At 40.9% G+C, this 72,089-nt stretch overlaps 1 protein-coding gene and 1 long non-coding RNA gene across 3 annotated transcripts; both read right to left on the minus strand.

Moving 5' to 3' along the window:
- Positions 1 to 935: 935 nt before the first annotated feature.
- On the minus strand, positions 936 to 17,568 carry igfbp5b (insulin-like growth factor binding protein 5b). 2 transcript variants are annotated; one of them, XM_077215681.1, is made up of 4 exons: positions 16,488 to 17,568; positions 7,557 to 7,681; positions 7,344 to 7,463; positions 936 to 5,273 (listed from the first exon to the last, which is right to left on the minus strand). In XM_077215681.1, exons 1-4 carry the CDS (start codon positions 16,813 to 16,815, stop codon positions 5,139 to 5,141), a joined length of 708 nt encoding a protein of 235 aa, XP_077071796.1. In that variant the 5' UTR covers positions 16,816 to 17,568; the 3' UTR covers positions 936 to 5,138. The 2 variants fall into 2 exon arrangements, with proteins under 2 accessions (XP_077071796.1, XP_077071795.1); XM_077215680.1 differs by having other exon boundaries at positions 7,557 to 7,765; positions 16,488 to 17,460.
- A 14,697-nt stretch (positions 17,569 to 32,265) lies between these two features.
- LOC143723974 (uncharacterized) lies at positions 32,266 to 32,556 on the minus strand. Its single transcript, XR_013197203.1, has 2 exons — positions 32,483 to 32,556; positions 32,266 to 32,402 (listed from the first exon to the last, which is right to left on the minus strand). It is a non-coding gene; the product is annotated as an uncharacterized LOC143723974 (long non-coding RNA).
- Positions 32,557 to 72,089: the final 39,533 nt, after the last annotated feature.

Here is a 72,089-nt window from a genome sequence, read left to right on the forward strand (position 1 = left end):
AAAAAACAAATTTAGCATTTTAATCAACAGTATAATTTTTTTAACCTTTTACCATGTCTTGGAGTATCGCAATAATATCATATTGTGAGTTCAGTATCGTGATATGTATCGAATCGTGACATGAGAGTATCGTTATACCCCTACACTATATATATATATATCACATACAAAAAGTAAACATTTTACTTTAATGATTACAGTATGGCACTCACCATTGAAGTAAATTGGGCCAGCATGGGGTTAAATTAAAAAAAAAATAAGAATGTTTTTTTAAGTGCATGAATTAATCAGCGAAATAATTTTTGTTTGATCTGTTAAAATCTCTAAATCATAAGTTTTCCGATGTAACTAAATTTCTAGGTGAATGATAATCTGGTTATGCATTCATTCAAATATACAGCATATTTGTGAACCCCTTTGATAATGTTTAAAAGTCCTGCATCTCATGAAGCTAAAATAACCTGAAGTGTGTAGTGTAGCTAAATATCTCTGATATTTAAATTTGATTTTGGTTACTAAATAATTCCATTTATGCTGTAGTTTTGATGATTTTAATATTATTGTAAATAAAATGTATCATGCTAAAGTTACTGGCATTATATTCTCATTATATACTCATGACATTGATGATGGAAGATTGACAATAGGTGTGTTCGTCTTGAAGTGGCGCTGCGCAGACCGATCAGTGCAAAAAATATAGCACTTGGAACATTAACGTGTGCCAACATGATGATTTATAAGCAGCAGTGTATGTGTTTGGTAAGTCTTATTATCATATCAAGATTGTGTTATTAAAATGTCACAGTGTTTGTTGTCTTTATATTGGCATTCAGTGTGTAATAATGGTGTGACATCTGGAAAACTCCTGTGGTTACTGCCGTTGCTAGAGATAAAACTTTATTTAAATTGTTCTCATAAACAAGATCAAATTCCGGTCATGTACAAATAAATTTATTGCACAAGCTTAAATGAATACATAACTTTATTTAAATAAATGCTTTGTCATGACAAAAAAAAAAAAAAAAGACAAAGGTTAAAAGAGTACATAAATTACAAGTTGAATAAATATTACACAGTGATATTCACTTTCTTAATAATTTGAGTTTTTTTTTTTTTCATTTTATTGGTTTTTAATAAGAGTTCCAAATGCTGAACATTTTTAGAGTCCTCCAGCCACCAATGGGTCTTTTTCACATGCCAGTTTATGCCACATTTAGGTGGTCAATCAAGTCTGTTCTCGTTCCCCCCAAAAAAGAAGAAAAAATCAATTAAGAAAAAAACTGTTATGCATTCAGAGAAAGAAAACCTGTCGTTTCTACTGTAGTGTCAGTTATGAACACTGCTGTCTACCCAAGTAGGAGATTCGGAATCTGATGAAAGCAGATAAGCACAAAAGCAACATGCTGCGTCCTGGCAATCGATAGTCTTTTATCTCTAATTACAAATCAGAACGGATCAAAATCACATTAATGACATTTCTTTCCCATTCTCACAATGACACCCAGATGGATTCTACGACCTGGGGAAACAAGGTAAAACTTAATTTCAGCCACAGTGCATCGTCTCATAACATTCAGGGTTTTCAGATAAACACTTTTTTTTTTACTCGTGACCAAAGCCGTTGCATGCCTGCTTATCAGATTCCGAGACTGTCTATCTAAAAATTCTACTATGAAGTGTGAAGCACTGCAAAAAATTGTATTTTTGTCTGTTTTTTCAATAAAAATATCTAGACGTTTATAAAACAAGATCAATTGACTTGAGAAGCAACACTTTGTAATACAATAATCCTTATTCTCATTGAATATGTCTTGAATTATCACCTTCATAACGTTCTTTCTTCCATGGAACACAAAGAAGATATTTGCAGCTGCGTTATGAACAAGTGAAAGGTGAATACCGCAGTCAAGCAAGATTTTCAAGGCAAGATTTTAAATAATTTTTTTGCACAAAGCTCTCGTACAACTTTCTATGACTTGTATGGTGCTTCGTTTGTTAATTTTGAAGCTTGACAAACTATAGAGGTGAGCAGCTCGGACATTATGCTAAACTTCTCCTTTGTTGTTCCACAAAAAAAGTAAGTCAAACTGGTTTGAAACATAAGAGTACACACATTTTTGATGTTGATTTTTTGGCCATACTGGTTTGTTTTTCTTTCCCTAAAAGTTGTTTGATTTATGAATGCAATTCAAGATATGATTTTGCTTCTCAAGTAAATTCAACTACTTTTAAAGTCGTTCAGATGATTTTACCTGGAAAACAAGACACAAATACTGATTAAGAGAACGATTTTTGCAGTATGTGTTGTGTGTTGTGAAGGGAGGCCCAGCACAAGATCACCACTTAAGGCTCTCACCCACTCTCCTCCCCTGATATCACTGAGACGCAAAGTCTATTAAGAGTAGATGGAGAATAGACTGTGATTGGTAGAGTTGTATTACTGGTAAACCCACTGAATTATGATGCGGGTCTCAGGCTTGGGCTTGCGAAGCCCCTGTCAAAGGTACTCCGGCAGGGTATCTGTCCGACGCCTGCTCCTGCTCCTATACCTGAACTGAGATTCACTTTGAGACGGCACTAAACGTGTGGCAAGGTAAGGAATTAAGTGCATGCTGCGTTCTTTAAATGGCGAGGGGGCTTTCGGCATGGATCAGGACCTGGATTACTCTGATTACTGATTTTGCCCTGTGGTAAAGACACCTATGAGGCGAATTGTGCAATAACAGCGGCGACTGCGCCTCCACGACTACTCGAGACACCTGCAAAAGTCTGGTTAACCCGCACGCCCTGAACTCACTCTTTCTCTCTCTCACCACCACCTCCTATTTGAGAGCCAATTGTCATTCGCAATCCTTTTTTGACATGCAACGGTTACATTCTGCGAACCCGTGGTTATTTAAAATTACAGCCAGGCCCACACGGAATCTTTGTGCATGGAATTCTATGCAACATTCTCTGGCTAATTTGATTGTGCTTTCAGCTACCAATAAGAGCGTAGTTCTCTCAACTCAAAATTCAGATGGGCGGATTCCGTCTGGGCCTGGTTATGATGGGTATTTATATGATTGAGATCTGGATAGATTAGTGACTATTTTTACAGCCCCCTCCCAGCAGTGATACTATGATCATTCGGGCCCTGAAATAAGATCCGGATGGACCCATTGTGGCAGAGAATGGCTTCACTTACTCTTCAAGAGCTGACCGGTGAGTTTCCCTGTTTGATGTATAGCTTGATTGAAAATACTCTCGTCAGCAATTACACACATTTGCAGTCTCTGTCAAATCAATCGTCAGCTTATTCGTAAGAGAAATAACAGTAAATGAGCTAGCGCTAGCTGGACTACGATCTCCCTATCTTAGCCTCGGTGCAGGGAGCGATTTCTGATAGCTGCTTGACAAACAATGTAGTTTAACGGATTTCCTATCTGATCTGATGCAATATTTGAACGCAATTGAGGTCCTTCGTCAATATGAAAAGGTTGTTTCGTTCCCCTTGGCTATTGTGTAACGTCCACGTCACCATTCAAATGTATTTGCATGTAGGAAGGCACTGAGACTCGCACACAGAAACTCACACTGAACGTCGCTGTAGTGAAACACACCTTCTGTTTCCACCATGCCTTGTGGTTAGATGAAATACAGAAATACAAATTAAATGTGTCATCATGCTAACCAAAAGAGCTATTACCGATTTGTGAACAGTCAAAGTGGGCGGATCTTAAAAAGTGGTCCGACCTGCATTCAAATGAGCAAGTTGTCACTGTGACAGGTCACATGGAAATATGCAAATTGATAATGCTAAAACTCCTTTGCTGAGCACCAGATCGTTGTGGTTGTTTGTTAAGGACAACAATACAAAAAAGAAAACATTCAATAATCTAGAGTTAAAGGTAATATACCAAGGTTACACCTATTTTCAGTGAAACCACATGGTCGAGGAACATGGCTCATAAGTGGACTTTCATTACCTCCATGAAGTCAAAGGAAACAGCACATAACAAAAGTTATTCCGCAAATAAAAAATAAAATCAAACATTACAGACAGAAAGAAACTACCGCTCTGCACGGTGAACGTCCATCAAAGTTCAAACGCAAATGCTGGGAGCGTTTAAGGGTTACAGCATCTGTCTCGATTTTAACTCAGCCCAGATGCCACAATATCTGATACGAAACTATTCCAGAGTGGCCCTGTCTCTTCTAGGCGTGGACACCGATTGATTTCTGTGTGGACTTTATTTCTCGTTCGGGATTGCTCTGCTCACCCGTGTAAAACTGTGTGGCATCGTCTGTTTACATAGGCACGGTTGGCATGTAAGGTAAGCTACAAAGTCTGGAGCTGCTGAAACAGATTTGTCTAATGGGATCCTGGTTTTCTCTATGTTCTGGGAGGGATATGCCACAAAGACAAAAAAAAAACATTCCTTTTTCGAAAGCTATCGCCGTATTTCATTGCTCACGCGGGTGTGCACGCAAACACACACTCGTACACACACACACGCATACACTGAACTTGGTGAAGTTACACATTTCCAAGCAGGTTCCCCAATGAATAAGTGCTCTGACATGACCAAAAAAGCCAGATAGAGATGACTGTATCAGCAGATCTCTAACATGTGTTTTCCTTTTTCTTTTGGAAAACAAATGTGTTTTTTTTTTCAAATAGTAAGAGTTCCTGCTATCTCATTTGATACCTTGACAACAAAAGATGTAAAAGACCAAGATAGCCCTGTTAATATTCAACATGCCATATATTCTTTTTTTTTTTTGGTAGTTTTTTGTTTTATGTTAACTTTAAACAAAACAGTATGGTGCTCAAACCCCAGCTTCTATAAAAATATATAATTGTATGTATATATTTTTAACAATTTTGTTGTTGTTGTGGTTGCCGGGACTCAGCTTTAGCAGGGGGCTCCTCTGATTGGCTGAGTCCAGCGAGATAGAGATGAGCGCTCAGTCAAAAAGATTCCTGTGGATTATCTCACTTTAACATTTTCTTTTTAGTCTGATTGTTCATATTTGTAATAGCTGTTGTGTTTCTTTGTCGTTTTGCATCAAAATCTCAAAGTGACTGGCGGGTAGATGGTGGGACAGGACAAGGAGGGTGGGCCCTAGGTCTGGTGATCAGGGTGGGTTGATTCTCACTCGTTGTTGTTACTGTTCTCCAAATCCTTGCACTGGATGTTACCGCCGCTGTAGTCAGTGCCGGGCAGCTGCACGCCATATTTGTCCACGCACCAGCAGATGCCTCTTTTCCGGCCACGGGAGGGCTTGCACTGCAGGGTGGACAAGGGACAAAGGGTCATATAACTGCAAGCAGTCCAACTCAATGAGAATGCCTCAGCTATGCATTCACAAAATATTTGTGGTGTGATGTAATTAGAAAAAGACGGTCAATTCAAGTGTACAATTCCAGTGTACATGACTGTGTTGACTATAATGGGAGTGATTTAGTTTTGAAACTACATATTTTTAAACGCAACTAGTTGACTAATTTTCTTAAGTAGACTTTAAAGAAAAAAAAGCATTACAACAACAGCTGTAAAGATGTATGAACATGGGGGTAGTAGTAATGGTATTTTTATTTAGTTATTGATTAAATAAAGTATTTAAAGGGATAGTTCACCCAAAAAGGAAAATTCTGTCATCAATTACGCTCTCTCATGTCGGTCCAAAACCTGTAAGCCTTTCGTTCATCTTCGGAACACAAATGAAGATCTTTCTGATGAAATCTGAGAGCTTTCTGTCCCTCCATTGACAGCTACGCATCTACCACTTTGACACTTCAAAAAGTTCATAAAGAGATCGTAAATCTAATCCATATGAATTGAGCGGTTTATTCCAAATTTTCTGAAAAGACTTGATCGCTTTATATATATGATGAACAGATTGAATTTAGGCTTTTAATCACATATAAACATTGATCAGCTAAAATAAACAGAAGCTCGCTTGACGCGCAAAAACAAAACTCATTGGTTCTTGCAGAAGCTCAAACGTCCTGCGTAACATGAGAATTAACCTCATTGTTTCTCACAGGTCAAACGTCAAACATGCTTGAGCTTCCATTTACCACAACCGATGTGTGAGTTGATGAATGTTTATATGCGAATATAAAAATCTAAATTAAATCTGTTCAACATAAAAAGCAATCGTGTCTCTTCAAAAAAATTCGACTAAACCGCTCATTTTTTCCCCCAAAGATTTGGTTTGGAACGATGGGTGAGTAATTAATGATAGAATTTTCATTTGTGGGTGAATTATCCCTTAAAGGGGATTTAAGGGAATTAAGAAAAACAAAGAACAGTGAAAGAGCTTAAATTCAGTTTGAACTTTTTGCAAATATTATATATATATATATATATATATATATTATTTTAAATATGCATACATTCACTCTTAATAATATGCCCGGAAATGGCTCCGTTTTTGTTTTCGTCATATTCAAGTATGATTTACATGAATCATGTAAATGATAGCCTATACCTTTGAATAAAAAGGTTGACATTTGACAAAAAGTTTGAGTAGATTGCATCACTAATTACATTCTACCTCACAATCAATTTCACTTCAATTGATGTTTAACTTCTGTAAACTGTAACGCCCATCTTCTTTGATTTGATTGGCCATCCTAATAATTTTGAAATTGCCGAAGACTAAGACCACTGAGGTAGACCAACCTAAAAATGTAATTTTTAAATCTTTTTGTCACCTTCACAACAAGCAGAGGCTGTGCATAATGTAGCACAGCCGAGCAAAAATAAACAAGTGCACCTCACGAATAGACTAATTGATTAGACGACTGGTGTGATATGGTGTATTTTAGGTTGCAAAGCAACATTGCAAATCACTGCATTATTAAAGAGTTCAACTGATGGCTGGTCACATGTATGTTTATTTTACAAATCTATTAAATAATCTGATCATTTGGTTTGGGTTCATGTAGCCCAACAATAAATAGAATCACATGGTATACAAGAGACAATATATATATATATATATATATATATATATATATATATATATATATATATATATATATATATATATTTTTTTTTTTTTTTAGTGGTAGGGATTTTTCAGTGACTGTAAGCAAATTACATCAATACACCAGTTGGTGGTGACAGTGACTATCTGTGAGAGTCATTTACATTATTGACTGATCCGATTTGTTCAAAATAGATATATTCAGGAAAGGTTGCTGAGAGACGCGCAGTGGTTCTGCAGTGAGTTTGTTTCTAACTATTTCCGTTGACGGCATTAAAATCGACTGACTTTAATGATAAAAAAAATCGATCATATTAAATTGAAATATCCATTTTATACAATAAAAGAAACAACAGTCTTACCTGCTTGCGCTTGAAGAAGCCCTTCCTGTCACAGTTAGGCAGGTAGAGGGAAAGAGCCATGACGCGTGAGGTGTCTTTCATACTTTGAATGATTCCATCCAGCTTCCTTCTGCAGGGACCCTGCGTCAGACCAACACATTGTGAGTTACATCATCACCTCAGTGTTTACGGCTAGCTATCATTTTACTGCAGCTGCTGCGTCACACAACTTACAAATTCAGGCTCATGCTTGTCAATGGGAAGGGGGGAGTAATCCAACGTCCCCAGTATGCGAAGCTTCTCCTGTTGTTTCTTCTTGTCCTTGCGCACGGCAGCATGCTTCTTGCTGTTGATTACATCTGGAATTTTAAGGGGAATTTTAGGACTCTGGTCTTCAGTCGTGTCTGGCTTCACTGTATCATCATGCTCTATTGATTCACGATCTAAGACAAAGAGAATCAAACAATACGCATTAACTAGGCTTTTACTGCAAGAAAATGTGAGTGCAAGAGCAAAACTCACAGCCATGATGCTAAAGTGGTTTCCAGGGCGTTGCTATTGTTTTTAGTATATTATTCTCTGTTATATTCTTGTCTCTGAAATTTTCAGGTCCTTTGATGTAAACCTATGGGATTTTTTCACTCGCTTTATCATCCGTCCAGCTAAAAAATGCATTAGCAAACCTTAATAAGCCGCACAATTTGGTCTCATTTAAATTATAGTACCAACCTTGTTTGATTGGCTATCTCGGTCATTTTGACAGTGACGAGCACTGTAAGGCCACTGAGACATGCCAGCATAAAAATATTGCTTTTAAAGCTTTGGTTATACTTTATTTTAAGGTGATGTAGTTACATTGTACTTACTCAAATAATAACTGATTCATATTAATTAACTACATGTACTTACACTAGAGATATGGTTAGGGTTTTGTTTAGGGTTAGTTGTTGTAATTGTGCATAATTTACTGTCATTACTATAATAAGTACATGTAGTAACTACGTCACCTTACAATAAATTGTTACCGAAACTTTTTGTCATCCTGTGGTTCGACACCTGGTCGACTATTGTGATATTTTGTATTATAGGTTTTTTACAGTTGCAAAGCAACATTGCTACAAATTTGATTTATAAAAACAAGACAAATGTCAGAAAAATCTCCCCCCTCAAAAGGCTTTTTTCTTACACATCCTGGTTGCTAATGAGTGTCTAGATTGTAAACAGTAAAGCAACTGTTTTTCCACCAAATGTTTCCTATGCATTGTTTAGAGAGGGAGGGGGCAGGATCCACAGCTGATGACCATCCCCCCCAACCTATCACACCCTATACAACTTGAAACAAAATCCTCAAAATTCTAATGCTATATGATGGGATTTTTCTAAAATGCACTTAGGTGTACTGCCTAAACATTGAATGTGCTTCTGTTTTTACAGCTGAAAATTTTCTTTGACTACATTGTAGCGCATGTGCATGAGTGAGAACAGAAACGGCTTTTCAAAGGGCCCTTAACAGCTCAGAGAAGTACTTGAAAAACTTTGAAGTCACAATAACCATAACACCATGACAACCACAACCTTCTTCTTCAAGAATCTAAGGCTGTGTATGTAGTAACTTTCAACATGTGTCCAGGGAAAATGTGGAGATTTTGCAGAACAAGTAATTCAAGCACATATTTGATAGTAAAACTCCACAGGATACATGCCTCTACTTCTAAATTGTCTTCCCACTAAAGTCAAATACTTTGGATGCAGAGCGAAGCCAAACATAGTACATCCAGAGAAGATTAACAGATCATTAACACTAAGCATACAATATCAGGAGATAAAATTACATTGACATTTAGTCATCCAAACCAGTAAAATCATCTAATAAATTAATATTTATCATATTTGCAATACCAAATAGCATTTTTAATAAAATATTATTATAGGAATCGTATTTGTTTATGGTTGTGGTTTAATTGTATAATTTAGTGAATATTATATTGTTTCCTTTCAGACTAAACCTGATGCCTGCATGCGATGCAAATTTATGTAGCAATTCTAAATTCTGATAAATGCCCTCCTGTTTTTTCTATATGAACACAAGGTGTTTTATTCAAATTGCTAATTGCAAATTTGTAGAGTATTTAATTTAGTAAATACTTCAGCAAAGGATCGTATTGGGCACAACACTAAGCGATTATTAAAACAGATTGAAATTATAGTATTTTTGTTGATATTGCATCTGATTGTGGCTTCATTCGAGAATCATTCCGAATGGAAATGGACATACGGATTCAGGCCTGAACATCTAGGCTGTTGGGGTACCAAGTATTTTTTTTTTTGCGCATACAGCCAAGAGGGCATTATCAGACAGCTGAGGCAGCCAGCAGAAATGACTGAGATAACTGCCCTCGCAGTGCCTCTGAGCTCCAGTGCTTCACATTACTGCGGACTGGGGCAGGGTGTTCTGGAGCAGGCCGGTGGTGAAAGAGTCTGTCTGACCTGGAGACGCATGGGGCGGGTGCCTGGTCATTACAGGAATTGGTTTCCTGGCTTCTGAAGTTACAATCAGAGCATGGTGCTGTCTCTTTGAAATCAATCCTGCAACCCATGACTTGGCAGACTGAAATTTCTGTACAGATTTCCCCGCAGGTTTGGGCTCCTGAAGCCACCGAATTTGAGATCCCCTCATGGAAATGTCATAGGGAAGTTTGCCTAGAGGGAGATTTACATGGCTTAGAAATGTAGACTTAAAAGGGAGGGTGCAGGATGACTGGGTTGGCAAAAACAATTCCTTACGGTTGTTTTTGTGATTTTACTCCTTGCGCACGGTCCAAAAGCATCGCGTTTATGAAATCAGAAATGACTAGAGTTTGTAAGCCACTAAATTCGTCTTTTCAGCAGGCTTTTCGGAGTGAGGACCAAAATCACCTTTTCCATGCTCGTGGTCCCCAGCTTGTAAAGGTTTAGCGGGTCTGTGTTTAACATCTGACACACAGCCAAGATCCTGGAGCCAGGCCAAACCAGACGTATCTCGTGTAGCCTGTCTATTCAAATGAGCTTTGGAAAGAATGCTCAAGAGGTATTGGTGTCTCTCCTCTTGGTCTTGCAAAACTTTTCATTAAGATAAAGGGACCCGAGCCTGGCCAAAAGAGATGCATCTGATAGGGCTCTGTTTAATAATTTACATTTGCGCTAGGCAATTATACTTCATGAATATCCACAGTTTCTTACAGCTTGGGGGCTAATGATGAAAGCAGATTCCAGTTGGAGTTGTGTTTTCACCTAGTCTGATTTCTTTTTCAGAATGTGCAGCCAAACAAGCTGAGAAATGTAAATACAAGGTGCTTCTGAAATCCTAGGGGCCTCAAACCATGTCCTTTAGTCTCTTATTAGCATGCACGGTTAGAATTAGGTCTTGCTATTGTTAAATATTCAGTCGTTCTTGAAGCAGGCCATTCTGCTGGGCTTGTCTTTGTCTTGCATTCATTGTCACAGACCAACCATGGCATCCCTGGCAAGACTCCACTGCTAAATATTTAAAGCCTGGACCGTGTCCACAACATGCTTGGGCCGCTAGGGGTGGGCGATATAGCCTCAAAATTCTATCACGATATTTCAAGAATATTTGCGATAATGATATTTATGATGATATAGACATTATTTTTGTTGTTGTTGAAAATTTTCTTATGTTTATCTCGCCTAAATGTTTGCTCACTCATTGCGTTTTTACAATGTGGTAATTTTGTTGTTAAGAGTTTACACAACACAAGGAAGCTTGATTTCAATCTTGGAATTAAATGTTAAATGTGTGCAGGTCTAACACCAGTATTCAGAAATACTACAGAAACATAATAAAGTAATCAAGTGTAAAATAACACAGTCTTTTAGTTCTGTTTCCTGATTAAATTAAATACATAGGCTAATAATTCTCATTCATTACAATTAAAGCTATCTTTTGTTGTTTTGACGACAACATTAATGACAGACGCATAGCCTATGGCTGCTGTCACTTTTACAGCTAGTGCACGGATCCATTGCTGTTTTCATTATACTGTCTGTCACACTGTCACATGCGTTTTATACACAACCGACTGTGTTTATGAGTATACTTATCAAGACCGGAAGTTTTACACAATTTTGCGTTCCCCCCCCCCCCATTAAAGCGATATAATCCGCGAAAAATAACTTTAGTTTCTCGCGAGCTGTACTCTATGTATGCACGCAGTGCAACTCTCTCAGAGAGTGCGCGAGTAGCTTACTGGATAGTTTAAAACCGCTTGAATGTTTAAACTGATTAGAATTAAGAAGACTTGAAAATTATAAACTTTAGTTACGATGCACTGATGGCTAGATTGTGCAAGAGACCATTCAGTCATGTCCCGACTCGTAAACTCGCGCGAGAGAAGACGCGCGTCAGCAGCCCCGCTGAACACTCAAGCTGTTTGTGAAATTGCTAAATCGTCATCGGAGGCTGGCAGGCTGCCCTCGCGCTCAGACAGGTGTTGTTGTTGTGTGTGCTAGGGAACGTAAATGCGCCATACGTCATCGCGTCGCTATATCATTGATATCGCGATATGACACTTTTTTTATCATGTAAAAATGTATACCGGTATTATCGTGGACGGTATGATATGGCACACCCCTATGGGCCGCTGTAGCAGAGAGGCATGCTAGATTACCAGAAAGAATACCAAGAAATGCAACTGTGCACTAATACGAGTTAAAGTCAGGGTAAGTGCAAAGTAACATTAAAAGCTACACTTTGGGATAAAAGTTTCCATGTTGCAATATGCTATCAGTTACAACCAAGAAAGTCATCATATAATTTACTATTTAAACAAGTCCCCTGTAATTCAGGACAATGCAAAGTGATGACACCTGTCGATGCCTTTAAGGCTGAAAGCACATGTGCGCACCTCTTCATCGCCTGACCATGTCTCATGTCATCAACACTCCGAAACATGAACTCAAGAGGTGCTCTTCAGGACATCAGTGGATCACTCGAAGTCGCTGATTTCAATTAGCTCAGACAATGGCAAGAGAGCGATACTGTCTATAAGCTCAAGGCATTTTTCCGTCAAGAGTATCTAGGTACAATCTTTCCTCTTCTAAACTATATTTTATTTATTACTTTGTTTATTCTTAAGATTCTATATAATCATTTAAAGGGGATATGCAATTGTTCATGTGCAGCTTAAAGTGGAAAAACACCTTCGAATTTTCTACAGGTAAACTGGGCCTTAAAAAAAGTTTTTTAACTGACACTGAAAAGCCAAAAATGATAAAATGCCCTTGAGAAGGGTTCATTGTAGGATATATTGAAGGTTTTAGACTGTAGGAAGTATGACTGGGTGTTATGATGGTAGAACTGTGTCAGCCAGAGATTTTGCTATACCATTTAAACTGTGGTAGATATATTTGCATGACTATCAGTGGACAGGACTGCTTTACATTGTTTACACATGAGAGCGACAAAGAAACAAGCAGTAATGTGAAAATGCGCCGCAAGACGTGTTCCAAACAAGTCAAGAAAGTATGATAAAATAAATGCTTTTTACATACATTTACTTTAACTCTCGAGCGCCTTGGCTTCATTTGCGGCTCAGAATTTAGCGTCATAACTACTCGTTGTATACGTTTAGTAAGTAATAGTACACATTTTGAGTGTTATATGATGTGAAATTACTATAGTACACATTATAGTACACAGCAGTTAGAGTGTTAGCATGATATAAATTAACATAATATCAATCTTGGGTAATTTCACTCACTTATAGTACAGTAGTAAATATATGCACACCACAAGTTTGTGTTACTCATAGAATGAGCTTTATCAAATAATTTTCCAATAAATCGGCTATTCTGAGCAAGCAAAATTTTGGGTCCAAGCTCCAAATCACATTCCCCATGATCCTCAACAACCAAATGTAACAACTGTAACAGAACTACAGCAAAGTAACGATTGTCTTGTGCTGCATCTGATCTATCCTCTCAAGAATCCTGCAGGGCACAAAATTTGAGGCAGCACTTTGGAACCACATCTGAACCTGTGCTGCAGGCAAGAAATTAGGCACCTTTTGTTCTCCTTCCCTAAAGAAACATGACACTATGGCTCCCCCTTCACCACCCCGAAGCACATGACAGGAGGTTTCAACAGGTCGGCGTCTTCTGCTAAACCACATGGTTACAGCCCTGCTGTCTGCTTACATTCTGTATGTTTAATTATCTAAATGTGAGCTGTAAACCCATAGATTAAATAGATTGTTTTTGTGCGTTCACTGTTTTGGTCAGCCTAACATGTGTTCTTATTTAAGCAGGGCCCAGCGTGAGGATGTCGCAGCCTGGGAATCACGTTTCTGACAGAGGCGAGACTACTGTGCAAGCTGATTTTCTTCACAGCTGTTACTCACTAGCTTTCCAGGTGCCAATGACAAATACACGCTGGGCAGATTGCTTTTAAACTTTACTGGAAGAAGTCATTCAAGCATGCTAAATAGGTTCCCCGCTTGCATACCTCTGCAAAGGATGACAGGGCACTTGATATACGAGCGCTGTAGATTTATGGTAAAAAAAAAAAAAAAAAGGTTACAAGTAACCAATGTGCAGATTATACAAAGTTTCAAAAGCTAGGGATCACTTTCAAAAAGTGCAAGAGATCTATTCAGAGTTCTATTCAAGCAAGCCATATATCTGTCAATGTCAGCAATGTCAGTCTGATGTTGCAAGCAAGTATAAGTTTCTGTGAGTTTGGCCTGTGGGATAATATAAAAATTTGATGACAGACAAGCAATAGAAGAACAACTGCGTTCCATTCCCTTGTAATCGTTGTTTAGTTATGGCTACGTCTCTGGTGGGTAAATAAAACGCATAAATCAGAGATACAGAAGTAACCGAATACAACAGCCAACTTCTTTTGGCCCGATTCTTTACGTTTGTTTATTTGCGCACTCTTAGATTCAGACCGTGGTGTGCAATCGTTGCTAACACAGACTTAACGGGCAAGTAGCCTGTAGTCATATCTGTTGGCAACTGCATCCAAGATCCACATGGCATGTCCAAACAGAAAGTCTCCCATGTGATCATTGACACATTTGCAGCATTTGCCAATCCATCAATGGCGACGGCATAACCTTTTGTACTTGGCTCAAAACATTCAATCTTTAAATCGTGAGTGCTAGCATTCAAGGCCATGAAGGTATGAGACTATTAACATGTTATGTTCCTTGAGTGAGAAATTATTACATTTTAAACTTTTATTTCAATTTTATGTTTGCATAACTGTGAAACTGAGGGGGAATAAAAATGGATCAGGAAGACATGAGCCAAAAAGCTCTGAATCCTAATGCGGGCAAGGACGCTTGACCTAGCCCCCCCCCCCCCCCTCTCTGTCTGTCCTGCCCAGCTAGTAAAACCAGGCTGAAACCGAATACCACGGAAGGCTAGAAGCGTTCCTCTAAATTCATCCCCATGCTTGACGAACAGCTCTTGATAGATAGGCTCCACAGACATTTTGCTGAATCACAAGGGCTCGACTGTGTGCCCACTGCAATCACAGAAGGGGTAAACCAGCAACTGCACTCATCAGAGGACTTCAGATAGAGACAAATGGGTTTCTGATGTGCACCTGTGTGTGAGTGGGTTGTATTTGTGTACAAACACCCACGGCTGAATTAAACCTCATCTGTTTTACGAAATATGTGCTGTCTTGTAGAATAAAGCAAGTTGTCTCCGTTTCATGCATTGCTGTTGTCTAAAATATATAGTTCTGAAACCACATAGCCCATTTTTGTTCATGTAGCTCAACTGGTAGAGTTTTGCACTAACAACACCAAGGTTGGGGGTTCAATTCCAGGGAAAAGCATGATTCGAATGCACTGAATAAAACTATTTGCCAAATACATAAATATAAATAAATATGTATGCTGTGCATGGTTATTCTTCATAAACATGCGATTTTTACAGATAGGCGGGCTTGTAGACACACTACAGCTACCCTGCTTCCCATGGATTTAATCTTTGAGCGGTAATCCATCCCTCAACACCACCCACAGACTTTAGACCTAAATTCAGAGCAACCTAGAATCTCAATCAAGAATATTGTGTGACGTGGGTACACCGTACAATGATGAGAGGTGTGATCATAACAATGGAGGAGTCACTAATGTCAATAGAGCACCACTGCCAAATCAAACACTAACTATGCACAAAGCATGACTGTATGGAGTTATGCATCTTTCTTGAGGCTCTTTACACAGTTCTAAACAGCATACTAAATAATGCAGTTCTGGTGAGTCTGATGCTGCTTTGCGTCTGTGCCAATGAAATGCAGCATCAGAGCAGCCTTGAACTTTGTCATGATAGAATATATATTAGTTTATCTTTTATAGTTTAATGTTTTCATTCACAATCAGATTTTTCATACATTTCACCGCAAATTATTTCTGTGCACATTCATTATATACATAAGTAGCTTCAGTACAGATTTTGTTTTTACAGTGTTTCTTAAAAAAAAGTACTTTGGCAGTAATGCCATTATATGAGAATCCAACCATAGCATTTATCTGGAACTCCAAGTACGTCCAAAACAATACTGATGCTACTATGGTAGATGCCAAAAAGCATGGTATTACCATAGTACATCACCAAAATACCATGGTAGATCCATGGTACCACGGCAAAAAACATGGTTCTTTTAGTTGTATGCTAGTGTTTGTTGATATTGGCTATGAATAAAATAATCTTCACTAATAATTATAATGTGCAGCAGTCAAATGTGGAAGTACCAGAGTATAATACAATGGTAACGGAATGGTATTTACATTATACGTACAATAAGATCATGGTACATTTCCATAAAACACGGTACTACCGCGGTACTATTTTTGTAAATGCCTTTGCAGTGTCAAGATTCCATTGAAAATCGTTTGTTAATGATTGGCTTTGGATGAAACGCAAACAGGTTTCACTAATCCTAACAATATGCAGCACTGGAATATGATGGAAAACAGCAGTGAGCAGCACAGATCGGCCACAACACAGAAAAGCTCATGCAGAAACATGCGCACGCAATAGGCTAAAACTGGATCAGCGCAAGCCACAAAGTTCCGACCAGATACACGATATCAACGCAACAAAGCCTCCGTGCAACAAAGGCGCACTGTTTTCCAGTTAACTTACCAATAGGTGGGTGCGGTGGTTTGTATCCCTTCTCGTTCGTACACACTCCCCTGCCGTGCAGCAGGGCGTGAAGCGGCTTCTCCTCACCGTTGCGCGGCAGGCAGCGCAGCCCGTGCGTGCATGTACCGGTGTACACCCCGCATGCCTGCCCCTCCGCAAGAGCGCAAGTCAAGCAGCAGCCGCAGCCGGGCTCCTTCACCAGCTGACAGCCCACCGGGACCGGAGGACACATGGAGAGCGCCTTCTGATCGCACGGCTCGCACGGCACATAAGAGCCTCCGCTGATGGACAACGCCGTCAGAAATGTACCCAGCACAATAAGAGCCATAGCCTACTTCGTGTCAAAGTGAATGAGGTCCGATGGCGAAAAAAAAAAAAAAAAAAAAAAAGCAAGACCTAGATATGAGAACGCATGAACATTTGGCTCAGATTCGACTCAAATGAAAAGTCCAAAGCAAAGTGAAAGGACTGGTTGTGGTGTTTTAAAAATGTTTCAATTAAAAATCTCTTAAAAGGATGATAAAGAACAATCCGGTGGATTTACATACATATAAAATAAACGAATCACATATAGGTATTCTCCAATAGTCCAGTTTGTGCGCAATTAGTTGCGCACTGAAATTCTGGACTTTCCGATTCCAAAACACTTTCCCCTCTGGAAGTTTTCTGAGCAGACTGATCAACTTCACAGCAGTGCTTGCCTTTTTAAAAACAGCCAAACCCAAACCCCTAACTATGAATAAGCCAAACAGCGGTGAAGGGAGGCGCACTTGCCAGATCGTGGCGCAGCGCCAGCGCCTTCCCCCCCCCCCCCCCCTCGGCAATAGGATCAGTCTTTTACGCAGTGATGCCAAGAGCGCAGAGCAAAACACAAATCCATGCAAAATCGAAGATAGGCTCCTCTGAGATCGTCCGTGCAATTTGTGGCTGGTATAGCGTCAGATTCGTGCGCGAAGCTCAGCGGCTTTCCAACAGATTCAAGACAAAACGCGACAAAAGGCAACATGGATGTGACATGATAAAGAATACACACAAAAGAGCACGATTAGAAGCGCTCTGCTGCAGGCACCACCCGTATATTAGTGAGCGCAGAGAACATGTACGAGTAGGGGAGAACGGGGAGTATTTTGTTTCAACGTCTGTCACTGTATTCTTTTGCTGTATGTGTCTCAAATTTTTTTTATATTATTCCCATGTTTGGCTTCTACAAATTCAAGTCGTTTTGAAATCTATTACTTATCCTCAAACTGTTCAAATTAGTGTGAAGTACAAAGTGTGTAGTGCAACCTTCCGGTAGCACTAATAGCAAACTAATGTACGTATAAATAACGACTATGTCATTTTTCAATCTCCACCACACCTCATTTGAAGCATTTTAATTCAAAACAGTGAACAAATAGGACATATTTTCGTTCCAAACATATAATACATAGATAAAAGGGCTAACAAGTGTCAGTCACACAGGGAATCTTATAGAGTAGCCTAGTTTTGAAGGTGTCACAACTATCCAAAGGTAGAGAGTTTGTTTGAATGCTATATCAAATTTGACAAGAGAAGCTGCTGATTCAGATAATATGTCATGTAATCTTCATCAACTTGATCACAAATCGAATTAAAAGCCAGATGTAAAAGTATAACTTCCAACTCTTCTCATTAGTGTGTCAATCATCAATAGTTATTTCATCCATGTAACTTGTTTCTAAATGGTTAAACTAACGGGGTTACTGTTCACCTTGGTCTCCCCTAGAAACTTATAAGCAACATTCACATGTGCAGGAATAGCTACTGACTGCAACCATGAAGACAAATCACTGCAGTGCACAATTAAAACCAGCTGAGGTGTGTGGTAAATACTGTGGTAAATGCTTAGAGTCTCTTTTCTTTCATGCAGAGAGGCTTTCGTTGAGTTGCCAAGTCTCGTTTGAGCTTTAATTGCAGTGGTCTTGGTGGTAGTTGAAGAATAGGCAATCTACTACACCCACCTGTTCCAAACTTTGAACGACTGAAACCACACTTTGAAAAAAAGATGAGATTGAACAGACACGATTGTTCAATCATGCCGTTCGCTCGGTGTCCAAGTGGCTCTCTGCTGTTTACATGTCCCTGGTTTGCCTTATAGAGTGCTCCAAAATGGCATTTGCACATGTCCCATATGTAAAGTTCATCACTGCGGCAAAATGATTTGCTCTGTTTTGCTTAACAATTGCTTTGTCAGATGTGTGATACTAAGTTTAAAGGATATTTTATTTCTTTTGATTGTTCTGTGTTTTTCATACATGCATGCTGTCTCTAGTTTTGCCCAGCTGTACAAGGCTGAATGTCGGTGTGGGCCTTGCTGTTGGATTTACTTCACCTCTGAGATTTTGACCACTAGAAGGAGCTGTTAGCAATGGTAAGAGGCTCACCGTGGAATGAACGCTGGCCCGCAGACACTGATGTTTCATTACCAGAGATTTACACAGTGCTGCTGTACACATCTCACACTCAGGAGTCGAAGAGACAAACATCAGCCGTCAAGAATGCACGTGCTGATTTGATACTTGAAGTTTAGTGCTCTGTAGTCTCTGTATGCATGTTTAGAAAACACTATCTGTATATAGGCTATATGTTGTTTTGATAATCATATTTCAAGTAAGTCTGAATTGTTTGACTGATGTCATCTTTACACTAATGGGTCCACAGTGCACGTCTTCCTGGCATTGGTTGCTCATGGTGTCCGCAAAGATGTTTTGCTGTTCATTGAATTATGCCTGTTTTCATTTTAGTTCCTGTATGATCTACCATTCTGGACTTGAACCGGGACTGTTTTCCAGTCGTATAAGATATCAAATTGCCCCGGTTCACTCACAGTGTATTTATCCCTGCCTGGATATAAAACAAACTTAATGGATGCAGAGTGCACAAGTTACTGGAAACAAGCTGGAACAGTTATACGCTCGCTAATGAGGAGATAAACTGTTGCAAATTACTGGTGTGAACACTACTAACCGCCACAGTATCACGTGGATGTGGTTTATTGATCATATTGAGTCATTTATATTAAACAACTCTTTTTTTCTTGTGCTTATCATGTTTTAATATATTGGATAAAATATTATCTAAAACAATGAGTTATATTTTTATTTGAAAAGTTATAAAAAATATTACGTTTTATTTTATACAAATATTGTGCATATCATGTTTTAATATAATGGATAAAATATTATAAAAAAAATAGGTATTTTTTAACAATATATTAAAATTATTATTTCATGAATTGTAAATCTATTTTTATATTGTCTAAAGATAATATTTATACAATGTTATGAAATTTAATACCATAACAAATATTGTTGTTTTTCTTTGATCACAATGACAGTTAAGTGAATGATATCACTGTATTTCACATAAATTATTTTATTTTATTTTGGTCTGAGCATATGAACTTTTAACAACACTGACAATTTATTTGGAAAAAAATCATTAAGAATGATTTTTTTAATTCAAGTGTTTTTTTCTCAAATCAATATACTTAAAATAATATGTTCATACCATCTCAGAAATATTGTCATAATAGAGCTCGGGCATAGATCTCATGGAACGGTGCATTGTGGGTAACAGCGGCCATTTTAGAGGTAACGCAAAGGCCGGTTTGGAATAAGGTAATAGCGTAAGCCCGCGTGTCCACCAAAGGAAAACGCCTAGCTGTGGGAAGCGCTGGCAGCGCTGCGTTTTTCAGTTGAGACGATTCGTTGCCATGATACAGAATATCCGCAGCACAGTTTACTTGTAACTGATTTCGCAGATAATTTATTTCATACTAAAAATTTATTTTTCATCCATTTTGTTCGGTTAGCTCTGCTGGTTGACATCGTTGTACAGAAAGAACAAGTCGTTGTGACTGTTGGTCGATGTGTTAGTCCCGCCCCTCCTCCACTGTGATTGGACGGCTGGGTAAAAAGTGACAGTGATGAGCGCTGCGTTTTACCCAAAGTTGAAAATTTTTCAACTCTCGGCGACCAGTAAAAAATGCCGAACGCTCAGCGCTTGAGCGTTAAATACAAGCTCAACGCCTCGTTACGCTCATGGCGATCTAAAAACGCGGCAGTCCCATTGAAAACAATTGGAATTATATGCCAGACGCGTGAAAACGCCAGTTGCGTCTCTGGTGGACACACGGCCTAACCGGCCGATCTCCGGATAAATAAAGGAGTTTATTGATTTAAAAACGATGAGTGAACAGAAGTGTGTCCATGGAAACGCTCTGTTTTTCATGGCAACGGTGTGTTATACTTAGCAGTGGTCTGTTATCAAGGAATAACAGACCCCCATTCAACATTAGTATTAAGCCATGTAATAATAACAATTAAACTACAGCGCTCCAGCAATAGAATAATATGTAAGCTATTAGTAATAATAAAGCATTTTAACATTTAAGCTACAGAGCTACAGCTTCAGCGACAGAATGCCATTTAAGGTCCACTACAGAGGAGACTATATAGCCTACTGTAAAAAATTGCTGTAAATTTACGGCAAATTTTCAACAGTATAATCCTGTTATGTTCAAAAGCAGTACATTGCCGTTTTTTTTTTTTTTTGGTGAGATGACGTAGACAACGTATAACGGCATTGTAGCGTATTTAGGAAACAAAACGATACCTAACAGTATTTTTGTTAGCCTGAGGAAGACTGCAGTGCGAGAACGCATGTATTTTTTTATCCGTCTTCATACTGACAATAGGTGAGTTCCCTTTTGCTTTGCTCGTTGTAATAGAAAAATACAATACATCTGCAATTGTAACTAACTCGTATTGTGGATATTGGAACTGTAAGTTTTTTATACGCTCGTTTCAGTGATAAAAGCACCAACTGCGTCATTGTGAGAAGTTGGATTCCTGACACCACACGGATCATTCACGATTACAGGGTGAGTTTCATTCAACATAGTTTAGTTATTCTGCAAAGTTTCTGCAAATCCTTCAAAACACTGTTGCATTTAAATAACATCGATGTCTCTGTAGCGCGCAAAATGACCGGTGCTGTTACCATGCACGCAACTTGCTTTTTATAATTCGCGAAACCTCCCAACGTCCCAAAAATAAAAATAATTTCGGGGTCATTGTGCTTTCAAATGTGGGTAAACTTGTTGTAATCTGTATATCTCTTTTCTGAGGGTGATTTTTTTTTTTTTTGTACTAGTAGCAGCTAGTGTATTGTTAGGCCTACTTTATTTTTGCATCGATCCAAGTTGTTTGATTTTTGTTGATTTTTTGAAGAATATCAGTAATCAAACAGTTGACAGCACCCATTGACTTCCATAGTAGGACAAAACTACTATGGAAGTCAAGGGGTGCAGTCAAATGTTTGTTTACCAACATTCTTTTAGATATCTTCTTTTGTGTTCAACAGAAGAAAGAAACTCATACAGGTTTGGAACAACTTGAGTGTGAATAAATGATGACAAAATGTTCATTTTTGGGTGAACTATCCCTTTAATTTATAAAGTATTAATTATACATATACAACAAATAATTGTTGTTTGTTTGTTTGTTGATGTTGTCTATTGAGTTGTTCTCATTTCCACATCATTGTAACTGTCCTAGGCACCTGCCACTGCTGCTGATGTGGAAAGGATGCTCACACTTCCTGCAGCTCCTCAGCTCATACTCCTTGGTATGTAAAGTAGAATTTTTTTTCTTTCTTTTTATGATTAATCTACATTAACCAGCTGAATGTTTTTTTTCAAAATGTCATAGCGTAGTAAATAAATAATGAATTCTTAGTTTTTTCTGTCCCTCCCTTTAAAGTACATGTAACCAACATTTTGAAGATCCAAAAAGATCATACATGCATTGTCAAACTAATTCATATGAATCAAGCATTTTAAAGTCCATTCTAAAGTCCACACATAAAGCCTTTTATTCACATATAAACACTGATCAATACATAGAGCACTTAAAAAAAATGTAAACACGAGAGCTGTATGAGAACCAATACTTTCACGTGTCAGGCAAGGATGTCTGAGTTTCTGTTTAACATGGACTTATGTGGACTTTCAATGGATGGACAACAATTAATAAACGACATTAAAAATATCTTTGTATAAAGATACATTTAAGTTTTATGGGGTTGGAACAACATGAGTGTGAGTAATTGATGACAGGATTTTCTTTTTTGGTTGAACTAACCCATTAGCAATGTTGAGAACATAATTTCACAATACACGATATATACAGATTTTGACTTAAATGTCTGCCCAGACCAGTCCATGATCAACACGTTGACACTTATTTCTTATGTTAAAAGAACAGGACTCTGTGGATGATTTCAATTTCCCTTGCTTTTATTTGCAATATAAAAGATTAATGTTTTTTATGTCAATGGTGAACTGAGTTCCCTTTCGAAGGGAACTCAACAATACGTCAACGACGCTATGGGGAACGCCTCAGGCGTGACAGGTGTCTGAAATCACTATCAAATCACGTCAATCATATTGACCGGCGACAGCCCGTGAATCATTAGCGTGAATGATTAACGTGCGACCTGGAAGTATAAAGGGGCGCCTTGCAAACATGACAAATCATCTCATCGTCTTCAGGGACTGTCTGTTTGAAAACGCTACTCAATGAAACGGTAAGAAAATGAAATGTACAGCACACGAGTGTGTTTTTTCCTGCCTGGGAGAAGAGCGCGCACGAGAGGTTCTCGAGGGAATCCTCTGTGTGAACTGTGAGCGTTTTTCTCTTAAAACGCTCCGCTCTCGTCTGGCCCTCTTCTCGAGTGAAGGGGGTTCAACGTCTGGTCCGCGTGGTCCCGCTCGTGCCGAGGCAGAGCGGCGACTTGCATCATGGGCTTCCAGATAGAGCTCATCGATCATCTTGAGAGTCCTGTAAACCTCTCAAATGATTCGACGGCTGACGAGGGCGAACTGCAGGCACCAATGGTTTCCTGCAGTTGCTGCTCTTCAGGACGAGCAGGAGATGGCTGAGGAGGTTTATAATCAGGTAGATCCTGAACCCTCTCAGCCACCCTGCCCCGTGTATGCAGACCTGGTGGATGTTGTGGAGCGCGCCGCCAACAGGCTGTAGCTGCCATGGCGACGCGCTAGAGGAGAGACCGCTCGCGGTAGGCTTGGCGATCGGTTTCTCCCCTGCCATACACACCAGCTCAGGTGAGCCTTCCATTCCTTCCTGATCTTCACACGGAGATTGAGAGGGCATGGAAGAGCCCATACTCTGCCCGTATTCACCGACATCAGCGGGTTAATTTCGCTGATGTTGAGGGGATCGCAGAGCATGGGTATGTGTCGATGCAGTCGTTTGCGAACTATCTCGTGTCTGGGCAGGCGTCGACACTGAGAGCTCCAACCCTGCCATCCAAACCGCTAAAGTCAACAGCACGTTTGAATGGCAGAGCATACACGACAGCGGTTCAGGCTGGTGCTTCCCTGCACACTATGGCGGTGCTGCAGGCATATCAGGCCGACCTGCTGCAGGATCCTGCATACCGCTGAGATCCGGTTCCACACCCAGGCAGGCGGGAGGGCCTGGCCCTTCACGGTCCGAGGACCGTAGACAGGGCCAGAGAGCCAGTGTCGCCTCTCGTGCGCCCCCTCCGTGGAGGAACAGGGCGCAGAAGAGGCGTGACTCCCGCAAGAAGAGGGATCTGAGGGAGGTTATCCAGCACAAGCGCACACAGTGTCGCTGATGGATAATCTCCCCGGAGGGCTTCATTAAAAAGAAATCCAGCCCTCTCCTCTCTTCTGACTCCCCAGACGTTCATTACATCAGGCCTGGGGCTGGGCCTATGATAAGAACGATGTTCCAATGGCCCGCCTAGGCTTGGCTAGTAGAAACGCCTCTTTCAGGCATGTAAAGTGGTGGACCCCAGGGTCATAAAGAACTATCTGGCGAGTCTTCACTCCGCACGCCGCAGGTGAGCTGACTGGTCTTTTAAGAGTAATTTTTTGTGAATTAAAATTCCGAGATGTATCTCTCTACAGACCTCGTTCCCTGTATAGAGCTATGGGGTCATGTCAAGGTAATAAGGTAAGAGAAGTTTCCTGGATCATTAGGGCCCTGAAGTTCCCCGTTAGGTGGCCAGAACGATAACTATGTTAGCCTTCGGGCTGTTAGCCACCTCAGGGTAGAGTAGTTGGTCTCTCTCTTAGAATTTTTTACTTAGAGTGTTGACTGACGCTAGAGCTTCAGATAGATCTTATGTCCGGCCCACGGGTCCGTTGACTTCTTCCTGAGTATTTCGCCCCTTGAGCTCTGTTTGGGTTTCATTAGGCTGAGCGATTCTGCAGCCCTTTGTATGGAATAATACAGACTATATTCTTTAGTAAGGCTGTGGCTCCTCCGAGCCCTCAGATTGATCTATGCTTGCAGGCTGGCCCTCACCAGGGCCGCCTCTGTAGCTGGCCTAGGCTGTGCCAGGGATAATAGAGGCGCTCTGCTAAAAATTTTAGCATTTCTTCCTCTGACCCTTCACTGTGTGAATGTTGGTTTCTAGCATCCCTGTATAAACAGCCTCCTCCCGTGGGAGTCGTTAGGCCAAGGCCCGCCCCCTTCTCTGCATTCTGGGGTGCCTAGAGTAATGCAGCGTGGTGCTGAGGATGGTTTGTAAGGACATGGTAGGCCTCAAACAGGCCTCCGTGGTATATATGTCTTTATTGAGCAGGGTTAGGCCGTCTTTCGCTTCACGAAGAAGACTGGGTTTCCTGCCCGACTCTGCCATGCAGAACTGGCCTACGGATTTAGGCCGCCAGTTTAGGCTTCACTCACCTCGCTGAGCTACTGCTCGAGCGCTAGGTTGTAGGTGGTTGGCTTTCATTCAAGCCCCACTCCCCTAGGTTGGGCACAGATACATTTCTGTCACCCCTAGAGCCGCTGGCAGGCCCGCACCCTGGTAACCTCAGGGTGAGGTGTGAGTATTCCCCTGTGATACAGGGTAGGTCTGAGCACTTCACTCCCAGTTCTGTTTTATCCCACCTCGCACCACTATGGCTCGGGTCGAGTATGAAGTAAGCTTCACTTCTTCTTTGGTCGAAGTACGCTCCCCTGAAGCCAGAGCATTGCCCTGAGCTGACGCCCATGCATAGATGGTAGGCCCCTGACTAACTGGGGCCTCCGTTGAGGCAGAGTGGCGTATGTTGTACTCCCCTTGTTTTAAGGGTGCTAGCTTTCTTGCGGAGTACACTGCCATGGGCAATGTGATTAGGCACCAGGATGCTGTAGGCGCTGTGTAAACAGTTTTTCTGCCAACGAAGGCTGCGCCATTAGGTAGTAGGCCTCAGCAGGCCTCCTTGATTGGACAGCGCCCCAGAGGGCACTGTAGGCCAGCTCACTTTACGTGGTTGGCCTTGGTGGTTCGGGCAGTTGACTCACTGATGGGTAGTAGGCCTTAAACAGGCCTCCTCGGAGGTGAGTCCCAACATTGTGGGACATACCTTATAGCGCTACTGGAAGCCCATTAGTGAATTATGCTGTGTAGTATGGTTTCCAACAGTGTACTTTATGGCAGAATATGACTTGCTATTAGCTAGTAGGCCCGACCAGGCCTCCCTGATAGGCGAGTCCCCAGCTGGCTGGCCTTAGCAGGCCACCTTATACTTTCACCCGGACTCAGGGCTCAAAGCTACCAGTGGTTATCAGGTAGTAGGCCACTCAGGCCTCCCTGAAGGTGAATTCCCACTTAAGATGGTTATCAGGTAGTAGGCCTCACCCGGCCGCCCTGAAGGCGAATTCCCACTTACGTTGGCTATCAGGTAGTAGGCCTCTCTGGGCCTCCCTGGATGTGAGCTCCCAAATATTGTGGCTGTCAGGTAGTAGGCCGCTCTGGGCCTCCCTGGATGTGCGCTCCCAAATATTTTGGCTGTCAGGTAGTAGGCCTCACCAGGCCTCCCTGAAGGTGAGTTCCCACATGCTGTGATTATCAGGTAGTAGGCTCCTCCAGGCCTCCTTGAATGAGAACGGTCAGGTAGTAGGCCTCACCAGGCCTCCCTGAAGGTGAGTTCCCACAGATAGTGGTGACCAGGTAGTAGGCCTCACCAGGCCTCCCTGAAGGTGAGCTCCCCACATACTGTGGTTGTAAGGTAGCAGGCCTCACCGGGCCTCCCTGAAGGAGGAGTTCCCACGTACTGTGGTTGTCAGGTAGTAGGCCTCTCTTGGCCTCTCTGAAGGTGAGCATCTCACATACTGGGGTTATCAGGTAGTAGGCTCCTCCAGGCCTCCTTGATTGAGAACGGTCAGGTAGTAGGCCTCACCAGGCCTCCCTGAAGGTGAGTTCCCACAGTTTGTGGTTACCAGGTAGTAGGCCTCTCCAGGCCTCCCTGAAGGTGAGCTCCCCACATACTGTGGTCGTAGGGTAGCAGGCCTCACCGGGCCTCCCTGAAGGTGAGTTCCCACGTACTGTGGTTATCAGGTAGTAGGCCTCACGTGCCTCCCTAAAGGATCAGGTAGTAGGCCTCTCCGGGCCTCCCTATAACGCTCCCTAGTGGTGCTGGGTTTATGAAGCTAGTGGTCTCTTGCTATCAGTTTCAGCTAGCCTTAATAGGCAGCTGCTGAAGGCGAGCTTGCGCCCTGGCTCGCTAAAGTGTTCATTCTCTGCTAAAGGTTCCCTCCCGGAACCTTTTCTGCCTACAGCCTGGTTTGCCTACCAGGCAGACCTTGTGCTCCCCTCACGAGGGTCTCTTTGAGCATGCGGCTTCCTGAGTCTGGTCAGACGGTCGTAGGCCTCTCGTGAGGCCTCCCAGTTAGATCAGCCCTTAGGCCTTCACAGGCCTCCTCAGTGTTTTGAAACACAGACACTGGGTTGATCCGTGGATCGAGTAGAGAAACTCCCCTCGCTAGCAAGGGTCGGAAAGCACTATGCTGAGTCATACTCTCCGGGATATCCCGTCTCTGAGATCCGGGCCGAGTGGTTCACTGCCAGCTTCGCAGTCCCTCGGGTTGGATGCCTTACTTAAGGCATTTGTACAGAGGCTCTGTCTTCAGACAGACAGGATTTGGCCAGACTAAGTGTCTATGTACTGGCGCCAGGTCAGGCCGTCCTGGTGGCATTTCGGGGTGAGTACGTTCCCCTGAATAGTGACTGGCTGGGGTTCCCTTGGGTTCCCTAGCCACATTCCCTAGAAGGGACCCCTTCTAATTGGAAGCTGAGGTTCCAGGCCCGGAGCCGGCCCAGGTAGACCTTTCATTTAACCATGTTTATGAAGGTTTTTCTGTGAGGCTGTAGCTTGGGCTATGACCGTAGGGAATGCTGTCACTGACAGCCCAGTGTGACCTGAGGGTGAGTGGTTCTAGCGTTTCATTTGAAGCTGCTGGTTCTGACAGTTGTCACTGCCACTTGGCATGCACTCCCCTAAGCATGGCGGCGTTGGTATATCGTTCCCCATAGCGTCGTTGACGTATTGTTGAGTTCCCTTCGAAAGGGAACGTCTCAGGTTACGACTGTAACCTATGTTCCCTGAGAACAGGGAACGAGACAATACGTCTCCCTGCCATGCCGCGGGGCTTGCCTACCGTACAGTCCCTTCAGACGATAAGGTGATTTGTCATGTTTGCAAGGCGCCCCTTTATACTTCCAGGTCGCACGTTAATCATTCACGCTAATGATTCACGGGCTGTCGCCGGTCAATCTGATTGACGTGATTTGATAGTGATTTCAGACACCTGTCACGCCTGAGGCGTTCCCCATAGCGTCGTTGACGTATTGTCTCGTTCCCTGTTCTCAGGGAACATAGGTTACAGTCGTAACCTGAGACGTTTTCCATTTAAAAGTTTCAGGTGAAACACCAGGAAGCTGTATTCAGCACTGGATGATAAGCCTTGAGGGGCACGTCATTTGTAAGGGCTTCCAGCCGACTTTTCAGTCTGGGCTTGCTGCTGTTTTTTCTACTTTCTACAATCTCAATCTTCAATACCAAGCTGAGGCAGCATGCACACTGGAATTCATTCAAAGGTTAGATACTTGGATACAAACATTCAATTCAGTTCACATTTATTTGTTTAGCCCTTTTTATAATGCATATAATTTCAAAGCACCTATATAGATCATGTGAATTTGTTACAATTTATCAAATATTGCTAAAATAGCATATAAGATGTGTTATGTGAAAGCTTGAAAAAGAGATTGTTTAGAAAGCTCACTTTTCCTGACAAAGTAAAATTAAGTGTTCTTAATACAAGAATCGTCAAGAATATAGCAAATTTATATGTTCTTTGAGAGTAAACTAATTCTGAACACATTTGTTTTTCAGGCGATTCATCGGGATAAATCCTGAAAAAGGCACCAAGGCTGGAGGAGTCGTATCTAAGCGGACAGGGAAGGTTGCCCAGAAGAAAAAAAACGTGAACCCTCGTGTCTCCAGTCTGCTCAAAAATTAATGGATTTTGAGTGGGACTTTATCTAAGTATCTCACTCTCACTCTCACTCACTCACTCACACACACACACACACACACACTCACACACACACACACACACACACACACACACACACACACACACACACACACACACACACACACACACACACACACACACACACACACACACACACACACACACACACACACACACACACACACACACACACACACACACACACACACACACACACACACACACACACACACACACACACACACACACACGTTCTCTTGCATTCTATATTTTGCAGGTGTTCACCTAAATTCATGTGAAAGCGTTATTCACTATGTTGTGTCCATAGTTAAATTGTTTGGACAGTATACTTAGTCATTTGTTAAAGACTTAGTAATTCAGAATATTATTTGGGGAACATCTTGTTTTTAGTTTGTTGTGACATCTAACACTTAAAGAGCTGACATTTTTGTTATGTCTTTTATGTTTTTGTTTTTTTCAAAAAACAATTTCACAAGTTTAATAAACAAGTTTTGAAACAATACTTAAAGCTGCTTTTCTTCTGTTACATTTTAAATTATCTATTTTACTTTTACATTTATTCACTGTCTTAAAACAGGTATTTTGTAAGACCGCTACAGGGAAATTTATTATATCACAAGTTTTAGAAAATAATATATAAAAACACAGGGGCAAAAGTTGTCCTTTTTGCTAGCTGTCCATTACTCAATAGATTACACAATACAATGCAGTATATTTGGGTTGTAGTTTGTGTTGTAGTTTACACTAATTTCACTAGGAAGAAGAGCAAGTAGCGTCCACTAACAGCCACTGCTTTTCTCAGAATATTACTGAAAAATGTAGAAACAGCTATATGCTGTAATTGCAAAAACAGTAGCCAACTGTTAATTTCACCAACAGTAAGACACTGTTAATTTAACAGTAACTTGCTGGCAACCGTGCTGCCAGTTAATTACTGTTTTTTAATAAACGGTAGCCAACTGTAAATTTCAACAACAGTAAAACACTGTTAATTTAACAGTAACTTGCTGGCAACTGTGCTGCCAGTTCTTTACTGTTTTTTAACGGGATTTTTTTTTACAGTGCACTGCATTTGTGTCTATTGGCTGATGCTTTCTAGAAATGTAAGGTACAAATTATGCCATTGTTTGTCAGTATTACACTAACCTAGTCTATCCACCAAAATCTAGATGAATAAAAGAGGTGACATTGCTAATCGAGAATTGATATGCTGATTTGGCTAACAGCTACATCAGTATAACAGCTTGCTCCCAAAACACAGAAAAATGCTTACTGCTTTAATCTGAACAGCAGAACTTTAGTTAACTGCTAAATGAATACATTCATTATAAATATAGCTAGCTAGTTAACTCTGGCAGCTGAAAATCTATTGACCATGTCATAAAAATATCAGTTAGCCGTTAGCGCTAACAGAGTTGACTACAAAGCAAAGCAAAAAGACCACCACTTATATGATTTGAGGCGTTTGCCCTGTCGATCGTGAGACCGATTACAGCAGTTCACAATACAGCAATACTGAACCATTTTCCTAAAAAATAACCTAAATTAAACCTAAAATTATCTAATGACCAACGTAATTACGTACTGCCTACTATACAGTACATCTACTTCCGTACCGTGATTCCCACAATGCATTGCGACGTGACGAAACGATCCCGAGCTCTATTGGTAATCTATTTTTACGTTTTTTCGGTCCTCAATAGAGAGCCTAAGTCCCTCCCCTCTGCTTCTGGCTCATGGGACCTTATTTCGGAAAAAATTTGTATGGTGGTCAATGGCGAGAGACAACTTATCTTTTTATTCCGTCTGAACTGTGCTCTGAATTACACATATGATGTTTGTCAATTTAAAAGATAATTATGAAAGTCAGGAAAGTCACATTTCGTTTTATGTGAAAATCACTCAATGAACTACATTTCTCGTCTCGCACTATGTACGTCACCAAGCTCGTGTGTGTGCAGTCTAGTACAAAACACACAGGCATGACGGCGTAACGTTACGATTATAACGTTAGACTATAGAAAAAATGACAGTTGAAATATATATGTTTTTTTTTTTTTTTTTTTGCTTTAATGGCTTAATGACCTGACTTATGTGTATCTTTTGCTGATTGTTCACGTTTGTGTCAAAGTTACAATATTCTGTCAGTGATAGCAAAAGTAACATGTATTGTCATATTTTCTCAATCTTAATCACGTTTTAATTGTGCTCTCTGGGTGTTTGAATATTTAAGATGCTTGAAAATGTTTCTTCAGCTTGGAAATGTAGTCGCCCACATGGTGAAAAATCGATGGAAAAATGTTGTCAGTGGAAGAAAGGTGTCTATGTACAAATATTATGAGTAGGATGTGGTCTGTGAACATCAGTGTAGGAATTTTCTCGCACTCCATCATGTCTGCGTCCCAACGAAAAACGCCTTAATTGGTAAATTAATGTCTCTCGTCGTGTAATGCTTCCATCTGTCTTTTATTCAGGCAGCCTTGTGGGCGTCGTACTGTTTACACAAACTAATGATTTCAAGCGTTAACATGTATGTTAATATGTAGCTGTGAGACTGTACAATGTGTGGTGAACTTCTCCGGTCTTATTTTAGAATGTTTTTATAGACTATTTTTTATAGTATTTATTAATATTTTGAAATATCTTTTATTTTTTATACTTTGGTAAATTCTGTTCTGTTTTTAGTTTAGGTTTAAGAAATTGGGCTTTTGTAATTAAAAAAAAATGAGTTTCAGACTTGTATTAAACATCTACTTTGCTTTAAATGTTTATCTTTTAGTAATTTTAGTACTTTAGTAAAATTATTTTGTTTCAGTTAGTTGCCAAGGCAACATTTTACATTTTGCATGTACTATTTATATTTCCTTTCAGTTTTATTTTTATTAACGAAAACATATTTTTAAAGGGTTTGTCACCCAAATATGAAAATTCTGTCATTAATTACTCACTCTCATGTCTTTACATTTATTCATTTAGCTGACAGTTTTTTTCAAAGCGACTTACAATTGCTATGTATGTCAGAGGTCGCACGTTTCTTGAGCAACTAGGGGTTAAGTGTCTTGCTCAGGGACACATTGGTGTCTCACAGTGGATTTGAACCCGGGTCTCTCACACCAAAGGCATGTGTCTTATCCATTGCGCCATCACCCCCCCCCCCCCCCCTGTCTTTCCAAACCTGTAAGAATTTTGTTCATCTTCGGAACACAAATTAAGAGGATATTTTATGATGAAATCTGAGCATTTTCTGTCCCTCCATTGACAGCTACGCAACTACCACGTTTAAGCCCCAGAATGGTAGTAAAGACAAAGTAATCCATGTGACTCCAAGGCCAAGACACCAAAGACACCAATCAGGCAAGGCAACAGATAATATAAAATCTCTTTTTATTTATAAATTAATAGCACTTAAAACAGCATCAGAATGACTCCGGGTTCTTTACTTCACTCCAGGATGCCCCGAATGGGCCTCCGACGAGGGGAACTCTGGCCAGTGGGAGGTCAAGAGGGTCTGTGACGGCTGACAGCGGAAGATAAGCAGAGAGTGGGTATTTGGCCCGTAACGTTGGCACAGCCGTGCACTCCCTTTACTTGCAGGACGGCGGAAGCGAAACACCGCCTCGGAGGACCAGATCTCTCCCGTCCACCGGAGGACAACAGGTGGGTAACAGTAGCAAGCTTTCTCACCTCCTCAAACAGTAATAGATCGAACGCAGCAGCCAGCAGTCTCTCCTTCAGAGCAATGGTTCACAGGATCTCGAAGCAGTCAGCAGACTGAACGAAGCAGTCAGCAGACTTTCGGCTCTTTCTCAGGACAGACGGTGAGGGCGCAACGATCAGCAGACGCTCCTTCAGAGTAATGGTTCACGGGATCTCTCAGCTCGTAGAGCAGCAGCTGATCGAACGCAACAGTCAGCAGACTCTCCTTCAGAGTAATGGTTCACAGGGTCTCTCAGCTCGTAGAGCGGCAGCAGATCGAACGCAACAGTCAGCAGACTCTCCTTCAGAGTAATGGTTCACAGGATCTCTCAGCTCGTAGAGCGGCGGCAGATCGGAAGACTCTCAACAGGTGGGTAACAGTAGCAAGCTTTCTCAGCTCCACAAACAGTAACAGATCGAACGCAGCAGCCAGCAGTCTCTCCTTCAGAGCAATGGTTCACAGGATCTCGAAGCAGTCAGCAGACTGAACGAAGCAGTCAGCAGACTTTCGGCTCTTTCTCAGGACAGCGGTGAGGGCGCAACGATCAGCAGACTCTCCTTCAGAGTAATGGTTCACAGGATCTCTCAGCTCGTAGAGCAGCAGCAGATCGAACGCAACAGTCAGCAGACTCTCCTTCAGAGTAATGGTTCACAGGGTCTCTCAGCTCGTAGAGCGGCAGCAGATCGAACGCAACAGTCAGCAGACTCTCCTTCAGAGTAATGGTTCACAGGGTCTCTCAGCTCGTAGAGCGGCAGCAGATCGAACGCAACAGTCAGCAGACTCTCCTTCAGAGTAATGGTTCACAGGATCTCTCAGCTCGTAGAGCGGTAGCAGATCGAACGCAACAGTCGGCAGACTCTCCTTCAGAGCAATGGCTCACAAGATCTCTTAACTCGTAGAACGGCAGCAGATCGGACCTAGCAGTCAGCAGACTCTCCTTCAGAGCAATGGCTCACAAGATCTCTCAACTCGTAGAGTGGCAGCAGATCGGACGTGGCAGTCAGCAGACTCTCCTTCAGAGCAATGGCTCACAAGATCTCTCAACTCGTAGAACGGCAGCAGATCGGACGCAGCAGTCAGCAGACTCTCCTTCAGAGCAATGGCTCACAAGATCTCTCAGCTTGTAGAGCGGTAGCAGATCGAACGCAACAGTCAGCAGACTCTCCTTCAGAGCAATGGCTCACAAGATCTCTCAGCTCGTAGAGCGGCAGCAGATCGAACTCAACAGTCAGCAGACTCTCCTTCAGAGTAATGGTTCACAGGATCTCTCAGCTCGTAGAGCGACAGCAGATCAGACACAGCAGTCAGCAGACTCTCTATGCACACGGAACACAATCGTGAGTGTGAAATCCAACCGCCTCTTTCTCCTCTCATGACAGACGGTGAGGGCGCAGCAGTCAGCAGACTCTCGGCTCTTTCTCAGGACAGACAGTGAAGGCGCAGTGGCGGACGGCAGAATCTCTCGGTACACAGAACAGCAATGGTGAGTACAGAATCCAGCAGTTAACAACTGAGTCTTCTCTTACCACTGGACAGCAAAAGCAGAATGCAGCGGCGGACGGCAGAATCTCTCGGTTCACAGAACAGCAATGGTGAGTACAGAATCCAGCAGTTAATAACTGAGTCTTCTCTTATCACAGGACAGCAATAGCAGAATGCAGATCTTCCCAACAACACACAGAGCTAAACTTCTCCTTCCTCCAATATAACATCAGGTGGTTGGAACCTGGACACAACTTTACAGTCAACGGATCAGATTAGATTTGATACTCCACTTCTTCGGCTTCCCCAAACAAAGATCATAGAATGATGGTAATGATTTGGTCTCCCACACTTGTGCATGCATCAATACTATAACTCTTTACACGTGCTCACTTCACACTTTCAGACACTGCAATGCCACATCACCTCTCGTGAACAACAGGCCTTCAATCCATCTTTGCAGGGTCAGACAATCCACCGATGGCTTTCTACACGGGGGTATCAGGTTTCAAGAGCAATCCTATAAAGCCCAGTTCCTTCCTTGGTGTCTAAGACTCACAACGAGAGAGACAACACACGCTGCCAGCCAGCACACATCAGTATTCAGAAGGTTCTTGGTAAATCTTCATAACATCCCCTTTCGTGTGTTGATGCAAAAAGGTGTACTTAACTTCTCACCTTGGTAACAGCAAGAATCTTCAACGCTGCCCTTAATCACTCTGTTCTCTCAATTCCATATGTCAGGCACTCACCCGTCTTCAATGTGTAACATCCCCACACTTTTATGCACTGCGGTTGCTGCTTTCTGCTGTCTGCCGACAAAAACGCTCAGGGAACCCAACGTGGAAACCCAAGCACCAAGAAAAAAAACACACCCACCCCACCCAACTTCTTATCTCTTCAAACTTCGCCTTATATGTGCCTTTTCCCGCATGTGCTCACCGATTACGGCCTGATTAGTGTCCACCGCTGGGGCTCGGCAACTCTGGCGGCCATGACATGCCACCGGAACCGTCCCGGTGTTACACCGGAAGCTGCTCCCCCGTGCAACAAGTTCCGGTTTTCAGGTTCCTATTTGTCTCACCCGGTGACAGTTTAACCTCAATTTTATGAAGCGATTACAAAAAGTTGTTTGCTACACCCCTCCCCCCAAAAAACCCCCAAATAAACATAATTTACTACTTATTTAAAACATGCGTTCACACAACAACGTCTGCTTTCGCAAAACCCATTCATTGTGGAGCGTTAAAGAGTAATATTTTGTAAATAAATTGGTAAATAGCTTTTTTTGGCACAAACAAAGTACTCGTGTCGCTTCATAAAATTGAGGTTAAACCAGTTGGGTCACGGTTATTTTTATGATGTATTTACAACCTTTCTGGGGCTTGAAAGTGGTAGTTGTGCCATAGACTGTCAATGGAGGGACAAAAAGCTCTCAGATTTAATTAAAAAGATCATCTTAATTTGTGTTCTGAAGATGAACGAATGTCTTACGGATTGATTGACATGAGTGAGTAATTAATGACAAAATTTGTATTTTGGGGTGAACTTATTTAATTATTGAAACCCTTTAATAGTTTCAGTTAATAATAAGAACACAGAGCTTCTCTCATAAATGGTAAATTTCCTTAAAGAAACTCTCAGTCAGAGAGTTGTTTTTGATTGTATGCTGCCTTACAGGTTTCCTCTTACTATATCTAGCCATTTCAATGTAGTAGTTTCTGCAAAACACTTTCAAACACTTCTGTCTGCTCTCAAATGCTGCTGTGTCTTGATCATTGTAGCCAATCACAGACATATCCGATGAGCGCGTGAACACAATGGCCAATCAGAGGTGTTTACAATTCTGCACAAATCGTCAATTTTTTTTTTGCCAACTCTAGTTTGAACTAGTTTCCTGAACACTTTCATAGGTTGCTCAAACAGATAGTCTGTGTTGGTTGAATCACTACTGGCTTAGGTGCTGTCAGCTTTTCTTTAAGTTTAGTTCTACACAAAAAGTATGTGTAGAATTGAGGCATAGTTTGTGTCCAGATGTTTTAGGATTGGCCTGTAGTACTGGTCACAGTGATCCATCTTTCCTTCATCTCGGCCTAATTCCTGGGATTACATGGCTTGCCTGATGAATAGAAGCAGCATCAGAGAGATAATGAGGCTGCTAGATGTCTTAAACTCACACAGCTAATTCTTTTAAAGCTCTCCCTCATGTTCAGCCACCCAGTAAAGCCCTCAGGCATTTGTATGTGTATATCTATCTATCTATCTATCTATCTATCTATCTATCTATCTATCTATCTATCTATCTATCTATCTATCTATATATATATATATATATATATATATATATATATATATATATATATATTCCAAAGAAACGTGCACTTTATGTGAGAAGTGCTATTTGTATGATGCACATATGTTCTAAATCGGTAATTTATGATGTTTTAATTTGTTTAGGATGTTGTGTTGGATGCTATGTATTCTACAGTATATAGTTGACAAAAAGGCAGCACACTTAACTTTGAAAAAGTAATGGTGATCAAAGTTGGGTAAGAATAAAAATTCATTAGTAGCTCCTATTTACATCTTTAGCAGTGTAATTAGTTTACTGCAACAATTGCTCTCAAAAAATATTGCACTTATTGCATCTAAATCCCTACTATATTGCTATATCTAAATCAAAGCAGGTTGCTTTCTGTAGGTGTCCAGTTAAAATATATAAGTTTATATACATTTTGCTGATGCTGATTTATAGTTTATATTTTTTGCTGATGCATGAGTGTCCTTCTCTAGAAAGACTTTCATATGATCTTTCTGATCCTTTCCTCTCAACCATAATTTCCCACAATATCAGAGTACACAGAGACGTTAAAAGCAGCATGAAAAAAACATCATTAATTTAACGCAAAATCAGTATTACATTGTTTGTCTATTGCATTTCTGATGTCTGTTGGAATGTTTGGCCCAGGGACCGTGCACATTCTTAGAGGTCAAAGCCATGCATGGTTTTTGCTGGCACAATATATTCTTCCAGACAACGCATGTAGAATTTGTTCTCAGCTAACCCACGTTTCCTGACCTTAAAAAAAGCACAGGGTTGTCTAAATCATTCCTGACTGAAGATTATCCTACTTATAAAGTGCCTAAGGGGCATTTTTTAAAGGATATTATAAGATGGATAGCTGTGACTGGACCCAGAAGGAATTTGCCGACTTTTCTGGGCAAAATCAGTGGGTTTCTATGGAACAGGTTTTATAAATGTTTTAGACTTTTTGGAAATTATTAATTTATTAACTATTTAGCAAGAATGCATTAATAGTAATAACAGTAAAGACATCACAGTATAATGCTACAAAATAGTTATATTTCAAATAAATACTGTTATCAAATAAAAAAATTCTGAAAAAATGTATCATAGTTTCCACAAAAATATTAAGCAGCGCAACTGTTTCCAAAACTGATAATTATGAAAATAAATAAATAAATCTTTTAGTTAATCAGACAAAATAGTAAGGGATTTTATATTGGTGCCTCTGTTGTGTAGACTAATGATCTATCATTGAACAATTGGTATCCTTTATCATATTTCTGATGCCATTTATATTGCTCAATGTGACTTAAGACATGGCCTCTCATGGCACTTGCTGCTCATCTTGAGTCTTTATTTCCCCCAAGAGGTACAAACCAAGCAACTGTGCCCTGCATTCTTGCTCGTTTCTTTCCTCTAGGCCTGTCAGACTCCTGGCCTGCACAAACCAGTGCATGTTTGACACGCTCTGCTGTCCTTCGTAATGTCGCAACTATTTCAGCGCAATTGCTTTTTCTTCTGGCAATCTGTCTTCTCTGACACTATACCCCACCAAAGATATGCACCATGCACACATTACAATAGATGCATTGTTAGAGTCTTGTGTTCGCCCATTCAGAAAGGTGACTGCGCTTTGACCAGAATGAGGCCACACCAGTGGTATGTTCTGTTTTCACTTTCACTGACCCAGCCAAGAGGAATGCTGGGACTTGTGTCGAACATAGCAGCCATTTGTAGGGGAATCGTCTTTTTCTTGGTTTTTAGTTTATGACCAGTCAGAATTGTAGTTTGGTCGTGAATCCCAACTGCGTCTACAGCTCTGCAGAGACTCTCAAATAGTTTTAAAGAGGACACGGAGGCTTTACAGAGTATATAATTATGTTGCAAATTTTCCTGTGGTAAGTAGGATGTTTATCAAGGGCCCTCATTTTCGAACCCGCATACGAAAGGCTCCCGTCTCTGCAAAGGGTTAAGGCAAATTCTTGACCAAACTTTGTCAACCATAAACCTGCGAGTGACCTGTTTCTTCCTCTAGCTTGTCTTAATGAGACAGGGTTGATTATGGTGTAATTATAAAGACAAACCTTGCTGTGACAGAACTGATAAGCAAGTAAACATTAAGGCCACTTAAATGCATTCGTTTCACATTGGTTCTATCTCAGCCGTGGAGAAAGTTCACTTAGCATGAGATTTTATTTGGAAGAGGATACGGTTTCTCTCATTACCATTTTTATTTTCCGATTTTAGTATGCTGCTAGAGTTGCCAGCCAGGGTGGAACCAGAGAACACACAGTCAAGGAGAGCATGAAGCACTTCAAGGTAATTTATGTGCAATTTCAGCTTGGTGAATGAAAGTCTTTGGCTCCCAGTTCAGCTCACAGGGAAGATGTCTCGGCGCTACTGTCAAAGCTGTTTGTTATTTTTGCAACCTGAGCAATATATTCACCCGACCAAGTTCTGAACTATTACCCCTCATATCTTTAATTTGTGAGTGTTTAAAGTTATCATGAAATCAAAAAGTATCCTTTTTACTTTTCCTGGTCTTATTGCACGCGGTTCATTGGTGCATATTATTTCAAACAATAGAAAACAGTTGGTCTTTTCCCCTTCAGTAAACTTTTTGATATGTAAGGATCAGTTTTCAATAACCCAAATCAGTTAGAAAAATGTCAAATTGCCAAAGTAAAATGAGTTTTGAACATCTTCAAAAATGGATTCTTATTGAGTTTTCAAATGTAATCTTTCCCTCTTTTTCCATTTAAAATTTTTTATATAATGTCTTGAAATGAAATACATTTTTTGTATTACCAAACTCTGTGCAAAAATGTGTGTTATCTGTGGTGGGTTGTTGGTCTTAAAGGGATTGTTCACCCAAAAAGGAAAATTCTGTCAGTATTTACTCACCCTCATGTTGTTCCAATGCCGTAATACCTTCGTTCATCTTCGGAACACGAATTAAGATATTTTTGATGAAATCTGAGAGCTGGATCACTCCTCCATACTAGTCCATAGGTTTCTTCAGGGATTGAAACTTGCCAGCCCCGAAAAGTTATTAAAGACATTGTTAAAATAGTCCAAGTGACTACAGTGGCTCAATCTTAAGTTTATCAATTGACGAGATTACTTTACGGTTTGTTGATGGACATTTTAATGCTGATGGTGAGGAATTACAGTTGCAATAATGTACCTTAAATTGAGTTGCGTATCACTAAGAAACACTGAGTTCTCCTTGAGTCGTCCTTGCGATGGAGGTTCGGGTTGAATAACTAGTTCTTTCAATGTTTCATCATCGTACACGTGCTCGCATTGATATGGTAAAATGGACGTCATTGTTCATTACTATCTTTAGGTTACGGTGTAGGAAGCCACAGGACAAGCAGAGTCCTGATTTTTGTTTTCGAAACTCTACGTGGTAAACCAACAGACTGAGCTGTCTGGCCAATCAGAGCAAAGTAGCTTGTGGAAAGAAGGGATTTAGAGAGATTGATTAATCTGATGAGTCGTTTGAGAATCATTGAAAATGTGGCGATGTGCAAATGTATACTATGATAAAATTAAACAGTTTTTTGACCTTTGATGCATGTAAACACCTTGTAGGAGACTCCAAAACAACATTAGGAAACTTTAAAATAGCATAATAGGGGAACTTTAAACATGGTTAAACAGGGTTTAAGGCATCTAGAGCGACTTTCAAATATTTTAGCTTCACAACAAACTTTTGCTTTTGTATTGATATTATCAGTAGTTTAAGTGTATTTTGCAGCTAGTTTAAACAGATACTGCTATTCAGGTACTGCTTTCATATGAGCAGATATAGACCTTGAATTCCTGGAAAATGCAAAGCCAAAATGAACATGTGCTAGACATACCTCTTCTTTAAAAGCTTAGCTAACAGCCCCCATTCAGAAACCCAGGGTTGAGCTCTGCCCTGAATGGGCTTTCAGAGATTTCGAAGGCATAGATTTTATCTGGCTTCCCAGTTGGTTGCTTTTGCCCTCTTCCCACCAGGAGGATGTGTAAGCTTCGGGAAGCAAACTGCATCCAGGCAGTTCCTATAGGGGCACGGCCTACCGTAGGAAGGGAGCTTTTGTACTCATTGACTGTAGCCATAGTCACTGATGTTTGTCACTGAGGTCTTTGCCAATGTATTTTGGCATGTTTTTGTATTAATTTAGCCGTGGCCATGGTGACAGGTTTTTGTTACTATGGCAATAGCAGATAGAAATTGTTTCTGATAAATCAGGTTCTAAAGGGCCACAGAAAAAGTAACTCTGAATTCACCTTTCTATCTCTCATCATCTCCAGGTGATGTTGAAATTGTGATCAATGCCATCTTTTCAAAGGCCATTGATTTACCATTTATATGTTTTGCTAGTGTATTCCAATTCTCAGCTGATGCATATGGCACGGTTGGCATGCATTAGTCAACCTAAATAGTAGTTTCTGATTTGTAAAAGTTAATTGCACATAAAAAGCTGTGGCTGGTCATTTCAACTTGTATAAATAGGTGTAAAGTAAGCTGCAGTGTGGCCATTGCATGTTTGTTTATTGAATATTTTGACTAATTAGAATATGCATTTGAATGCCCTAATTTCCATTTAACCAATCCGTTTAAATCCTTTTATTATCTATAAATGGATTTCTCCTCTCAATCAAAACAGAAAATGCAAAAAAGTTTCACTTGGCACATTCGAGTAGTATGAGTGCTTAAATTTAGGAGGTATTGTTAGCAAATAAAATGTCAAGTTATTCCTTTTCGGCACCCAAACCTCTGGAATATTGAGATTTAAGTAGTTTGAGGTTATATCCCTGCTTCTTTGGTCTGTTCCTGACATAGCTCAGAGTTCATCGGTAGCATATTGTGCATGATTTATATCATGCACAGGATATTTCCTACAAAAAGTTTAAAGTAACGTTCAACCTGAAAGAAATGGGATTGCACTGGCATACTGTGCTGGAAAACCTGACAAGTGATCAACATTCTTGTGAGAGAGAAGCAACATCTGTCTGTCAGTTGTACATTGGAAGAAAAAGCATGATAGAATGTAATGCTCTGGCAAGTCATCCCAACGTTATATTTATATTATTTACTCTGTCTCAGGGCATACATTATAAGGCTTTGGAAATTTACAAAGGCATGTTTGATAAAAAAAAAAAAAGGCTAGTTTGAATTACTTGAACCTTCGCTAAGCTCCACCCCTTGCTTTCTATTGCTAACTCAGACAAGCTAAAATAAATAATGAATTGAAAATTTCTGTGAAGTGGTAAAAACTGATTGGATTATTATTATGATTATTCTATTTGAATTGATAATTAATTGATAATTAATTAATGTATTTGAGGTGATAACTATAATGCAGAATTTGTATGTTACTAATTAAAATTAATTGAAATTCATATAGGCCCAGTGTTGGGTAAGTTACTCAAAAAAAGTAATCCACTACAAATTACTAATTACTACTTTAAAATTGTAATTTGATTACATTACTGATTACTGCATGTAAAAAGTAATCAGATTACTAATTACTTTACTTTCAAGTTACTTTGAAAACCTATTAAAACTACAAGAATACACTACAAAGTGAAACTCAGTTCTTTCCGTAATTTAATATTGCAAAAAGAGACAGGGTTGTGTAATTTTATTTTATATATTTTAAAATATATAGAATATTTTTTATATTTATTTTACTATACATTCTCTTCACTGTATGTACATGTATAATAAAATAAAATGACAAGTCTGTCTCTGTTAAATGTCAGTTTTAATGATCAATAATGTTTCATATTTTTAAAATGAAAACAAAAAGTAGCAGGGTTGTGTTTTATATTAGAGACCTGCGCGGGACACAATTTTCAGACCCGCTCCCGCCTGCTCCCGCAGTGTTCAGTCCCGCTCCCGCCCGCTCCCGCAAAGATTTGTCATTTTTAGTCCCGCTCCCGCCCGCATCTGTCATATGATGTCCCGCTCCCGCCCGCACTTTCTGTCTGACGAAAGGTCTTGGGGAAAAAAATGCGTGCGCACAAAATTCCTTACCAATACTTGGTAACATATTTATTGGTAAGCCTGCATATCTTCAACCATACAAAACATTAAATAGGCATCAGTAACTAACGCCAACAAAGATAAACATTAATCGGCCCAAATTCCATTAGGCTTAACGTGTAGGCTAACATAAAAACAGCCTTAGGCATTGCCTACACATAGGAACATTTGTAAAACGGATAATACTTATCTACTATATTATAGACTTCACTATATCACAGGCCATTTAAACATTTAAAATGTGATCACAAAACACGAAACGAGAAGTACTTACATCTGAAGCGCTTAGGCCTATATCTGAAGCACTAGAGGCGCTCTGTTCCTCGTCCATGCTGTCTATTTTGAACTTGAACTAGCTTTCGAATTGGAACACGGAGCAGCGGGAAGGAATTGTCTCTAAACAAGTGTGCGTGACATTAGGCCCCGCCCTACCCGACAACATTCACAAGTTTAGGCTGCTTAAAACGTTTTTATTGCTGCCAATCAGAATCTCCCTCATTTATATATATTTACTTTACACTAATATTTAATTTGCGGGAGTGCAGCGTATCATCCCTCCCGCCCGCACCCGCAAGTGCACCTCATCATCCCGCCCGCTACCCCAATGACCTTTCAAAATTTGTCCCGCGTCGCACTGTTTTGCGTCGCGACCCGCGGGTACCGCGGGACTCCCGCGGGGTTGCAGACCTCTATTTTATATATCGTGTTGTTATAAATATATGCAGTGAAGATAATCAATGTATGCGCACATTTGTGTGGCCATTAGCCTAATATGTTTACGATTTTTTTTAAATGAAAAGAGGCAGAGTTGTGTTTTATAACATATTTTGTTTTATTGTTGACGAAAAGAGGCAGAGTTGTACTTTATACCATATTTCGTTTAATTGTTGCCTGAAATATAGCTACATAAAGAGATAACCGGAGTAGCCAGAGCGTGCTGAGTGACGCGATCAAGAACGCGCGGTTCTGTTTGCAGAATAACCGGACCGCCTCCTCTCGTCCTCGGGAGTTCGTTCTCCTGAGTCGAACTTGGCAAGTCTGAACTACCAAGGACGCAAGTCCGAAGTCTGTGGTCCAAACCGTGTAGCGCTGCGTGTGTGTGTGTGTGTGTCTGCCTCATGAAGCGCGTTCTCCGGTAATTCATTAAAGCGCATGCTAACGCAGCCGGCCAAACGTGATTAGAAAGGCATTTTACTAAATATTTTTTTCTTAACAGTACATTTGTAACGCAAGTAACTTAATTGTATTGACATCAGTAACTGTAATCAAATTACATAAATTTAAAATGTAATGAGTTACATTACTGCGTTACCACGAAAAGTAATTAGAATACAGTTACTTTGTAACGCGTTATACCCAACTCTGTATAGGCCTACATTACATTTTACTGTTTTTTAACTATACAATCTAAGTTTGTCAAGCTTTGGATATTGGCCTTTGTTTTGAAAAAAAGAAAAGTATAAAAAGCTTAAAGGTTTGTAGGTCTTGTGGACACAGATAATGATGAATGGATGGATGGACGGACGGGCGATGGATGGATGGATGGATAGATAGATGTTTGAAATGCCACCTTTAGAAATTTGTGTTTTAGTTTATATATTTGATCCTATTTAGAAACTTGTGAGGAAGAACACTACGATTTCCTAGAAAATTCAATAAATTCCTCTTCCAGTCATTCCAATTCCACTTCCTGTGGGATTTGGCTAATTCAATTCAAATTCCAAATTCTAAACCCTATACCCAGTGTGTGAATTATACATTGACTTTCAGGGGTTCAGCTTTTTTTTAGTTTACCTAGTTTAAAGGCAAGTTTATCAAATTTAATTCAATTAGATCTAATTTGTTCAACAAAAGTATGCAGTTAATATCCAAAGAAAAACATTCCTCTATTCAGTATGAACTCCACACAATAGCTATTAAAACTGCCGAACAGTTTCACCAATACTTCAAAACATAAGAAACTATGTATTGGCCAATACAGCAGGCAGTATACTGTAGTAAAACACTGCCATATGTCTGTTGCTGTTCTCTTACTCATGACATCATCAGTGTTAAATGAAATCTGACTGGGGGAAAAAGGCCTCTGCTATTTATATGTGAAAAGGTCACTCCATTTACTTTCAGTTTATGACCAACATAAATTATACATGGATAAATCATATCATGTAACATATATAGTGGCCGGTATTTAATACGAAATTGATATGAACAATTTAGAAAAAAAAAAAAAATTCTATGATACACTACCTCAGTAAGTGATTCCTAAACATTTCACAGATAAATGGATGATCATGAAAGAATGCACTCACATACTGTTACTACTGTGTAGTTAAAGCGATAGTTCACTCAAAAATGAAATCTGTCATTATTTACTCACCCTCAAGTTGTTTCAAACCTGTATGAATTTCTTTCTTCTGCTGAACACAAAAGAAGCTAACCAAAGGGTTGAAGGGCCCCATTGACTTCCATAGCATTTTGTTTTTTCCATATGGGAAATCCCCAACAAACCCCCTGTAATTCGCACGGTCTATACCATGGTATGACTTGCAATAGTCTTGGATTAGAAAAGTTTGTCTGCTAATATGGTAGACGGCAACAGTTGCTACGGCTGGACCGGTCAGTGACGTTTTTGAGGCGCGGCCTTGCAAAGGGTCAATTGTTTTAAATAAGTGTCTCATTTGGGATACAAATCTTAACTAGCTTGTCTAACATGTCTTTGCAGAACTCTTTATCATTTAGCCTTGGCCATGTAAGAGTCACCTGGGCCTTGTAAATCCTACACTGCACAAGAAATTTTAGAAATCCTAAACACTATCGCCTACAAAGTATCAATTTGCAACTGGGTGCAATCAAAACATCCCAGAAAATATACATGGTCCATGTGGTCACAGCTCATGTGTTGATGTTACTGAATCAGGACTGCTTCAGTATGGTTGGATTGTCTTGGATTGTTTACAGCGCATCTGTTCTCTCTCAGAGCTGAGCTGTTGTGAAAGATTTATGTTGCAGATCTGACATTAGCTAAGCTTGTGATGAGTTGCCATGGAGATTCCAATTAGTGGTTACACATCATCTTGACTCAGATATGGTAGGATAATGGATGTTGTCCACAGTGAAATCACTGTACAGGCTAGTTTTCTCTCCAAGTATTACTACATTTTTAGCGCGCTTCAGAATAAATGTGTCCGTTGCATGTATGCATGCAGCAATGATATCAGCACGGCGCACAGCCTAGCCAAAATCAAGAGCAATTTATCTTTATATTCCCTTTTCTGTCTTTTTCACTTACTCTCTCACAGCAATGCACACAAGTAAGCAGAGCAATCCCTAAACTAGAGCTGCATTTCCTGATGTTTTTACATGCAAGGCAGGACGTGAATAGTGTTAAACGGGTTTTGCTAACCAGCCAAACCTTGACCACGTAATTCAATATGCAAATATCATGACACCCAGCCTTTCTTTGATGGGACTTAAAAATGTTGATGTCAAATATAACACTGAAAAATTATGGTGACTTCTAAGCTTTAAATCTGATTTAATTGCAGAAATGTGTGGCATAGACAAAGATGGGATTTTTGCATTTTCTGAAAACGCTCACCACAAGATACTAGGGATTTGTGAGTTGTTCCTATGCATTTGCTAAGGTATTTAGTGTGGTTGCTAGGGCCTTGTTGCATGATTGTTTGCATGCACCACTAATAAGAAGTAGGCTGCAGTGCAGTGATTTACAGTGCGCATTGTAAAAGAACTTAACTGCTAACTTGACTGTATTTTTCAGTAGCATGGCAGCGTCTCAGCTGTTTTCAGAATAGTGTAGCTTCCCCACTTCTTCCAACTAGAGCTGCACAATTCTGGATGAATTGAGTTTTTTTGCTTCAAAAAAAGATCATGATTCTCCCACGATACTGAACAAAAATAACGTAATTTACTTGAGGTTCTAACAAAATGTTAATTGCTGCAGTCTATTTAAAATGTAAAAAATGATGGTTTGAATGAAATGATTCAATGTCTATTTGTTATTTGAAGCATCGAGTTAATCTCAAAAAGACGCTACTACCAGTTTTACCGCAGAATCAGGCTTTTACACTGCTGCGGGATGTTTTTTTAATCCGTGGGTTGAAGCAATCCCCCTAGTCCACCTTTGTCGAGTCCGAGTCGAGTCCAAGTCCTTACCAATCAAGTCCGAGTCCAAAGGGGGCCGAGTCGGACTTGAGTCCGAGTCCTTAACATCCGATTCCGAGTCGAGTCCGGCCTAGTCCACAAAGATTTAAATTATTTGAAATTGACCTTTCACAAAGACCCGCACCTCTTAGTTACTGTTGCTACGTCCGACAAGCCATTCCGCTCTCTCTTCACACATCATGTTCTCACACAGTGAAAAATATATAGCAGAGCAAAGAGAACACTTTCAATGCACCAACAGACAAGACAGATCATTTACACCAATCATCCTTTTCAAAAGTTTACACTCCCTGGCTCTTAATGGATGTTTCTTTCTCGAGCATCACTGAATGTTTGAAGCGTTTGTAATAGTTGTGCATGAGTCAGTTGTCACTAGTGTGAAAATATGGATCTCAAAATCATACAATCACTGCTAGTAAGGAGTCAAATATGCAGAAGATGACAAACAAGGGACTCACGAACAACCATTAAAAAAAAAAACAGTTGTGGATCATCCAGGTAATGAGACACAATATTAAAAATCAAGCGCATGTAATTTGTCTTGTATATTGTGTTTGTATTTTGTCTTGTGGACTAGGCTATACTTAAACATCTCTTATGTGAAAAAGCTTTTTCAGGGCAGTACTAAAAAAAAAAATGTTTTTTAATGATCCTTATTAAAAAATAAATAAAAGTAACATTTTGGAGGTTCTGCAAGGTGTATGTAAACTAAACTTATGAATAAAGTGTAAATGTAACAAAAATCATAAGATTATTATACGCCAAAATGTTGCTATAGTTATCACGTTCTCTATGTCAATCATCACAATTTCATGACTCGCATGACTATAATTTAGCGGATTCACTCCCACATTTAAATGCACTTATCACTCCTTACACTTTACAGTGTGAACGTAACAACTGGTCCTCTAGAAGCATGAAAAACAAAACTATTATTTAGATCAATAGTACTCCCTTTAAAGGTGCTCTAAGCAATGTCACGCGTTTTTCAGGCCAAAACATTTGTCACATACAGCAAACATCTCCTCACTATCCGCTAGCTGCCTGTCCCCTGAACACACTGTAAAAAACACGGTCTCTGCAGACACCCCAGGCTCCACAAAAGGCAACAAAAACAAACTGGGCTAACCCGTACCACGAAACATAACAAACTGTTCCAGCCAATAACCGACAAGAAGGATTTAGGGGGTTAGTGCGCGGATGAGGAGGGAGGGTCTAGCTAGCCTCCGTTTTGTTTGACAATACTTTAAGCGTCAACAAGAAATGACGTCACCCAACATCGCTTAGAGCACCTTTAAGCTATCACTTATTTACGGCGTTCTGCACTCTTTCTAAAACTCTCGTCATAAACACTGAAGTTGTCCGCATCTGCACAGTGAATCTCTTATTTACATCACGTCTAGACATTGTTGTTCATGAGGGGATTTGCAAAAGTGTAAAGATCGTGCTGATTCTGAACATACATTTTGACCGAATTCACTCTAAAATGCCTCTGGTTGGCCACTGCGTTCTTGTGTTTGATACATGTCTGTGATTGGCTACAATGCTGAACGCTGAAACAACACAATGCAAGTAGTTTCGTTTCGTTATTTGAATAATAATATATTGTGTCCTCCAGTGCACGGACTCGACTGTACTCGGAAAATTTTTCCGAGTCTAAAATGTCAGTCCATGTCAAGTCAGAGTACAAATTCACCCGAGTGCGTGACAAGTCAGAGTTAATTAAAAATTGGACACGAGTAACCCGACTCTAACTGCCCCATTGTTTTTTTAGTTTTGGCTGTGATTGGGTGGGTTTTGAATAGCAATTGGGCTGGCTTTGTTATGCAAACCTTTGTTTATAGTTTAGTTAAATCCAAACTATAAACTTGTATCCCATTTCTTCTGTGATAACCCTCTACAATGCAAGTAAATCACTTGCATATGCAACAAAATTTCATGAGGTGACTAAATGTAATTTATTAGCCAATGGCTAGTAAATGATAGAATTACAGTCGTCTGTAATTAATTTATTTAGAGGCCAAAAAAAAAGTTTAATGCAGATATAATTTCATTGCATGCTGAGCTTTACGGACTGTTGCTTGGCTGAGAGCACCCTCTGTCGCTTTCTCTCACACTCGCGCACTCACAATGAGAGAAAGAGAGAGCACATGCAGATAGTTGACAGAACTCCCCTCGCGGCTAATGACTACGCTCAAATCAGGGCGCCCTATTTAAACAGATTCAGTTCGCTCCTAACTGCTTGCTCCTCGCTCTCTTCAACCCACCACCTCCCCAGCTCCTCATTGTCGTGTATAACGTGGCATTTGCTATTATGTCATCGTTGCTGCTCTGTTCATATTGGGGAATAGTTCTACTCTCCCAGTACTAAACTGTGAGTGTTCCCTAATGCTGCTGCTGTCCCCTGAACAGAGCCATACCGCCAAATTTTAATTACAACTGAATTGCAATTTATTCAATACAAATTTCCTAATCTTTCTATTGTCTTGTGTGTTCTTGACTTAAATGGAACTGACAGAACTATCTACACTGAACAACATTATAAATGCAACACTTTTGTTTTTGCCCCCATTTTTCTTGAGCTGAAGTCAAAGATCTAAGACTTTTTCTATGTACACAAAAGGCCTATTTCTCTCAAATATTGTTCAAAATTCTGTCTAAATCTGTGTTAGTGAGCACTTCTCCTTTGCCGAGATATACCACACCTGTGAGGTGGATGGATTATCAAGATGCTGATTAAAGAACATGCTTATTGCACAGGTGTACCTTAGGCTGGCCACAATAAAAGGCCACTCTAAAATGTGCAGTTTTATCACACAGCACAATGCACAGATGTCGCAAGTTTCAAGTGAGTGTGCAATTGGCATGCTGACTGCAGGAATGTCCACCTGTGCTGTCATTTCTCTACCATAAGTCATCTTCAAAGGCATTTCAGAGAATTTGGCAGTACATCCAACCGGCCTCACAACCGCAGACCAAGTGTAACACCAGCCCAGGACCTCCACATCCAGTAACTTCACCTCCAAGATCGTCTGAGACCAGCCACCCGGACAGCTGCTGGAACAATCGGTTTACATAACCAAATAATTTCTGCACAAACTTTAAGAAACCGTCTCAGTGAACCTCCTCTGCATGCCCGTCGTCCTCATCGGGTTCTCGACTTGACTGCAGTTTGTCGCCGTAACCGACTAGAGTGGGCAAATGCTCACATTCGATGCCGTCTGGCACTTTGGAGAAGTGTTCTCTTCACGGATGAATCGCGTTTTTCACTTTACAGGGCAGATGGCAGACAGCGTGTATGGCATCGTGTGGGTGAGCGGTTTTGCTGATGTCAACGTTGTGGATCGAGTGGGCAGGCGTATGTTATGGACAATGAACACAGGTGCATTTTATTGATGGCGTTTTGAATGCACAGGGATACCGTGACAAGATCCTGAGGCCCATTGTTGTGCTATTCATCCACGACCATCACCTCATTTTGCAGCATGATAATGCACAGCCCCATATTGCAAGGATCTGTACACAATTCCTGGAAGCTGAAAACATCCCAGTTCTTGCATGGCCTGCATACTCATCGGCATGTCACCCATTGAGCATGTTTGGGATGCTCTGGATCGGCATATATGACAGCGTGTTCCAGGTCCTGCCAATATCCAGCAACTTCGCACAGCCATTGAAGAGGAGTGGACTAACATTCAACAGGCCACAATCAACAACCTGATCAACTCTATGCAAAGGAGATGTGTTGCACTGCGTGAGGCAAATGGTGGTCACACCAGATACTGACTGGTTTTTCGGACCCCCGGACCCGCTCTATACAGTAAAACTGCACATTTTAGAGTGGCCTTTTATTCTTGCCAGCCTAAGGTACACCTGTGAAATAATCATGCTGTCTAATCGGCATCTTGATATGCCACACCTGTGAGGTGGATGGATTATCTTGGCAAAGGAGAAGTGCTCATAAAGAGTTAGAATTATTTGTGAACAATATTTGAGAGAAATAGGCTTTTTGTGTACATTGAAAAAGTCTTAGATCTTTGAGTGCAAAAACAAAAGTGTTGTGTTTATCATTTTGTTCAGTATACTTTTGCACAAAAAGAGTAGCTTTATTCTAGTATTACAGTATACTAATTGCAGGGAAGGTCAACTTAAGGCTCAAGTGCCTTGATCATAAATCAGGATTGTGTTGTCAGTAAGAGCAGGTTTTGCTTCATCCAGGCTAAGATTGATCTGAAACCGTTTTGTCACCAGCACAGATCCTTAACTATTTAGCTATGGACACCCCTAAGGCTAAAACCTTAGTTCAAATGACCTATATTCTTCATGGATGATTACACTTTTGGACGGTCTCTGAGAGAAAAGCCTTGCTGCAATAGCTTCAGCTCTCCAAAGCCACTTGGAATTGACACATACATTTTGGACCAGAGATCAGAAAGCGACATTACTCACAGATCTGCCTTTCATAAAACCTCTGTCATTACCAGCATGACTTGCAATTCCAAGCTCTTGCCACAGTTTCTCTTAATAACTCGGCCAGTGCAACGGCCGTGTGTCTTTTTGTATTAGACGGGTGTCAGTGTACCCACATGTCAGCACCCTGGAGGTCAGAAAGCATTAGTCAAGCCTCACGCCTGACCCCAACATGTGACCATTAACCCTAGAGTCACATAACCTTGCAGTTATTTAAAAGGTCATGACAGGGGGCCCCTAATGCCGTTTGCCACTCCTGACCCCTCACCTTGCAAGACACTTGCTCAGTCTTATAATAAACATTTGGGCGCATGCAGCTGGTCACCTGCAGGACATCTGCTTCTGAAGGCTGGCAATTGGTTCTGAGGTTCGGGGATTTTAAGAAGCTGTTGGAATTCATTAACGGAGCTGAATGCATTGATTGTGTATTGTGAGCAGCAGTGATGGGGAGTGACTGACTGAAACTTGGAGATGTTAATCATTTAAACTACATTTTTCAGTAGTGTGACAGAAGTTCAGCTTTCAAACTAGAGCTTGTCCAGTAATGAGCAACTTTTGGTAGTGGAGGCGTAGCTTGACTATAAGCTGCATTGCTGTCTTTTGTCATTGTTTTGCGCATGCAACTAGGCAAATTGACTATTAGTTGTGTAAAGTGAACACTAACATGCAAAAAGTCTTCAAGCATGCGTTGTGCAGCTTGTCTTGGTGTTTTGAATACACATAAAGCTCATGGAAATAAACACAATGACTGACACAATATCAAGTGCTGTTGCTCATAGAAGCCTGGCTTTGGTTTTTGAAAAGAGATGAAAAGCAGGTCCGGTTTCTGACAGCACTTAACAATTTGGCATCATGACTTAGAGAAAAAGGGGTAGTTGGGCCGCACTGCGCTGCAATAGAGGCTTAAAGATTCAGTGATGTTTATCATCAAATGATTCTTCTAAATAAGGAAACAGTTTAATACCTGAAGGTCATTAGATGCAGTCGTTAATGCCAGTTTTGTCTCAGACGTGGATTTCTCTGTATATCTGGCTCCAGATGCACATGTGTGCCAGGCACTTCAGTCTTGAAAAATCATCCTGGCCTTGTGAACATCCTCAGCCAAGCTTCACTCACTAGCTTCAAAGTGCCTCGTGGGTAGTTTTAATGTGCTATTGTGATCCTCACAATTATGGATGGAAGTCTCAGTTTGAGGGAGTTGTGGGAAACGGGCCATGACCCGTTGGGATGAGTCAGTGAGGAAAGTGCTGAGTCCCTCATTTTTGTCTTTAAAGTGTGAAGGATGAGATTCATTCCGACAGTAAAATGTGTCAGCAAAGCATTAAAGTCAACCGCTATGTTCCCCTGTCACATCTTATGTGTGATTTTCATTTATTTTATGCAAACGCATGCTTTGAATACTGGGAAAAAAATAATGTTTTTCAGTGATTGGCTTTGCACTTGCAAATATTAGCCATTTGGGAGTTCATTGCTTTGCCAATATCTTTGATTAAAATATGAAACAATAACTTATTGTAGCAAATCATAATTTTACCAAAAACATAAAAAATGCTTCTGTCATGATACAATTCCCTTGGTAAGGACTATTTTTGGACCAACCATTACTTGAAAGATATTTTCTCAAGCAGAAAATACCAGCTTATGTCTCTATGCTAGTTTGAGTTCATCAGTAAAACGTAGCTGATGAAAAGGTAGCTGTCTTACAAGTTAAGCTAGATAACTGTTTGGTAGCCAGCCTAGTTTTTTGAGCGTGTGAGCATGTGTTTGTGTGTGTGTGTGTGTGTGTGTGTGTTTGTGTGTATGTATATATATATATATATATATATATATATATATATCGCACGCAGTGCAACACATCTCCTTCGCATGGAGATGATCAGGTTGTTGATTGTGGCCTGTGGAATGTTGGTCCACTCCTCTTCAATGGCTGTGGGAAGTTGCTGGATATTGGCAGGACCTGGAACACACTGTCATATACGCCAATCCAAAGCATCCCAAACATGCTCAATTGGTGACGTGTCCGGTGAGTATGCTGGCCATGCAAGAACTGGGATGTTTTCAGCTTCAAGGAATTGTGTCCAGATCCTTGCAACATGGGGCTGTGCATTATCATGCTGCAACATGAGGTGATGGTCATGGATGAATGGCACAACAATGGGCCTCAGGATCTCGTCACGGTATCTCTGTGCATTCAAAATGCCATCGATAAAATGCACCTGTGTTCGTTGTCCATAACATACACCTGCCCATACCATAACACCACCGCCACCATGGGCCACTCGATCCACTATGTTGACATCAGCAAACCGCTAACCCACACAACGCCATACACACTGTCTGCCATCTGCCCTGTAAAGTCGAAAACGCGATTTATCCGTGAAGAGAACACCTCTCCAAAGTGCCAGACGCCATCGAATGTGAGCATTTGCCCACTCAAGTCGGTCACGACGACGAACTGCAGTCAGGTCGAGACCCCGATGAGGATGACGAGTATGCAGATGTCACCAGTGCTGCGTAATAAAACTGCACATTTTAGAGTGGCCTTTTATTGTGCCTAAGGTACACCTGTGCAATAATCATGCTGTCTAATCAGCATCTTGATATGCCACTCCTGTGAGGTGGATGGATTATCTCGGCAAAGGAGAAGTGTTCACTAAAACAGATTTATACAGATTTTATACAGATTTTGTGAACAATATTTAAGAGAAATAGGCCTTTTGTGTACATAGAAAAAGTCTTAGATCTTTGAGTTCAGCTTACAAAAAATGGGGGCAAAAACAAGTTTTGCATTTATAATTTTGTACAGTATATATATATATATATATATATATATATATATATATATATATATAAAAAATAATATTTTATATACATTGCATTTGTCAAATTTGTGTAAATTTATATTTTATACATTTAGCTATTGATAAAGGCAAAGAATATTTGCAAGTAATCTCCAAGTTTATTTTGTATACTTTACTTTTCAAGATTGACATTCATTTTAGGTTCCGGTATGTTAATCATTGAGCCATTTTAATCATTTGTACCCTCAAACACAGTTTAAATTTTTCTTCCAGAGGTTTTAAGGATTTGGAGCCCCCTTTGATGTTGATTTGTACAGGATGAAATGAAGATCAGACAGGCCAAGGAAATGACAACACTGAAACATACACCGTCACCCATTATGATCCTATAGTCAAAGGAAACATAAGACCGCCAGTTTCCTCTGAAGAGTGGACTTAAAGTACTTACAGTTGCCTTTCCATAGAAATAATGTAGAAAACATACAACCTTCTGGATGTTTTGAGGATGATAGATTTATTGAGAGATCACAATTAAGACTGTGGTTATTTGTCGATCCAACAATCTCATTGAATCACCATAGGAGGATTTTAAAAGTAGCTTAGATTACCCCTTTTCTGTCCTGGTTTGAATTCTACCCTGACTTCAACCCATTCAGTTTCCCATTTGCCATCTACTTGAGAAAGAATCTCACACATTTCCAAACACGTGCCACGGATGTGTCTTTCCACTGGTGCGTAAGCCATATTCTCTTATAGGTTTCCATTTCAATAAGTGCAGGGTCTATATCTCTATGATGAATGAGATGTGCAGCCTAAAGAAAACAAATGAACATCCAAGGGTAGAGAAACTGAGAAAAGCCTGTTGGAGAGTGCTAGAGGTGAGTAAGCCTGAGCCAAGTCCTTCATTGTAACCCAAGTACTGGGTATGTGGGTGCACTCTCTCTAGGTTTTGGGCAAGCTGCAAGCTAAAACATGTCGGGATATAATCTCTTCCATTGCAACGACGGCGAAGGAATACGTCAAGATAAACAGTTCAGTTACAACACTGGCCAAGTGTACTTTTTTCCACCTTTGTTGCAGTTGGCGACGTCCTTGCGTTGGACCTACAGAACTTGAAATGTGAACGCTGATATGGATGGCAATCATGTATCAGATAAGCCCGTTGGGTTCAGGCACGCTGTCGGTGAGTGATAATTTGCACCCTTCAGTCACCTTTCTTCATGCGTCATTTAAGAGCTTTGACCACTTCATGCGTCATTCAGGAGCTTTGAGAGCTTTGACCACACCTTGGTTTTTTGATTTGGATACCATCAAATATGAATTTCTTTTTTTTTTCTTGATGTGCTCCACATATTAGTGATAAAATATGCAGTGCATTACAGCTGCATAGAGAGTTTGAGTGGGTGGAATATTTTTCTGATGGCTTCCAGAGCATTTGGCACTTTCTGATGGATATCAATGTGAGCTAGTGTCAAATGTTGTTTACTTCATCATCTTTGTAACTGTTCTTATACTCGGATTAAACCAGGGCTTTTCAAACTGTGTGTGTGTTTTTTGTTCCCCTTTTTTTATTTTATTTTAATTCATTTATTTTTTAAACTACTGGTATAGATAATTTCTCCTTTTTGCAATGTGTGTGTGTAGTCTCTATCAAGGGAGTTTTCTCTATCCATTGTTGCCTTTCGCAAGTACTTAAATACAAATCACATTTATAAATATTTTCCAGATGATATATTAATCATTCAGTTTAGCAATAATACTGTATATCGCTAACAACTTGTCTTTTTTATATAAGTATTTTTATTAGAATTTTACATTTTACAAAAAAGCAAAAGAAATCAAAATTCATTTAGAAAATATATACAACTCAATGAATGATAATATCAACAGAAACAACAATATAAATAATTATTATACATTATAGATTATAAATAATCCAACATTAATAGTTTTCAATTTATCCTTTTTATTTTATTTTCCCCCCTTTTTATTTTATCGCTAAGAACAACCGAGGCGTATGCAGTTTTAGTAATGAAGCATAAACAAAAACAAAAGTAGAGGGCAGAGTCGACAGCATACAATGCCCTACATAACTGATACGAGTCAGTGTTAAACTGGTTAAGATGATCCAGAAATGGTTGCCATATACTGTAAAATGTATCTAGGTTACCCATAATTCCATACCGCACTTTCTCCATGTGGAGTATTCCAGTGAGGTAAGTCAACCAGGTCTTGAACTGAGGAACAGTATCTGATTTCCAGAGTCTTAAAATGATGCTCTCAGCAATAATCATTCCATAAATAATAGTGCTCTGTATAGAGACATTATGGTCTGACAAAGAAACAGAATATCCAAATAATGCGATCTCTGGATAGGGGTTAAATAAAACCATACATGTCAGAGAACCACTTAGATATGTTACACCAAAACTTGTAAAGTTAGGGCATGTCCAAAAGAGATGGGTAAGAGAGCCCTCTGCAGATTTACACCGGTCACATGTAGGATAAACGGTGGGGAAAGTTCAATTTAATTTTAAATTGTGCAATCTATTGGATTAACTGATGGCCTAGAGTTAATAGAACAAGAACGAACCCTGCTAAGGCTGTCCTTTCACACTTCAGCTCCAATCTGTTTACCTAATTCCTCCTCCCAAGAATATTTTAAAGAATGTGTAGAATAACTAATTTCTTCAGAAAACACAATAACAGAATCTGAAATCAAATGTTTGGAATCAGTAGTCTATAAATCCTCCTTTCCTCTGGCAGAGATTCAGAATGAGGCACTGCAGGAAGTACATCATTTCTAATCTGTAAATGTAGAAAAAAGTGTGTTGTGGGTAGAGAGAACTTCTCTTTTAATTGAGAAAAAATAAGCAAAATGTTTGTTAATATATAAATCATCCAAGGTAACAATACCTTTCAGCCTCCACATGTTGAATGTTGCATCTGAGAGAGAAGGGGGAATGCGTGATTTCGATATACTGGGGCAAAAAGAGCAGTGTCAGGTAATCTGCATACCTTCTTAATTTGGTGCCATATTTTCAAACAGTTTGAAACAATACAATTATCCACCTTAACAGATGTAGGCAATACAGGAGTTGAGAAGATAAGTGCTGGGAGCGAACTATTTTAACGCCATTTCTTTCAATAGCAACCCAGGGGGGAGTGTCAATAGAAATTTCTGTTTTATAATCCCCCTGCCAATAAACAAGGGCCCTCGCATTCGCTGCCCAATAGTAATGCAAGGTAGCCATGGCCAACCCTTTTCCTTTGGTTTCCGTAAATGTATTTTTGGATATTCTGTGAGATTTAAAACCCCAGATAAAAGGCAGGGTTATTGAATCTAATGTTTTGAAAAAAGACTTTGTCAAGAAAAGGTTTTGAAAGAGATACAAGTATCTAGGCAGAGAGACCATTTTAACAGCGTTTATACGGCCAATCATAGAAAGAGGAAGAGTTCTCCATTTACCAATGTCCATCTTTAAAACCTCCAAGTTTTGATGAAAATTCAACGTCTTGGGCAAAACAATTCCAAGATATTTAAATCTGTCTGTAATTTTGAAAGGGAGATTGTGTAGGAATTCAGTATCAAGATAAGCACTTAAAGACATGAATTCACTCTTCTGCCAATTAATTGTATATCCAGAGACTGTACCAAAAGATTTGATAAAATCTAACAGTAAAGGGACTGACCGTTCAGGATTTGACAGAAAGAGAACAACATCATCTGCATATAAGATGTGATGATCTACATTTCCCAGTCTTACAGGCTCAATAGATGGATGGTTTCTAATACTGATCACAAGGGGTTCGATCGCAATTGCAATAAGCAAAGGGCTGAGGGGACATCCTTGAAGTTTCCCTCTATGTAATAAGAAGGACTTTTCTTGATTTGTGAGTACGGAAGAGGTTGGGTGAGCATATAATGTTATAATCCATGACACAAAATGACTACCAAACCCACATTCTTCCATAACTCTCCCCTTATAAGGCCATTGCACCTGAAGCCTTCAGCTTTCCAGAATATTATTTATACAATTCAATGCCGAAACCGTCTGGCCCTCCACCTTGCCATTAGGAAAAGATTTTATAGAATCAATAATCTCTGGAATAGTAATTTCTGAGTTTAAAGCCACACAGCAGCATCACTCAATTTAGGAAGATTTAAATGTCCTAGCCAATTAGAAATGTCCCCTCTTGCTCTTGATGTATATAATTGTTCATAATATTCTCTAAAGCGATTATTTATACCTTTAGGATCCACAAGCATGTCCTCTGCTTTTGGCCAGTGCCAAATCAATACAAACCAGCCTAGAAAAACATTCGGGTTTCGGCTGTTTTTTTTCAGCAACGTAGGCAAATTCCCAGAGTGATAGTCGCAGTGATTTTGTTTGCTTTGGCGTCTGCGTGTTATATGTCAGTCAGCTACGTCTACAGAGCATTTATGTGTTGGCCTTGGCTAATGCTTCTCTGACAGGCAACAGGATATTTCTGTTATTTTCTTTCTTCCAGAACTCTGATGCCTCAGGATTGGGTTTCCAGAGATGGCTTCACCGACAAATCATTGTCAATGGTACGATACCACAATCACATTATGAATGCAAAGAACAAGTCCTTTTGTGTCCAAGGAGGTTTGGAGACAATAGTTGAGAGGTGCATATTTATCTTTAATTTCATTATTCTTGAAGCCAAAGAACCTCAAAAAGACACCTGGCTATATTATATCAGCTCCTCCAATCTGGAGAAGGTTCAAGTAAGACGTCTAACAAGCTGATTTTTATCACTACAGACTGCAGACCTTATTTTGAAGTAGATGTTAAACCTGTGATAGTCCCAGAGAGTGGTTTCAGTAACCAGCACTGCTTGAGCTATGTGAGACACAGTGTCTGTGGAGGTTCATGGACGGGTCAACAAAGAGGTTTTGGGGGCATATTGGAAGAGAGCACAGTGTTTTGCATTTAAACTGATGCCAGGGTCATGACTAACCTTCCCACACCTGACCTCTAATGACTCATGGATGAAACTGGGGAACAGTCATGGAAATATCAGTGTGTCTTAATGGCGTAAATGGTCATGGAAAAAAAACTTGTTTTTCTGTATGGATGTAAGCGAATCTGACTCTTCTTTGTTATTGTTTAAGAAGAGGGAGTGTGTTCACCGTGATGATATAAAGCTGAATGGTGTTGTATTTAATCATGATCACACCAAGGGTCCACCCTTCGCCTCCCCAAAGACGACATATGAGGAATAGAGTTTGAGGGCCAGCGTTTCAACCTTTCTCTTAGCATTAAAAAACAGTACATAGTCTAAGATGGGTCTGATTTGGACAAGTTAACCTTTTGGTACTGTGGGTTTATTCATCTAGAGTTCCAAATAATACTAATTAAACATAATGGCTACATCATTAGCTTTGTACAAGTGTGCTCAAATGATTCTAGCTTACAATGTCTTTCTCAGAAGGGTTGTAATCTGACACTAAACAGTAAGCCAACACTTGTTGAAAATGTTTTGCAATTTGGAATTACAAATTGTACGTTTTAAACATGACAACCCTGCTGATTCAGTGTTTGCCTTTTTATGACCTTGCCCCTGGCGGATGTTGAGTGATTCAGGCTAGAATACAGTCAGCAAACACTGTTAGCTAATCAAAGCCAGACTGTAACTTAACCAGGCTAAACAAACTAACCATTTCTTTCTGATTAGGAAGGGGGGTATAAGCTATCAAATTCATACAGTTAGCTAGCAGGTAAATGTTAGCAATTTATTTGTTGTTAGCATTGTTAGCAGTTTAGGTAGGGGGGGGGGGGTTATGCTGTCTGCACACGCAAGGTCTCTCGCTCGCTTACCTCTCTGCCGTGCACACAGTTTGGAGCACAATATCTTTACTCTAGATTACGGGATATTTTAACTAATTTGCGGTATAACTAGTCGATCGCGAGTGGCTCAACAGGTAGATATATAGATAAACTCATCTTTCAGGCATTTTACCGACCGGGTTGACACTTGCGTGAGAAATCGGGGGTGTGGCGTGAGAGCGTGATAATTGGGTCAATTGCGTGTGTCTCACGCTCAATGCGTGAGAGTTGGCAGCCCTGTGAGTGTGCATATTACACTTAGTATGGGGGGGGCGGGGGGGGGGGGGGGGGGGGGATTATTGCAGAAAATAAGCTTTGTGACCAAAAAAAGTTTATGATAATTAACAAGTTTTATGAATCTTGAAATCTAAATACATTAGCCAGAAGTAGAAAGCTAATGTTACGCTATAAATAACTACACCACAGTTGCACAACTTCAGTGTCACGTCTTCTAAACTTCCAACAACTCTTTCAGTCTTTATTTAACCCTTATGCACTGTTTGTTCAGGGTGTACGCTCAGTATGTTTGGGGTCTCCCCAGACCCCTGACAGTAAAATGTAATTTTGTAACACGATAATGTAACAGTTTTTTTTAAATAAATGTAATATCAGTCACTTTATTAATTATTTAACTCTACATTTGTGGGGTTTATGGTATTGTTTAAATTTATATAATTACATAAAACATATATTTTTTAAATGTTTTTTATAAAATAACTTGTAAAAATTTCACTTTAAAAAAGATCCACATTTCCTCCAACAAAAAAGATCCTCCAACTTTCAGTCATGGAGATAACATGGAGATAACATGGAAAAACGTGTCATGGTTTAATGGAAGATTGTTTCCATCTTCTGGAAAACGTCTCGGGTTATGACTATAACCCTTGTTCCCTGAGAAGGGAACGAGACACTGCGTCGAGAATCGACACTTTGGGGACGCTCCCTTAGCGTGCGCTTCTGAAGTAAGAATTAAACTAATCCAATCCTGATTGGTGTTGCGTCGTGATGTAACATGTGACGGCATAACCGGATGCATAAAAGTGACGCTGACACACACAGACATCAGCTCCGCGATGAAGCAAGACGCTCTAAGGCCTCGAGGGGCGTGGCAGGAAGACGCAGTGTCTCGTTCCCTTCTCAGGGAACAAGGGTTATAGTCATAACCCGAGACGTTCCCTTTCGAGGGAACTCAACACTGCGTCGAGAATCGACACTTTGGGGAACGAATGCCCACTAAGCCACGCACCGAAAACAGGCCTGCCCCGGAGTGAAACTGATTCAGGCACTCAGCTTGGACGAGAGCACGTGTGCGCCAAGCGTACTAGGGAGGTGCAGACTATAGAACCTAACAAAAGTGTGTGGGGTAGCCCAACCGGCTGCCTCACAGATCTCCTTGATGGGAACTCCCGAAAGGAGGGCCCTAGAGGACGCCATGCCTCTAGTAGAATGAGCCCTAACGGCCAAAGGTGAAGGGAAATTCCGCACCTTGTAGGCCTACTTATGGTTTGTATAGCCGGGAGCCCCTAATAGGTGATCCAAAACACACTACAGTAGGTCCGACCTCCTCCAAGAAGAGGACCTCTCAAGGTTATACTCGGAACTCTGACTGGCAGAGCAAGGAACCTCTCCTTTTCTGCCGACACATGAGGTGGAGGATGAAATACTTGCAGGACCATGGACCTAGCCATGATAAATTGCACTTAAGGCACATAGCTGGGTCTCAGATGCAGGATGGCCTTAACTCCGCCGGGGGCACACCCCAAGCAAACTGGCGATAATGCCAGGGCTTGGAGATCTCCCAGTCTCTTTAAAGAAATAGCTAAGAGAAAGGCTATCTTGAACGTGAGGTCCTAGGTGAAGCCGACTGGAGGTATTCGAAGGGAGCCAGGGATAGCCCTTCGAGAACCACCGCCAGGTCCCAGGAAGGAACCCTGGACCTGACTGTCGGTCTCATCCTCCAATACCATGGAGAAATAGTATGACCAGTTGGTGCCTCCCTAAAGGCCCAACATTTAGTGGTGCATGGAACGCCGCAATGGTAGCCACGTACACCCTACGTGTGGAAGGGGAGAGATTCGCAGAGAAACAATCTTGAAGAAACTCCAGAACTGAAGCCATTGGGCAGTTAACTGGGTCTAACTCAAGTTCTCTACACCAAGTAGAAAAATATTTCACTTGAGGCCTTATAATCTCCTAGTAGACGGAGCCCTAGAGATAAGTATGGTTTCGACCACCCCAGATGATAGACCAGCATCTAGGTACTGAGCCCCCTCAGAGGCCAGACCCACAATTTCCACAGCTCTGGATGAGGATGGAATATAGTGCCCTCCGCCTGAGACAACGGACCCCTCCTCAGAGGAATCTGCCATGGCGGATCTATCACGGGTGAAATTAAGTCTGAAAACCATACTCGGGCTGGCCAAAACAGGGCTATCAGAAGAAGACTGATGCCCTCCTGACGGACCCTCTCCAGGACCCCCGGGAGCAGAGTGATCGGGGGGAAAAGCGTACAGGCAAAGCCTCGGCCAGGCCTGTACCATGGCATCCAACCCCAGCGGGGCTGGATGAGTGAGGGAGAACCAAAGTGGACAGTGAGATGGACGTCCCTCGAGACGCAAACAGATCCACTTCCACTGGTCCAAACCTCTGCCATATGAACTCCACCACCTCTGGATGGAGTCTCCATTCCCCGGGCCTCAGCCCCTGCCTCGACAGGATGTCCGCTCCCTGATTCAGATCCCCCGGGACATATATTGCTCTTATAGATAATATTTTCCCTTGGGGCCATAAAATGATCTGATGCGCCAATCTGGATAGAGGGCGCGATCTGAGTGTTCTTTGTCGGTTTAGATAAGCTACCACTGAGACGTGGTAACCTTTGATGTCTGTGAGGAAGCTCCTCAGAGCCCTGAACACAGCCAACATCTCTAGGCAATTTATATGCCAAGAATGATGATGGTCCTGCCACAGACCCCTGGCAAAGCGGCCGTCCGAGACCGCGCCCCAGCCAGCGAGGGAAGCGTCTGTCGAAACAGTTTCCCGGCGACATGACGCCCCTACCACTAGCCCTTGGGACAAGAACCAAGGTTTCTTCCATATTAATAGGGAACGAAGGCATCTGCGCGTAACCTTTATTATATGGAACGGATTCCCCTTGGGGAAAAAACCCTTGGCTTTGAGCCACCACTGAAGGGGCCTCATGTGAAACAGGCCCAAAGGAATTATGTTGGATGCCGCTGTTATGAGGCCCAGCAGTCTTTGAAATTGCTTTACAGTGATGGCCTGGCCTAGCTTTATCCCGGACACCATGGCCAGGATGGATTCGATACAAGCGGGAGACATACGTGCCCGCATCGTAACCGAATTCTATACCACGCCCAGAAGAGTAGTCTTCTGAGCTGGGTCCAACACATTTTTCTTAGTGTTGAGCCTCAACCCCCGGTTCTGAATGTGGCCAAGGACGACATCACGATGCCGAACTGCCATTTCTCGAGACTGGGCCAAAATGAGCCAGTCGCCGATGTAATTCAGTATACGGATGCCCTGAAGCCTCAGTGGAGCCAGAGCCGCATCCATACACTTTGTGAACGTGCGGGGAGAGAGTGCTAGGCCGGACGGAAGAACCCGATATTGGTATGCTTCGCCCCCAAAAGCAACCTCAGGAACCTCCTGTGACATGGAAGGATGGAGACATGAAATAAGAGTCTTTTAGATCCATCGTGACAAACCAGTCCTCGGATCTGATATGGCTCACGATAATGGGAATAGTAAGCATTTTGAACCTGAATCTCCTCAAAGAACGATTCAAAAGCCCTAGATCTAAAATTGGCCTCAGTCCGCCATCCTTCTTTGGAACTATAAAGTACCGGCTGTAAAACCCGGACTCCCTGTCTGGTAGGGGAACACATTCTATGGCCCCTAAATTACAGTAGAGTCTGTACCTCTTGTTCCATAACCCGAGCCTGTTCTGGAATCACTGCAGTCGGTACCACCCCAGCAAACTAGGGAGGTCGGGCACCGAACTGCAATCTGTACCCATAGAGATATATTCGGAAGGCGTTGCCATTCTTCTACAAAATCTACTAAGGGAACCAGCCCCTCGAGACTGGCCTCGGGTGTTTTCCGAGCACTATTCTCGACTTCCTGAAGCGGAGGACCGGCAGGATAAAAGTCGATACAGATTTTGTGACCATAGTCGGTGCCCTGTTGCAAGCTTTTGGAAATCGATGTGGCCCGAAGCGTCAAAGACGGCGTGACAACATCTTCTACCCTGAGGGCACCTGCTGCTAGAACAACCTCGATTGTTCCACAGCGGGGGGTTAGCCCTCAGAGGTCCTACAATTAGGACCTCTTCGCCTGAAGGACGGCCCTCAGGTCACCCTTCTGGCTGGAGGACTTCGGTTGAGAGTGCTTCCTCTGTTTGCCAAACTCCCGCAGGAGGGCCTCTAGAGGCAACGCTCTCTTTTTTTTTTTTTTTTTTGCTTCCTGAAACCTGTCAACGACTGTAGTGACAGCGTTGGAAAACAGGCCAGAAGGAGATAGCGGAGCGGCCAACAGGAAATATTTGCCTCACTTAGATCTTTAAGAAGATCGGCCTGGTACGCCTGCAAAATCGTCCTAGAGTGCAGGCACGCACCAGCCTGACCTTTTCTTTTTCTAAATATTTTACCAAAGGAACCAGGCTCTCGAGCCTGGCTTCGGGTATTAATCGGGATTCATTCTCGACCCCCTGAAGCGGGTTTCCGGAAGGGCTGGACCGAAAAAGATTCTCGATTGGCGAACGCGAATGCTGCCTGGCCGCAAAAATGTGGGGCGGACAGTGCAGCCTGCGTTCACTGGAAACCGATGTGTCCCGAAACGTTTTTAACGGCGGAAGAGCAACATCGATTTCCTGCACCATATAAGCCCAGCCAACCAGTGCAGAGGTGACCCTGCACGGTTTGTTGGGCAGCGCCGGGGCTTAAAGTGAAGATGCCGGTTCAGGAGAAATATAGCACGCTAAAGCTTCCTCCATCTGCGGCAACTTGCCATAACCCGACTCTCTCGCACCCACCACATTCGAATAAACATATAATGAATGTGGTGAGATACCTAAAGAATGGGGTTTTTCCCAGGATCTACACATATATATTTATATTTTTATAAAGATCTGAGAAAAACAGTAAGCCCCGGCTCTGAGGTTGTGAACGGTGCTGCAGGAATCTCTCGTCTAGTTCATTTTGACGGGGATCATCCTGCTTATTTTGTGGCCAGCTCATATATTTTATATATATAAATATATTTATTTAGTCTGGCCACCGCACGCATCACAACCTCCACGAGCTCTACATAAGCAGAAACATAAGCCGGCGAGTGTGACTCATGTTGCTCGTTCCCGATGCTGAGCACATCTATTTCCTTATAAACAGATAGCTCGAGCACTGGGCACTCCTCACGGGCAGAAGAAGCCGCATAGCGGGCTTCTGCGTCATGAAAGAGTGTCATAGAATCTGCGGATGATGAGAGAAAAGGTGCCTCAGCAGTCTCGTTCTCATCCGCGAGATCCTTCTGCGATCTCCACGATCTAAGCCGTCGCGCCGCCTCAATGGACGCGGGACCCGAACCGCGGGGATCGTGAGCCTGGCCATCATCAGGAAATAATATAGCCAAGCGGGAGCGCAGCACTCTAATAGGAAGTGCTTCACAGTGTGCACAGGCAGCCCTCTCGAGAGCTGACAGTGCGTGCTGCGCCCCTAAACAATACACACACACACAGCTGATGCGTGTCCCCACCCGTGGCATATATATTATCTTGGGCAGGGGTGCACACACTTAGTGTATTGTTCACTCGCCATAATACAGAGCTTTGCACAGACAAACAACACCAAATAAGACAGACAGTTTCACAGAAAGCGCTTGCTGAAGAGCTAAAGCTGATGTGTGTGTGTGTCAGCGTCACTTTTATGCATCCGGTTATGCCGTCACATGTTACATCACGACGCAACACCAATCAGGATTGGATTAGTTTCATTCTTACTTCAGAGGCGCACGCTAAGGGAGCGTCCCCAAAGTGTCGATTCTCGACGCAGTGTTGAGTTCCCTCGAAAGGGAACAAACATGTTTAAAATTGAAATGACATGAAATTTCAACTACAGCCACTAAATGGCTGCAAGGCATTACACCTTTTTACAAGTTTTTCATTTTGATGTATGTTTAAACATTGTAAAATCATTATGATTGTAAAATTATTATTATGGAACCGAAAGTGCAATGAATGGTAACTTGTTTTGTTTGTTACATTCTATTTCCAGTATGACAAATTAACCAGAAGCAATATCATCTTCAATTTACAACATCTTTTTTTCCACAAGTATTTAATTGGATAAACATTTGTAGTAAAAAAAATAAATAAAATAATAGAATATAATTATATGTGTGTAAATAATATGTGTGTTTCTATTAGATGAATGAATACTATTTTAAACAAATTCGGGCACTGGTAAGGACATTAAGGGCCTAGAGCTCACTACATATTGGGACACTTATAATAATAATAAAAAAAAAAACATCATTATGTGTAGTGAGTTGGCTCACATGATTTAAATTTTGCGCTTAAGATCTTAAGGGAGCAGTGAACATCGATGCTCCCTGTTTTCACGGTGCATTGTGGGACTTATTAGAGAGCAAACATTTCAGTGCACTGGAAAGATTTTGCAATTTAGACAGCTCTTAAAATGGCAGACTCCCTGTTCAGTGCCCTGACTACTGAACTAGGGAGCTGATTGAGACGCACCCTGAGACTTCTGTTGAGCCTGCCTGATTCCTGTTTTGTATTCATGTTTCCATAGTCTTAACTTGGTTAGGGCACAAGATTTGAATCGGGTGTGATGCATTACGCCACCTACAGGGTCTCCTCTTTTCAATGGATATTCCTCTGAGGTTGTTTCTATACAACACCTCGATACCATTTCAAGGTGCGTATACAACAAATAAATCTTGCTTTTGTCAATTGGGTGTGTTGTAGTACCTCCATAGATAGGAACTCCTTATATGGAAGCGATTTCCCCTGTTTCCAGTCAAGAAATTCCCCTGTTTCACACTTTTTGTTTGGTTTTGTGTAAATACCAGTGCCTGAGGGTATAACACCACAGTTTTATAATTAGGGGAAATCTTCCTGTCAATGAAACAACTAGTCATGATGTGCATGGAACATATTAGCAGGTCGTGTTTCTACCTCACTGATTGATTGACCTCTGGAATAGTTGATGACGTACAATTGCGATCACTGAGAGTATGGGAGAGATGAGTGGGACAACCATAGTGGGCTTCCTCGTGTCTCTGCAGCCTCGCTCTGATCAAGCAGATGACATTTCTCCATGTCCCTGGCAGAGAGAGAGGCATGCAGAATAGACGTTTACAAAGAGGAGCAGGGCTGTGGTCCAACTGCAATCGGTAATGGAAGAGTTCTTCGTTACACAGAGCCAAACCACACAGCATCGAAACAATTTGCTAAAATGATTTAGATCAGACCACATCATGCAGGAATTAATCTTTTACATCATCCGGACATCTTCCAGTTATCACCAAAAAGTTGCGCAAGATAGTGCATTATGCATCGATGAGCACATTTTAAGTCATTAGAGATCAAATCAGCAAGGCCTGTTTGTTTTTAGAACAATCTTTTTTTCTATTTTTTTTACTGATTTGATGCAAAGTGCTATCAAGGCCCGAATTGTCAATACCAGTACCTTTAATGATTGATTTTTATTTTTCAATTTCTAATGGAACAAAATTAGGTATTATACCCATTTAGTATTATATTTAAAAGCCATATTTACAAGTTATAAAAAAATATATAAATTTAAAGTTTTGTGAAAACGTCTCAGGTTACGTATGTAGCCCTGGTTCCCTGAGAGGGAACGAGACGCTGCGTTGAGACGCGGTGGGAACGCTCTGCGTGATTGCGTCGTGAAGCACGTGTATAATCAGTCCAATGGAAGAGCGAGACGTCATAGGCGGGTGACGTCATAGACCAGGAAGCTATAAAGCACACCTGAAAACAGACCGGCAAAGAAAAGCATATTTAGTCTTCTCGTGGAGGGAGCTCTAACTTCCTCGGAGGATCGTATGGGGACGCTGACACCTCGGTGCCCTGAATGGCGAACCGGCAGGGAACAACCGAACTGGCAGCGCTGCAACCCTCCTCAGAGAGTCGCACCCCAGAGGGCGCCGAGGAGAAACGATTTCTCAAAACCGTCCCTGCCCCGGAGGAGCCCTCAGAAGCCTGATAGCCTCGTTTTTACGACAGGACTTCCTGTCTAAGCTTTATTAGAGATGACGACAGTCCTCAGATCTTGCCTACCTCTAAATAACTTAGATCCTACGACCCTCCTCGGAGGATCGTATGGGGACGTTGACATCTCGGTGCCCTGAACGGCGAACCGGCAGGGAACAACCGAACTGGCAGCGCTGCGACCCTCCTCAGAGAGTCGCACCCCAGAGGCCGCAGAGGAGAAACGATTTCTCAAAACCATCCGTACCCCGGAGGGGACCACCCTTTAGCAGCCTGATAGCCTCGGCGTCAGGGCTTCCTATGGTTACACTTTATTTCGATAGTCACTTCAGACATTCTACTAACTAAAAGTAACTTTTCAACTACATGTCAACTAACTCTCATTAGAGTATTAGTAGACTGTTGTAGACTATCAGTAGACTGTTAGGCTATGGTTAGGTGTTAGGGTTCGGGTTAGGAGAACAAGTTGACTTGTAGTTGCTAAGTTACTTCTAGTCAGTAGAATGTCTGTTGTAGAAGCATCACAATAAAGTGTTAGCAGATATTAAGCAGACAGTCTACTAATACTCTAATGACATTTATTGTCTGCCTAATAACATTTATTTATTTAAGATGGCTGGTGGGTAACGTCGGGGTTAAAAACGATGACGCCGACTCGGGAGAGAGAAAGCTCACAAGCGTCTCTTTAACCCGAGGCACTGTCATACCATGATACTTGAAACCCAAAGCATTACTATAGTTAGACGTTTGGGCATTAAACACATAAAATAGAAACCGGCTTATTCCACGATCAAGACACCTCAGTGTGGAGATAGGGAAAAACAGCAGTCCCCGACGAGGAGGCTGAGATACAGAGTTTTTCTGTTTTTAGATATAATTTTCATCTAATAAACTCTTTTTATTTTCACTCTCATAATGTTCAGCTGGCCAATAAATATTTTAACTAGCAACAGCACTAGATAAACCTCCCTGTAAAGCTCCTCTTTATTCAACAGAGTTATGAGCTGACTTATTTATTTATTGAAAACTCAAACATCTGCCTTTTTCATAATATCTTTATTTGTTTTGTTCTCTTTTTTCTAAACAAAACATTAACGATACCAATTCCTCGGAACTGGAAATCGCCAGCACTGGATCTGACAGGTGAAAGCTGAGATAGGGTGGAGCCCGTCCCGACCCCCGCAGTTAGATCCGTCCCAAAATGCGAGTCACCGCTGTGCCTCGGGAACCGCGGGACCCGCACGGGGACGAACCGAACCGTCCTCCTCGAAGAACGCCCGGCGGGAGCGGAGCGTCCTCACGGACAGCTTCTCGCAATGCTCACACTCAGCCCACTCGAGAACTGACTGTGGCATGCTCCACTCCCAAATAGTAACAAAAAGCTGATGTGTGTGTCCCCACCCGTGATATAACGTGGTCAGGGAACAACACCAAGCTGCTTGCTCTCTTTTGCCATAATATATATATATATATATATATATATATATATATATAGCAACTTGACAGACAACAATAAATAATATAAATGTATATATATTTATATATATATATATATATATATATATATATATATATATATATATATATATATATATATATATATATAAATAAATATGACAAGGACAGAATACACAGATCGCTTGCTGAAGGCGCAGAAGCTGTCAGGGTCTGTTTTCAGGTGTGCTTTATAGCTTCCTGGTCTATGACGTCAACCGCCTATGACTTTCCCACGCGCGTCTCAACGCAGCTCGAGTTCCCTTGAAAGGGAAACAATTTTTTTGCTGCAGTTTCCAGCTGAAATGAACACTAGTGGCAGTAAAACACAATCAACATCATGCTTTTTGGCTAGATTATTGATTGATAAAGACTTATTTCCACGTGGTTCCTTGCACAGTACTATGTTATGACCATAAAACACTTTTACTATATAAGTGCATGATTTATAAACTAATACATGTTGACATTTGCGTCACATATCGCGCTCCATGTTTAGCCTTTCTGACTTGGTAAACTTCGTCAGTAGCATTCAGAATCCCATGAGTCATGATAAAAGAGTTGAAAGCCTCATTGAAGCAAGCTGAATTGGCATGGTTGCTTTAGCAAATGCGTTTTTATCTGACTTTTGCTTTTGTTAACACAAATAATTAAGTTTAGGGTAGGATTTAGCACAGGTGATGCAATTTCGTGTTTGAAAATAGCATATTGTGAGAGCATTAACCTTTTAGCACACATTTAACAGGAATTTCATCCCTGTATAATAACCAATGTAATAAAACGTTGCAACGTCCATCTGTTTTGAATAAAATGGTAAGTGCTTTCGAAAGAAATTTTTTTGCTCCAGACACAGTTTTTTCAATGTAGCATTGTGTACAGTAATTTGCATGCTAAATAATAAGATTAGTTAAAAAAGATTAGCACTTAGCATCTACATTTTTGTGTGAGAATTGTTTCTCTTGATATAATATAAGGATCTTAAGTATCAAAACTTCTGGCTCAATCAGTCCATCTCTACATTTGATCACATTTGCTAATGGGATTTGTAAGGACGGACATGTCCGCACAATTTTTCAGAATAGTAGTTGATCAAAATTGGTTTTCAGTAGCCAATTCTTAAACTTTTACATATGCTTACCCTAAATCTTAGCAAGTTTGCTTACATTCATGTTAAAGTGTTGATGCATGTTGATAAAGTTTTTGAGTAATTGGATTAGCTGATCATTGGATGTGGTTCACTTTGTGAAGTTGAAAAATCTTTGTATTTATCATCATCCTGTTCCAAATATATTGTCTGAAATGGATGGCAAAACCTGGTAAAAATTAGTCTAATGTGCCATTTATGCGTAACCATGAAGTAAATATCAAGAGGACACTGATTTGTAACAAACTCAGAGTTTGGGTGATTGTGATTTCAGCTTGCTATTTGCACAGGTGGATGATGCAAATCAAGGGAACGCTTCAACAGTTTTAAAATCTCTCATTTACAGTTGACCTGGTGTGGTCTAAAGGCTCAGCTCTAACTAAACCCTAGGACAAACACTGACTACATTCAAGCTCGATTGTCTATGACAAAATAATTAATTCAACCGTCTCTGGTGTCTCTTTCTATAAGGGGGTCAGAAGAATAGAATAATGACGTAAGGAATGAGCAAACACATGTAAGGAAGCCATGGGTGATCCAACACTGCGCTTGTCAACACTTTGTTTTGGTGTGAGGAATGTTTTGCTCTATTGTATCAGTGTAATGGTGTGGCCATGTGTAACAGGTCTGGTGACGCCTTGAATATTAATGAATGTGCATTGACTTGTGGAATTCAGGGAAAACAGCGTTTATTGTGCTCTCAAAAAGATTTATGTGGATCTTGGAAATTATAAGGTTTATGTTTTTCTTCTGGTCTTTAAGTATTATCCATAATTTGGTACTGCTATAATTGTTTTAACCCTACAGTAAAAACTCACTTAACTTTGCTTGTATAAAAATGTTGTGGCTAATTGCATGTGTAATTTTGGGATGGATAGGAGGTTTGCTTGTCGGATTGATATGAGTTTGAATGTATTTATTTATTTATTTTACATGCAATCATTGGACATGGTGTTTTATGGGTTTGCTATTTAAAATATAATGCTAAATGTGAGTTATCCTTTTCTGTAAATGGATGTTGTTTTAAGAAAACGTCTCAGGTTACGTATGTAACCCTGGTTCCCTGATAGGGAACGAGACGCTGCGTTTAAAGCGGTGGGAACGCTCTGCGTGATTACGTCGTGAAGCACGTGTAAAATCAGTCCAATGGAAGCCCGCTACGACATAGGTGACGTCATAGACCAGGAAACTATAAAGCAACCCTGAAATCAGACCGCGATAGCTTCTGAAAAACCTGAAGCAAGTCGATCAGGGCATGCAGGAAGTATGGCAGGCAAACGCAGCGTCTCGTTCCCTATCAGGGAACCAGGGTTACATACGTAACCTGAGACGTTCCCTTTCAAGGGAACTCGAGCTGCATTTGAGACGCGGTGGGAACCCTATACCCACTACGCCATAGTGACAAATGCCTGTTCTGTGTGAGTCCTGCGCACACTAAGAAGCAAGC

Source organism: Siphateles boraxobius, unplaced genomic scaffold (assembly GCF_051911475.1).
Source record: "Siphateles boraxobius isolate OS27281-9 unplaced genomic scaffold, OSU_SipBor_1 7, whole genome shotgun sequence".
Lineage (NCBI taxonomy): Eukaryota > Metazoa > Chordata > Actinopteri > Cypriniformes > Leuciscidae > Siphateles > Siphateles boraxobius.

Excerpts from the sequence above, each read along its gene's own strand:
- igfbp5b (XM_077215680.1), bottom strand. The coding sequence starts at position 16,815 with ATGGCTCTTATTGTGCTGGGTACATTTCTGACGGCGTTGTCCATCAGC. Across the intron at positions 7,766-16,487 it reads ACCACCGCACCCACCTATTG|ATCGTGAATCAATAGAGCAT; the intron begins GTAAGTTAACTG and ends TCTTTGTCTTAG. Across the intron at positions 5,274-7,343 it reads GCTTCTTCAAGCGCAAGCAG|TGCAAGCCCTCCCGTGGCCG; the intron begins GTAAGACTGTTG and ends TCCACCCTGCAG.